General features: G+C 38.1%; 2 long non-coding RNA genes and 1 pseudogene across 2 annotated transcripts; 1 reads left to right on the top strand and 2 right to left on the bottom strand.

Moving 5' to 3' along the window:
- Positions 1 to 5,068: 5,068 nt before the first annotated feature.
- Positions 5,069 to 11,307, bottom strand: LOC131247375 (uncharacterized). Its single transcript, XR_009171686.1, has 3 exons — positions 11,160 to 11,307; positions 10,662 to 10,705; positions 5,069 to 5,258 (listed from the first exon to the last, which is right to left on the bottom strand). It is a non-coding gene; the product is annotated as an uncharacterized LOC131247375 (long non-coding RNA).
- A 16,424-nt stretch (positions 11,308 to 27,731) lies between these two features.
- On the top strand, positions 27,732 to 28,939 carry LOC131247374 (uncharacterized). Its single transcript, XR_009171685.1, has 4 exons — positions 27,732 to 27,868; positions 27,982 to 28,053; positions 28,137 to 28,208; positions 28,915 to 28,939. It is a non-coding gene; the product is annotated as an uncharacterized LOC131247374 (long non-coding RNA).
- Positions 28,940 to 29,595: 656 nt separating this feature from the next.
- Positions 29,596 to 67,956, bottom strand: LOC131247085 (DNA-directed RNA polymerase V subunit 1-like; annotated as a pseudogene).
- Between the last annotated feature and the right edge of the window lie 4,133 nt (positions 67,957 to 72,089).

Below are 72,089 nucleotides of genomic sequence, written 5' to 3'. Positions count from 1 at the left end.
TTTTTAACAACACATGCCATTCCCTGATTGGTTAATCTAGGAATGACCATATATAGGGTACAACATTGCCCCACCATGCTGCGTCACCTTTGGGTAAAAGGTGAAAGTGACATTACTCCAATACCCAAAGCAATAAATGTGATCGACCATATTTACACATGTCAACTCCCTATTGATTATGTTTGATCGAGATGAAAATTGAATGGTGGTTTTGCCTCTTATCTCACATTTACCAGCATGACATGTGTAAATGCTACCTTATCTAGCTCCTAGATTTGTCAATTTTTATAGTGCCAAAACCTCTTGGAATCTATATCGTGTGTAGCTCAACTTTATATCATCATTGCCTACATTCAAGTACAAGTTCAAGAAGTCCAAATTCAAGTTCAAGAATCTCAAGTACAAGGATAAGAAATTCAAGTACAACATCAAGAAGTTCAAGTACTAGATCAAATTTTCAAGATTCAACTATATCAAGACAGTGCGCATTACTTTAGAATTCAAGCCCAAGTAATCTTCTCAAGCTTAAGCTCATATACACAAGATAAAACTCAAGTCACAAGGTCACTAGTCCAAGCTCATCTTCGAGTATACAATGACAAGCTTCATGTACTTCAAGATAAACTATCAACTGAAGCAAACGATGTTTCATTGTTCAATCTTCACCTATAGGGTATGAATGACCCTAGATTGACCATAGGTTAGGTCATATTGATTGCATACTTAATTTGGGTCATTATATAATTTTATAGGCTTTTTCTTGACTAGTCCTAACCTATGTTCAACTAGTCCAAGCATTGACTCGATTAGTTTAAGAATTTTCTCGACCAGTCCAAGGTTTATTGTGAATTTTTAAAATTTCTATTGGACCCTCGACCAGTCCAGGAGACTACTCAATTAGTCGAGTGAACAGTGCTCGACTCAAAGTCCAATAACCTTTATGGGTCCCACTCGACCAGTCGAGTGCAGGGCTCGACTAGTCGAGCAGGCTACTCAACTAGTCGAGCAAGCCACTCGATCAGTCGAGTAGCGATCTTATCTTATCATGCCAGAATTTTTGAAATATTGTTAGTCCTTCGACCAGTCGAGTTGACCACTGGGCCAGTTGAGTTAACAATATTTTTGCCTATAAATTGAGGATGATTTTCAGAGTTTTTCAATTTCTTCCAAGATCTTCAAGTCATAACTCTGAGAAAACTAGTATCTACATTCAAGTAGTTAATTGGTTAGTATTTAAGATTCTTTTAATAGCTTTTTGCATTTGATTTTGTGATATCTATTCAATTCTATTTCTTTTAAAAAGAAAATATTGCTTTTACCCTTTTTGAGATCAAAATCAAATCAAGCTAGCCTAGGTCAATTTAATCTAAAAATCATTTAGACCTAAGAACCCTTTCATATGTGAGATTAGACATTGAACATCTACATCGAATTAGATCTATCGGGCTTCATCAAAAGAAGAATATTCAAATAAGTACATTTCAATTTTCTGTATTTGGTTAGTAAGATTGCCAGAAAATCTTTCATTTTTGGTTTTGACTGAGATAGTCAAAAAATCTTAGTGAGTGGGGTTTTTAATTGTGGTAGCCCTTTTGAAAACACAATTGTGAAGGTTTTGGGTGAACCTTGGAAAACCTATTTCATAGTAAATGCCAATATCCTGAGGGTGAGGATATTGAAAGTGGAGTAGTTGTGTGGCTATTTTTTAACAGTTGGTGTACACACAAGCGAACCACTATAATTGTTGGAGTTGTGGTAGATGGTTGAATGTGCTTAAGTGTGAATGATTATAATTTATTTTTTAGCATTTGTGGTGAATGATTGTAATTTATTTTTTGCACAAGTGGTGAATGTTGTAATAATAATAGATATTTATTTCTGTTTTATTCTTTATTCCTCTATATTGGTTTGGATTTTGATACATAGTCCATTCTGAAAATTAGGTTGCCCTACCATAAGCCATTGGTTTTTGGTGTAAGGTTGTCCTTAGAACAACATCTGTATTAACCTCTCAATACTTGTGCGTTTGAAGTTGCTATTCATTTCTGCTATTTGAATTGATAAGTTCTATCTTTGTTTATATCTTTCCTATTCTATATTAAAATTTTTAATTTGGCATATTCCTATTCACCCCCCACCCCCCCTAGGACTCTTAGCTCGGCCTTTTCAAGTGGTATCAGAGCCTAATAGCTCGTTTTATTTTTTATTATTTGGATTAATTTCCTGAGCTAATCGATATCAGCTTTTTAAGATGTCAAATTTTGATAGCATTTCAGTCACTAGACCTCCACCATTTGATGGCTCCAATTATGCCTATTGGAAAGCTAGAATGAGAATTATTATTTTTTTAATCCATGGATGAGAGCGTGTGACAAGCCACAGTGACTAATTGGACCCCTCCTACCATTGAAGTGACTAGTACTGATGGATCTAAAACTGTAAAAGTCACACCTTACTTTTCTTGGACCGCTCTTCAGAAAAGTGAGAGTAGTGCCAATGCAAAGGCTTTAAATGCTATTACTTACACACTATCACCAAATGAATTCAAGAGAATTATATCCTGTGATACTGCAAAGTAAGCCTTGGATATTTTAGAAATGACACACAAGGGTACAATGATTGTCATGAAATTTAAATTCCAAATCCTCATAACTAAATTTAAGGAAATACATATGGAAGAAAGTGAAACTTTCATGGACTTTTATACAGGATTGAATGACATTTTTCACTCTATATGGGGTCTTGGAGATAGGATCCCAAGAAGTAAAGTCTATACAAAGATACTACGCTCGTTGCTTGATTAGTTCAATTCAAAAGTGACCGCGATTCAGGAACTTCGTGATACGGATAATATAAGGGTAGAAGAGTTAGTTGGGTCTCTTCAAACCTATGAGTTAAATTTTAAGGCACCTAAAGGTAAATCAATCGCCCTTAAGTCTTCTAAAAATATTTCTCATAAAAATAGTAATAATTCAGACTTAGAAACTTCTGAAGATGATATGACTCTTTTAGCCAAAAAGTTTTACAAGATTTTCAAAAGTAAAATGAGGGTCGATTTGCTAAAACCTATTGAAAAGAAAAGACCTATATCTAAAAATTGAAAATCTTTAAAAGACTGCCAATGCTACAACTGCCATGAATATGGGTATCTAGCACACAAATGTCCTAAGAAGGACAAGTCTAAAAAGAAAGGTATGTTGCCTACATGGGATGAATCTTTCTGCTCTGAAGTCTCTTCTAAGTCAAAAGATTTTGAAACTGAGTCGGCTAGTGATGTTAAAGCCCTAATAACTCTAGCCAAGTTCACTTTCTCAAATAATAATGATTCAACTAGTGAAGAAAATCTGAATAGTGACCATGAAAATGAGGAAGACCTTCAAGATGCTTATGATGCCCTATACAGGGAAAGTTGCAAAATAGTTGTAAAGTTAAAACTTCAGAAAGAAAAGTTTTCAAAACTAAAAGAGAATTTTGATAATCAAGTCTTAGAAAAATCACACTTTTCATATTGCTTTGAAAAAACTAAGTGCGACTTAGATTTCAAAACGTCCCAAGTTGAAAACTAAATTTTGAAAATGAAAAGCTAAAACTAGAAATCTCTTCACTTTTGAGTTTGAAGGACACATAGAGGTATGCCTAAGGTGATCCTAAATTAGAAAAACTTTTATTCAGATCCAGAAAATGTGGCGATCAATCTAGATTGGGCTATGATAAAAATATTCCTCCCAAATATAAGAATACTCTATCTAAATTTGTTAAAAGGGAGTCTTCTAACTTAAAAGGAAAAAGTCTGAATCAAAATAATTCTAAAAATACTAAAAATTTTCAGACTTTAAAACCTAAAAGCAACTATATCAACTATAAAAATCAGAATCGTTATCCTTTAGCTGAGAAAATTGTTGACTTGCTTAAGGAGCTCTTAAAATCTAACTCGGTAGGTAGGACTTATAGCAACTATAAATATAAGAAGACCAACTATGCTCCTAAATCCAAAACTGTAATGAAATGGGTCCCTAAGGTTACTTATTTGGTTGTCCACACCGCTTTCAAAGCTTTGAGCCATTCAAATATCTAGACAGTGGTTGTCCAGACATATGATAGGCGACAAAGGTCTCTTCACTAGTTTTAAAGACATGACTGATGGTTCAGTTACATTCGGTGATGGTGGCAACTGCAGAATTATTGGTCAAGGTATGGTTCAACTCTTTAACCTCCCTCTATTTGAGAATGTTTTATATGTAGAAGGTTTAAAACATAATCTATTAAGCATCTCTCAAATATGCGATAATAATCATAGTGTAAAATTTACCAACCAAGGGTGTAAAATTTTAAATAAGAATAGTTTTGTAATATTAACTGGTCGCAGAACATCTTAAAACTACTACATTATTAGTGATTCAAGCTCGTCTAAGTTATCATGTTACATGATCCAAACCGATGAGACCGAATTATGACATAAACACCTAGGACATGTACACTACCACAACTTGTATAGATTGAGCAAAAGAGAATTGGTAAGTGGTCTACCCAGAGTAAAGAAAATGGATAAAATATACGGTGAGTGCCAGATTTGTAAACAAACCAAGAGTGCTCACAAAAAGAGAAACTCCAAAGCCACATCTAAACCACTCGAACTTCTTCACATGGATCTCATTGGACCAACTGGAACGGAGAGTCGAGGTGACAAGAAGTATATTCTAGTGATTGTAGATGACTTTACCAGGTATACTTGGGTAGTCTTCTTAAGAGAGAAATTAGAAACTCTCGACGAAGTAAAAATGATACTTAAACGTATCCAAAGTGAAAAAAAAATCACAAGTCACTAAGATCCGTAATGATCATGGTTCTAAGTTTGAAAATAGAAGTTTTGAGAAATTTTGCAGTGATCAGGGAATATCACATGAATATTCTGCGCCTAAAACACCACAACAAAATGGCCACTTTTAAAAACAATGAATCATGATTGGGATTGCTCATCTGTTGGAATATCAGGGTATATTCATAAAACCCACCAAATGTCAAGAATGGAGAGTTACCAGGCATAGGATGAATCATTCTGTATGGGGGATAGTAAACACCAGGCATAGGTGAAAGCACATGCCAACCTTACCCATGGGCTGAGGGTCCGTGATGGAAGTGGGGAAGTTTCCTTCCCAATCCAACCTACCAAACAGTCCCTTCCACTAATTGTGCCTATTGGCTATGTTTGGTAGGCATCAAGGTATCAAATCCACCATTTGACCAGTAGACAGATTAACCTGCATTTTGTAGACATTGTAAGACAATATACCACAAACATCTGAATTTATTAAAAAGTTGGCGGAAAACTGATATAAAATCCAACATGTCAATCAACACTAACATGAGATGAGCTCATTTTTAGGTTTTTACCAAACAGGGCCTTACTATTTTAAAGGTATTTTAGTAAATTTTTATTTACTAATATAATTATACTTTGACAGGATTTTAAATATCATTTTTTAAATGCCGAGTTCCATGTTTGTCACCAGCATGAAACTTCCCTGTTTGGTTCCTAATCTGTAAATTTAGGGCTCATTACTAGTGTTGTATTTTGTTTTAAAATAAATTTTTATTTACTAATATAATTATACTTTGGCAGGATTTTAAATATCATTTTTTAAATGCCTAGTTCCATGTTCCATGTTTTTAAATATCATTATACTTTGGCAGGATATAATTATACTAAAATTCTCTTTTTTATAGGATAGGTTTTTTGCCTTGGGCTTGGCCCCATTCAGGGGGCATGTGAATTTGGTCCTATGAGGGGGGGAGGGGGGAGCAATGCCAATAGCTCTAATCTATGTCATTGACCACACACGCTTGACCACATGCACGCGTCGAGACGAGCCGAGTCCGAGTCTGAGTCCGTGTTCGTGTCCGTGTCCGCGTGCGCGGCGCGACAAAACGGGCTGGGCTGGGCTAGGTGCGGGTGCGGTGTACTCGGGTGGGTGTGTGTGTATGGGTATTCGTGGGACTTTATTTACGAGAGTGTACTCGCACTTGCGCCTTTTCATTTAAATCAAAGAGTATACTCCGGTTGGTCGAATATGTTGGGTTTAAACCCAACGGACCTAACCCTTTGTAAAGGGTGCTTATGCACCACTTCGAAGTCTATATAGGGACTTCCGTTCTAGTTTCAAAAATATGAAAATCGTTCTCTTTTATAAAACTCTCTCTACTATTATGGTTTAAGAATTTTACGAAGTTCATCGCTGAGTCAACTCAAGACTTTTGAATTAAACTATAAGTGGTTCGAGCCCGCGTACAGTGAGTGCACCGCTGGGACCGGGTTATAGTCGTTGAATCCTGGAGGCCAATTGATTTGGAAACCTGTTGCACTTGGGACGCTGTCCAAGGGGAGCAAATTCGATTTCAAATCGAGTGACTCAGTCATGCCCCGACTTCTATAAACTGATAAGTTTTCTCTTTTTCTCGATTTAAAAAAGAAAAATTCATTCATGCCATTGATCTGATGCCCACCATCATGGATGAAATAAAATTAAAAAAAAATCTCCCTAATTAGAAGATCCTAACTACCAAATATTTTTCTCCGTTGAATGTAGACTGTTAGTGCATTTCATCAAATTCATCATCTGCAAGATCTCTTTTAAATGCCAGATCCTAGACCACCTGACTACCTATGATAATAGGTAGACAGATGCCAATTGAAAACAATATAAATTGAATTTATTGGGTAAACATACTAGACTATTTCATTCCATAACATCATAAATAAAGGAAAACATGGCATTTTCATAATAACAAGAGTTAAAGAAGCATTTCCACTCTTTATGAAGCAGATTGATGCTAATGCTGCATTGTACTCGACAAGAAATTGCATGAAGCAAACATCCAGTGCTTAGCCAAGAGTCCAAATAACAATCTGGTACATATTGCAGTAAGGAATATTTTTGGAGCCATATTAGTCAAGGAAATGCTAAAGAAAATTTATATGGATGTTGGACTTGGAAAACAACTAGTTGTTTTGTCAATTAGGAAGTATATTTGAAATTATCACCATTCAAAAAAATATATGTATATTTTTAAATTGTAATCAGGTCAGAAAAATAAACATTTCATAAATAATAAAGACAAATAAATAGAGGACAGAGTGCAACCAAGACATGGACATCCTTGCTAGCATACGAAACTTTCTACACCAAAGCCAAGCCAAGCCATTGCCAGTTATCATGAACATGAACTAGACCCATTAATTGCCAAGCCAAGGCAGGGGACCATAGTTCTGCCCAGGAACAAGTCCTTTGCCGTCTATCTTTTCTAGGCCCATGACTAAACGAATGGAAGATCTAGGCCTCTGATTTAAGGTTAACAAGGTTGACAACTGAAACTGATACAAGATGTAAAAATTATCAACAAAGTTCCATGTAATATTCCATGGTGGGAGTGGAATTCCTTAACCATAGGATTTGAAGGTCCATAGCCTATAGGGCATAGAATTGCCATAGGATTAGAAACTGGAATACAAAGTCTAAGAAAATGTATAAAGCCATGGATAAACCAAACAGGCCCTTAAAACACACAATGCGGATTTTGAGAGCCAATTTTAACTATGCCAGCAAACACACCTCATTTTGTTGCCACTATAAAAATTTGCTCCATGGAACTGCTCCAATCTCTTTAGCATTATTTGAATATCAGCAGTGTTCATAGGAAGGGACCATAGCAAAAATACTCCTCAGGATTTAAACGACCTCCCTCAAACATGTAAACTATTTGATACTCTCGTTGTACAAGTATGTAAAGTATGTAAAAGATGTGTGAGAGAGAGAGAGAAGGTTGTTTTCATGCTTTGTTTTAGATTCGGTTACAGTTTATATAGAAAGCAGAGACTACATTGATGTTACACAAATGTTTAATTTCATGATAGAGCAATCCTATTGGATAGGTTAATTAGATGCCACACAGATGGTGGGCCTTGTGCCCAACCTTGTAAAACAGCCTATCCTCTTAAATGAAACTAATAAAATAAAATGTGGTTGGGAAGACATGGTGTAAATTAACTGTGTTAAAAATAAAATAAAATAAAATAATAATAATAGTAATAAAGCCATGATAGAGTCAATTGCCTTAAGAAAATGGCCTCCAGAAAGGTTTTTAAAGAAAAAAAATAGTGATTGAAAGTAAAAAATAAAAAAATAAAAATTAACTCTTCATGACGCCATGTCGCCAGCACCATTGATGTTGACGGCCAATCCACAGAATATAAAACTCCTAGTGGAAATATTCATTTTCTAGTCTCCGTACTGTAATCATTTGGCCTTTTGAAACTCGGTCCATGCGCATCCTTATTCTACATGATTAAAGCTGTTTGGTAGCGGCCTATAAATGATTTTTATTTTTTTATTTTTATTATTTTTTTTTTTTGCAGAGATTTTTTTTGATGTTTTTGCTATTAAGAGGAATTATGTGTGGCGAGGCCATTTTTTCCTGTGGAGCCCGGCCTTTTGTCTTGTACAGCATCTTTTTTGTCAAGTTAACATAGTTCGCGTGGTTAGTCCTAGAGGCATATAAATAATGGTAAATAAGCAATTATGACATGTGATAATGGTAAATAATGGCGATGCCATTTATAGCATGCATGTTCAAGCAAACACAACAGGCTATAAATCAACATGCCTGGAGAATTTCAAAAGACAATCTGCACATTGACATTTCTTTGTGAATTGGTGAGGATAAAATTTCTTTCTTGGAATGTTGAAAATGCCAGCGAAGCTGCAGATATGTAAAAACTTATGTGAAGCCTGATATAGATGTTTCAGAGTCAACAATGAGAAAGCTTTAGATCTACATATTTGAAAAGCAGATTGTAGGCAGGCGAGAGGTTGAGGCGGAAGCAAGTATTATTTCAGTCATTAATGTGAAAGTTATGGTCATTTCTGTAAAAATAATCAAGAATCTTAATCACGTTTCCCTCTGATACAATCTCCTAATGGAAGTCATTCCTCAAAAGCAGGGCCCAACACTCATGACAGTTCCAAAGAGCTAGAAAAAGGAATATTAAATATTTTCTTTTCTTTCCTTCTTTTACAACAATGCCTAACTTATGCTGTTAAAATAAAATTATATAAAATTAAAAATTAAAAAGTCCTTTTACCTTGATGTATCCTAACTCACAATTGAGGTGGATGCATTTGGAAGGCTGGAGGATCAGCAGACTTCCTGGACTGTTTGATTCGCAAAATCATCTCTGAAACAATGACTGTGATTAGGATAATGCCAAGGACAAACCCATAACCTGTTTTTACAGCTTTGGGTGCGCCTCCCACTCGTTGAGGCTTTTATTTTTATAGAGTTTTAATAAGTGAGCATGCATGTTGGTGGATCCAGCCACACATTCCGATATGGCACATTTATGTCAGATTTGAGCCCTCCATCAGGTAGGCCCCATCCTTCCTATGTGCCCTGGCCTAAGAGTGAAACTGGCCGACTTATCCGGTGAGCCATTGTATGGAAAAAAAAAACAAAAAAAGGAGAGTTAAAAAGCTTGCAAAGGGCCACATTCAATGTGACTCTGGACTGAATTTTGAGGTGCACTATGGCCTGACCTGATCGTCTGCTTGGGTCTTGAATGCATATACATTTGCATGTGTATCTGCATGCAGCTCAACTGGGATCTACTCGTGGCAGACATTGCACAACTGTACTATTATAATGTTCATGTTGGTTTTTACAATGATTTTTTGAGGCCAAGTGTTATAATAGTGTTATTTGCATTGGGTGCGTTCTTTTATAAAACGACACATTGTTTACATGGGTCAGCTTGTCAATCTATTTGACACTAAACATTTCACGTCATGTTCCGAAAATACACAATGTCAGTTCTTTCTAACAGCCATTTACTTTCACTTTATTCACTGGTAGTTTCAATGTGGCTAGTAGTGAATGTGATAATATCAAATTTGTAGCTCTTGCTGGTGAACCTAGTCCTGTGAATGAGTCCAAAATATCCATCTTATTGTCTTCAAACAAATTTCCGTATCCATGTTGACATAAGATAGAAACCCTACCAGAACATTTGTAAGCAGTATCAATCCGTTTGATGGGGTAATGTTCCTTTGTACCAGATTTTAAGTTTCTTGTAATCCTCTTTTGCGAGTTTGTCGCATCTGTTTATTGAGGAAATTTAGGTAATGAGAATAAGAATGAGTAGTGTCTTGATGGGCCAACTTAGTAAAGGTGGATGTGGGGCAGCCCTTTGATTAATGGCCTACATTTTAGGTGGTTAAGAAAAGAAAAGGGAAAATGATTAAAAATCTGAAGTGTAGGTGAAAGATTGAATATCAGAATTTCTAACAGTCAAGTGTCCAGACTGTTCATCAAACAGAGCGTAGTTTTGTCCAACAGGACATGTTTGTGTCCAGACTGTTCATCAAACAGAGCGTATTTCTGTCCAACAGCTTATACATATAGTTAAGAGTGTTTGGTGCCACTTACAAAAACTAAAATCTACTCAAACTTTCCAATGTATCCACAAACCATTGCAATTAAAGCAATCAAGTTCAATAGCATTTGAAGGAAAAGCAGAAGTAAAACCTACGACAATTAAGCAAAGGAAGTTGATCACAAGACCAATGTTCAATGTATTAAATTTATACTAAACAGAAGTTCTATGCAAGTACCTGCCACATAGGAAATTCTTGCGCTAATCTCCTAACAAAGGATCCTGAAGAAATCAAGCATTAGCACTAGAAGACATTCAAAGATACATTACAGGTAATGATGATGTAAAAGGAAAAAAAAAAAAGACACGGACGAGAAACGGAGTTCACCAAGGGCTGGAAATCCATGAGGGATTCTGGGCTATTAGTACATTCAAATCAATTTTACAGTCCAAATCCAGTCCCAAGGTAGGGCACTTACACCCTACCAATACACTCTCACTGCATCACAGCCCTTGATGAAATAGACATTCTAACTTGTAAATTACAGCCTCTCACTCACATATACACAAATGGATATAAACTCATACAATTCCATGACTCTCATTTACATGGACTGAAGGAAACACTCTGCATTCTGATCTACTCCTACTCAGCCTTCTTCTCAAAGAGTCACCCAATGTAGAAGAAGAAGAAGATGATGATGAAGAAAAATCTTTCGATGTTTGGGCTTCATACCTTGAATCCATCAGCATCTCAACATCAATTTCTGGTGGCGAATTACCATCTGATCCATGTGCCACTACCAATACAACCGACGTCTATGATGGCTCTTGTCCCAACAATTGGTAGGTTTTGAGAGAGAGAGAGAGAGAGAGAGAGAGAGAGAGAGAGAGAGTGTGAGAGAGAGAGCAGAGAGGGAGGGAGAGGGAGAGCGTGCGAGAGGGAAAGGGAGGGAGTATGAGAGGGAGAGCTTGAGGGAGTGGAGAGGGAGAGGGAGAGGCAGAGAGAGATCGAGAGGCGGAAATGAAATTAGGGCTACGGAATTATTTTTTTTATAAGGGCCCTTTTCCAGCGGCCCTTAAAACTGGCCGTGGGCAAAGGTTAGCCCCATCGGTCAGCTATGGCTGTTTTTCTTGTAGTGATAAGATGAATTTGAGGTTGGCTCCAGGCCAAGTTAATGTGGGTGCTAGTGGAGCAGCTAAAGCAAATGAAGAGGATGATGCTTTGCCTCCAGATGATGTGAATATGGATGACATTTTTGATGAGTTTAAATCAGACTCTGGAGCTGATCCTGATTTTCAGCCGTCTGATTTTAATGATCATTTGTGTTCCCTTGAGGAAAAGGTAGAAGGTATGCATGTGTCCTAAGAAACTCAATTTAAATACATGCGCAAATATCTGAGGCACATTAACAAGGGACTACATCAAATCGATCCTTCCTTACCTGGTCCTTCCTCTGGTTCAGATTAGTTTTGAATCTCTGATCTGTAATAACTTTTATACTTGGATTTCTCTTAACTTTATATGCTTGGACATGTTTTCTTGTTACTGTGGACATGTTTGAATGGTTATCTTAAACTTACTTCTTTCTATCATTACTCATTTCTCTTTTGTTTCCATCATCATTTATAGGTTCTTTCCTTTGTCATATTGTAATAAAAAGGGGGGGAATTTGTGTTGAAATATGCCCATAATGATATTGGATTCTATAGAGTGGATGTTAAAAATGTGGAAATATGGAGAAGTGGCTAGGTAGCAAAATTTTAAATTCTCCTCTTGGATTGTATGGAGTAATGTATTAAGGGGAAGTACTGGTTTGCAGTTTTTAACTGGTGCATGATTCTTTGACTAGGTTGTAACTGGTGCATGATTCTTTATTGTGCATATATGATGCATGATTCTTTGTTATGCATATATGATTCTTTACTATGTGTATTATGCATCATATTATTTATTTGATTTTGTCACAAATTTGACAAAGGGAGAGATTGTAAATGCTATCTTATCTAGCTCCTAAATTTGTCAAATTCTGTAGTGCCAAAACCTCTTGGAATCTGTATCTTGTGTAGCTCAACTTTATATCATCCTTGCCTATATTCAAGTACAAGTTCAAGAAGCTCGAGTACAAGAACAAGAGATTTAAGTACAACATCAAGAAGTTCAAGTACTAGATCAAGTTTTCAAGCTTCAACTATATCAAGACAGTGTGCATTACTTAAGAATTCAAGCTCAAGTAATCTTCTCAAGCTTAAGCTCATATACTCAATATGAAACTCAAGTCACAAGGTCACTAGTCCAAGCTCATCTTCAAGTATACAATGACAAGCTTCGTGTACTTCAAGATAAACTATCAACCGAAGCGAACGATGTTTCACTGTTCAATCTTCACCTATAAGGTATGAATGATCCTAGATTAATCATAGGTTAGGTCATATTGATTGCATACTTAATTTAGGTCATTATATAATTTTATAGGCTTTTTCTCAACTAGTCCTAACCTATGTTCGACTAGTCCAAGCACTGGCTCGAACAGTTTAAACATTTTCTCGACCAGTCCAAGGTTTGTTGTGAATTTTTGAAATTTCTGTTGGACCCTCGACCAGTCCTGGAGACTGCTCGACTAGTCGATTGAATAGTGCTCGACTAGTCGAGTAGGATCGAGTCAAAGTCTTGCAACCTTTCTGGCTCCCAGTCGACCAATCGAGCAGGCCACTCGACTAGTCGAGCAAGCCACTTGACCAGTCGAGTAGCAATCTTATCTTATCGCATCAGAATTTTTGAAATATTGTTGGTCCTTCGACCAGTCGAGCTGACCACTATGCCAGTCAAGTGAACAATATTTTTCCCTATAAATTGAGGACGATTTTCAAAGTTTTTCAATTCATTCCAAGATCTTAAGTCACAACTCTGAGAAAACTAGTCCCCACATTCAAGAAGCTAATTGGTTAGTATAGAAGATTCTTTTAATAGCTTTTTACATTTGATTTTGTGATCTCTATTCAATTCTATTTCTTTTGAAAAGGGAATATTGATTTTACCCTTTTTGAGATCAAAATCAAATCAAGCTAGCCCAGGTCAATTTAATTTAAAAATCATTTCGACTTAAGAACCCTTTCATATGTGAGATTGGACATTGAACATCTACATCGAATTGGTTCTACCGCACTACAAGAAAGAGGGTTTTTAGCGACGAAATTTTTAGCGACGAAACACATTTTCGTTGCCAAAAGTAACTTTTAGCGACGAAATAGTTTTTCGTCGCCAAAAGTGTACTTTTAGCGACGATATTTTTAGCGACGAAAATTTTCGCAGCTAAAAATCATGGATGAGACTTTTAGCGGCGAAACTTTTCGTCGCCAAAGGCCGCAACCACCTTTTCCACTAAAACGAATTAGATTACTTTTAGCTACGAAACTTTTCGTAGCTAAAAATCATTGGTGAGACTTTTAGCGGCGAAAATTTTCGTCGCTAAAGGCCGCAACCAAAAAACGAGTGGATTACTTTTAGCTATGAAGATATTCGTAGCTAAAAAATGTGGATGAGACGTTTAGCGACGAAATTTTTCGCCGCTAAACGATGCATATAGCTATGGAATGGATTACTTTTAGCTACGACAATTTTCGTAGCTAAAAATTCTGGATGAGACTTTTAGCGGCGAAAATTTTCGTCGCTAAAGGCTGCTCCACTAAAACGAATTAAATTACTTTTAGCTACGAAAACTTTCGTAGCTAAAAATCATCGGTGAGACTTTTAGCACCGAAACTTTTCGTCGCTAAAGGCCGCAACCAAAAAACGAGTGGATTACTTTTAGCTACGAAGATTTTCGTAGCTAAAAAATGTGGGTGACACGTTTAGCGATGAAATTTTTCGCCGCTAAACGGTGCAAACGTTTTACTTCTAGCAATGGAATGGATTACTTTTAGCTACGAAACTTTTCGTAGCTACAAATCGTGGATGAGACTTTTGGCGACAAAAAGTTTCGCCGCAAAAGGGTGCAAACGATTTACTTTTAGCTACGAAAAATTTCGTAGCTAAATATCGTAGATGAGAATTTTAGCGACGAAAATTTTCGTTGCCAAAGGCTACAAACAATTTTTAAAAAAATTACTTTTAGCTACGAACCATTTCGTAGCTAAAAAACCTGGATGTTACTTTGATCGACGAAATGTTTCGTTGCTAAAGGCCGCAACAATTTTAAAAACATGGATAAAACGTTTAGCGAGGAAAATATTCGTCGCTAAATACTTTTACCTACGAAATATTATATAACAGGTGTTATATAATATATTTCATCATATTCACATTTACATCCATCTAAACCCAAACTATGTAAATTCATCCAAACATAAACTACATTCATCCAAACATAAACTGCATCCATCCAAACACAAACAATCTTATCGAAAAAAAACAAATGAAAAGAGAAAGAACATATAAAAGGTGATCCAGACAAATGAAAAGAAATCAGGTTTAGGTTATAGGTTATAGGTTATAGCTTTAGGGAATTGAGAATAGGTTAAGGTTTAGGTTTAAGAAATCAGGTTCAGGTTCAGGTTCGGTATCGGGTTTAGGTTTGGGTTTTCAAGTTTAGGTTTAAGTTAAAGAGTTGAGATTATGATTAAGTGTAGGTTTAGGTTTAAGGATTTGAGATTACATTTAGGTTTTAGGTTTAGGTTATATGTTTAGGTTTAGGTTATAAGTATAGGTTATAGGTTTAAATTTAAGTTACGTTATAGGTTAAGGTTTAGGGAATTGAGAATAGGTTAAGGTTTAGGTTTAAATTAGGTTATAGGTTAAAGTTTACGGAATTGAGAATAGGTTAAGGTTTAGGTTTAGGAAAATCGGGTTCGGGTTTAGGTTTGGGGTTTCAAGTTTAGGTTTAGGTTAAGGAGTTGAGATTAGGATTAGGTGTAGGTGTAGGTTTAGGAATTTGAGAATACATTTAGGTTATAGGTTTAGGTTATAAGTGTCGGTTATAGGTTTAGGTTTAAGTTAGGTTATAGGTTATAGCTTTAGGGATTTGAGAATAGGTTAAGGTCTAGGTTTAGGAAATCGGGTTCGAGTTTAGGATCGGGTTTAGGTTTGGGTTTTCAAGTTTAAGTTTAGGTTTAGGTTAGGGAGTTGAGATTAGGATTAGGTATAGGTTTAGGTTTGGAGATTTAAGAATACATTTAGGTTTTAGGTTTAGGTTTAAATTTTAGGTTTTAGGTTTAGGTTAAGGTTATAGGTTTAGGTTAGGTTTAGGTTATAGGTTATAGCTTTAGGGAATTGAGAATAGGTTAAGGTTTAGGAAATCGGGTTCGAGTTCGGGATTGGGTTTAGGTTTGGGTTTTCAAGTTTAGGTTTATGTTTAGGTTAGGGAGTTGAGATTAGGATTAGGTGTAGGTTTAGGTTTAAAGATTTGAGAATACATTTAGGTTTTAAGTTTAGGTTTTGGGATTTGAGAATAGGTTTAGGTTAAGGTTGTAAGTATAAGTTATAGGTTAAGGTTAAGGTTTAGGTTTCGGCTATAAGTATAAGTTTTGGGATTTGAGAATAGGTTTAAGTTAAGGTTATAAGTCTAGGTTTAGGTTATAGGTTATAAGTTAAAGTTTAGGTTTAGGAAATCGGGTTCGGGTTCGGGTTCGGGATCGGGATCGGGTTTAGGTTTGGGTTATAGGTATAGGTTTTGGGATTTGAGAATAAGTTTAGGTTAAGGTTACGAGTCTAAGTTTAAGTTATAGGTTAAGGTTTAGGTTTAGGCTATAAGTATAGGTATAGGTATAGGTTATAGGTTAGGGTTAAGGTTTAGGAAATCGGGTTTGGGTTCGGGATCGAGTTTAGGTTTGGGTTATAGGCATAGGTTTTGGAACTTGAGAATAGGTTTAGGTTAAGGTTGTAAGTATAGGTTATAGGTTAAGCTTAAGGATTAGGTTTCGGCTATAAGTATTGGTTTTGGGATTTGAGAATAGGTTTAGATTAAGGTTATAAGTCTAGGTTTAGGTTATAAGTTAAGGTATAGGTTTAGGTTATAGGTATAGGTTTAGGTTATACGTTAAGGTTTAGGTTTAGGAAATCGGGTTCGGGATCACGTTTAGGTTTGGGTTATAGGCATAGGTTTTGGGATTTGAGAATAGGTTTAGGTTAAGGTTGTAAATATAGGTTATAAGTTAAGGTTAAGGTTTAGGTTTCGGCTATAAGTATAGGTTTTGGGATTTGAGAATAGGTTTAGGTTAAGGTTATAAGTCTAAGTTTAGGTTATAGGTTAAGGTTTAGGTTTAGGTTATAGGTATAGGTTTAGGTTATAGGTTAAGGTTTAGGTTTAGGTTATAGGTATAAGTTTAGGTTATACATTAAGGTTTAGGTTTAGAAAATCGGGTTCGGGTTCGGGACTGGGTTTAGGTTTGGGTTATAGGTATAGGTATTGGGATTTGAGAATAGGTTTAGGTTAAGGTTATGAGTCTAGGTTTAGGTTATAGTTTATGGTTTAGGTTTAGGTTTAGGCTATAGGTATAAGTTTCGGTTATAGGTTAAGGTTTAGTTTTAGGAAATCGGGTTCGGGTTTGGAATCGGGTTTAGGTTTGGGTTATAAGTATAGGTTATAGATTATGAGAATAGGTTTAGTTAAGGTTATGTTTTAGGTTTAGGTTATAGGTATAGGTTTAGGGAATGGTTTAGGAAATCGGGTTCGGGTTTGAGATTGGGTTTAGGTTTGGGTTATAGGTATATGTTTTGGGATTTGAGAATAGGTTTAGGTTAAGGCTGTAAGCATAGGTTATAGGTTAAGGTTAAGGTTTAGGTTTAGGTTTAGGCTATAAGTATAGGTTTTAGGATTTGAGAATAGGTTTAGGTTAAGGTTATAAGTCTAGGTTTAAGTTACAGGTTAAGGTTTAGGTTTAGGTTATAGTTATAGGTTTAGGTTAAGGTTATATGTTAAGGTTAAGGTTATAGGTTTAGGTTTAGTTTATAGGTTTAGGTTTAGGTTAGGTTATAGGTTATAGGTTTAGGTTTAGGTTATAGTTATAGGTTTTGGGATTTGAGAATAGGTTTAGGTTAGGTTATAGGTTATAGCTTTAGGGAATTGAGAATAGGTCAAGGTTTAGGTTTAGGAAATTGGATTCGGGTTCGGGACCGGGTTTAGGTTTGGGTTTTCAAGTTTAGGTTTAGGTTTAGGCTAGGGAGTTGAGATTAGGATTAGGTGTAGGTTTAGGTTTAGGCATTTGAGAATACATTAAGGTTTAGGTTATAGGTTTTGGGATTTGAGAATAGGTTTAGGTTATAGGTTTAGGTTTAGGGATTGGAGAATAGGTTTGGGTTATAGTTATAGGTTTAAGTTTAGGTTAAGGTTATATGTTAAGGTTAAGGTTATAAGTTTAGGTTTAGGTTAGGTTATAGGTTATAGCTTTAGGGAATTGAGAATAGGTCAAGGTTTTGGTTTAGGAAATCGGGTTCGGGTTCAGGACCGGGTTTAGGTTTGGGTTTTCAAGTTTAGGTTTAGGCATTTGAGAAAACATTAAGGTTTAGGTTTAGGTTTTGGGATTTGAGAATAGGTTTAGGTTATAGGTTTAGGTTTAGGGATAGGGACTTGAGAATAGGTTTAGGTTATAGGTTTAGGTTTAGGTTAAGGTTATAGGTTTAGGTTTAGGTGAAGTTTATAGGTTTAGGTTAGGTCAGGTTATAGGTTTTTGGTTAAGGTTTAGGTTATAGTTATAGGTTTTGGGATTTGAGGATAAGTTTAGGTTAGCTTATAGGTTATAGCTTTGGGGAATTGAGAATAGGTCAAGGTTTAGGTTTAGGAAATCGGGTTCGGGTTCGGGTTTAGGCTAGGGAGTTGAGATTAGGATTAGGTGTAGGTTTAGGTTTAGGCATTTGAGAATACATTAAGGTTTAGGTTTAGGTTTTGGGATTTGAGAATAGGTTTAGGTTATAAGTTTAGGTTTAGGGATAGGGACTTGAGAATAAGTTTAGGTTTAGGTTAAGGTTATAGGTATAGGTTTAGGTGAAGTTTATAGGTTTAGGTTAGGTTAGGTTATAGGTTTTTGGTTAAGGTTTAGGTTATAGTTATAGGTTTTGGGATTTGAGAATAGGTTTAGGTTAGGTTATAGGTTATAGCTTTAGGGAATTGAGAATATGTCAAGGTTTAGGTTTAGGAAATTGGGTTCGGGTTCGGGACCGGGTTTAGGTTTGGGTTTTCAAGTTTAGGTTTAGGTTTAGGCTAGGGAGTTGAGATTATGATTAGGTGTAGGTTTAGGTTTAGGCATTTGAGAAGCTTTTAAGGTTTAGGGATTTGAGAATAGGTTTGGGTTATAAGTTTAGGTTTAAGTTTAGGGATTTGAGAATAGTTTTAGGTTATAGGTTTAGGTTTAGGTGAAGGTTATTGGTTTAGGCTAGGTTAGGTTATAGGTTTAGGTTAGGTTAGGTTATAGGTATAGGTTTTGGGATTTGAGGATAGGTTTAGGTTATAAGTCTAGGTTTAGGTTAGGTTATAGGTTATAGCTTTAAGGAATTGAGAATAGGTCAAGGTTTAGGTTTAGGAAATCGGTTTCGGGTTCGGGATCGGGTTTAGGTTTGGGTTTTCAAGTTTAGGTTTAGGTTTAGGATAGGGAGTTGTGATTAGGATTAGGTGTAGGTTTAGGTTTAGGCATTTGAGAATACATTAAAGGAAAAGGTTTAGGTTTTGGTATTTGATAATAGGTTCAGGTTATAGGTTTAGGTTTAGGGATAGGGACTTGAGAATAGGTTTAGGTTATAGGTTTAGGTTTAGGTTAAGCTTATACGTTTATGTTTAGGTGAAGGTTATAGGTTTAGGTTAGGTTAGGTTATAGGTTTTTGGTTAAGGTTTAGGTTATAGTTATAGGTTTTAGGATTTGAGGATAGGTTTAGGTTAGCTTATAGGTTATAGCTTTGGGGAATTGAGAATAGGTCAAGGTTTAGGTTTAGAAAATCGGGTTCGGGTTCGGGTTTAGGCTAGGGAGTTGAGATTAGGATTAGGTGTAGGTTTAGGTTTAGGCATTTGAGAATACATTAATGTTTAGGTTTAGGTTTTCGGATTTGAGAATAGGTTTAGGTTTAGGTTTAGGGATAGGGACTTGAGAATAGGTTTAGGTTTAGGTTAAGGTTATAGGTATAGGTTTAGGTGAAGTTTATAGGTCTAGGTTAGGTTAGGTTATAGGTTTTTGGTTAAGGTTTAGGTTATAGTTATAGGTTATGGGATTTGAGAATAGGTTTAGGTTAGGTTATAGGTTATAGCTTCAGGGAATTGAGAATATGTCAAGGTTTAGGTTTAGGAAATTGGGTTCGGGTTCGGGACCGGGTTTAGGTTTGGGTTTTCAAGTTTAGGTTTAAGTTTAGGTTAGGGAGTTGAGATTAGGATTAGGTGTAGGTTTAGGTTTAGGTATTTGAGAATACATTAAGGTTTAGGTTTAGGTTTTGGGATTTGAGAATAGGTTTAGGTTATAGGTTTAGGTTTAGGGATAGGGATTTGGGTATAGGTTTAGGTTATAGGTTTAGGTTTAGGTTTAGGTTAAGGTTATAGGTTTAGGTTTAGGTGAAGTTTATAGGTTTAGGTTAGGTTAGGTTATAGGTTTTGGTTAAGGTTTAGGTTATAGGTATAGGTTTTGGGATTTGAGGATAGGTTTAGGTTATAAGTATAGGTTTAGGTTAGGTTATAGGTTATAGCTTTAAGGAATTGAGAATAGGTCAAGGTTTAGGTTTAGGAAATCGGGTTCGGGTTCGGGACCGGGTTTAGGTTTGGGTTTTCAAGTTTAGGTTTAGGTTTAGAATAGGGAGTTGTGATTAGGATTACGTGTAGGTTTAGGTTTAGGCATTTGAGAATACATTAAAGGAAAAGGTTTAGGTTTTGGTATTTGATAATAGGTTTAGGTTATAAGTTTAGGTTTAGGGATAGGGACTTGAGAATAGGTTTAGGTTATAGGTTTAGGTTTAGGTTAAGCTTATAGGTTTATGTTTAGGTGAAGGTTATAGGTTTAGGTTAGGTTAGGTTATAGGTTTTTGGTTAAGGTTTAGGCTATAGTTATAGGTTTTGGGATTTGAGGATAGGTTTAGGTTAGGTTATAGGTTATAGCTTTAGGGAATTGAGAATAGGTCAAGGTTTAGATTTAGGAAATCGGGTTCGGGTTCGGGACCGGGTTTAGGTTTGGGTTTTCAAGTTTAGGTTTAAGTTTAGGCTAGGGACTTGATATTAGGATTAGGTGTAGGTTTAGGTTTAGGTTTAGGGATTTGAGAATAGGTTTGGGTTATAGTTATGGGTTTAGGTTAAGTTATAGGTTACAGCTTTAGGGAAATGAGGAATGGTCAAGGTTTAGGTTTAGGAAATTGGGTTCGGGTTCGGAACCGGGTTTAGGTTTGGGTTTTCAAGTTTAGGTTTAGGTTTAGGCTAGGGAGTTGAGATTAGGATTAGGTGTAGGTTTAGGTTTAGGCATTTGAGAATACATTAAAGGAAAAGGTTTAGGTTTTGGTATTTGATAATAGGTTTAAGTTATAGGTTTAGGTTTAGGGATAGGGACTTGAGAATAGGTTTAGGTTATAGGTTTAGGTTTAGGCATTTGAGAAGCTTTTAAGGTTTAGGTTTAGGTTTAGGTTTAGGGATTTGAGAATAGGTTTGGGTTATAAGTTTAGGTTTAAGTTTAGGGATTTGAGAATAGTTTTAGGTTATATGTTTAGGTTTAGGTTTAGGTGAAGGTTATTGGTTTAGGCTAGGTTAAGTTATAGGTTTTTGGTTAAGGTTTAGGTTATAGTTATAGGTTTTGGGATTTGAGGATAGGTTTAGGTTAGGTTATAGGTTATAGCTTTAGGGAATTGAGAATAGGTCAAGGTTTAGGTTTAGGAAATCGGATTTGAGAATAGGTTTGGGTTATAGGTTATAGGTTAAGGTTTTGGGTCATAGGTTTTGGTTTAGGTTAAGGTTATAGGTATAGGTTAAGGTTTAGGTTTAAGTTATAAGATATAGGTTTAGGGAACTGAGAATAAGTTAAGGTTTAGATTTAGGTTTTGGATTTAGGTTTAGGTTTTAGGTTTTAAGTTAAGGTTTAGGTTTAGGTTAAGATTGAGGTTTAGGTTATAGGTTAAGGTTTTAGGTCATAGGTTTTGGTTTAGGTTAAGGGTATGGTCCCTGCAAAGCAAATACAGATATAAACAAGGCCATCCGACGTAAATGCCAGGCCCCTTCCAATGTTGTCCATAAAAATGGACGACTTCATCATGATCATAATAGCGGTTCCCTCTTTCCAGGGGAACCCGCTCTTCCGAATAGCTCCGACGCACATCCGGTCTACTCCATTAATTTCGATCAAATATATAAACACGGTCATGTCCAAATGGCCAGGCCCCTCCAATGTTGTCCATAGGAAATGGACGACTTCATCATGGTCATAACAATTGTTCCCACCTTCCAGGGGACCCCGCTCATCCGGATAGCTCCGACGCACATCCGGTCTGCTCCATTAATTTTGAGCAAATACATAAACACGGCTGTCCAAATGGCCGAGCCACTCCAATAGTTTAGGCTTTCTTTACCTTCCATTGGATGCTTTCAAGGTGAAGATGGCCATTGAAACACACATACATCTTGGGAATTGCTTCTCAAAACCGCAGACTGGTTTTGTTTTGAAACTCGTTCATCTCACCTAAAAACTTGTCACATAATGAATCACTGTAACCACAATGATAACTATTGTCTATGCACTATAATGAACAAATTATTATTATTATTATAGATATCTGTAATTACAACATGGATGTTGGAGTCACTTATGAATGGGTAGAATGGCATATAAAGATTATAATCGACCTTAGAAATATAAATGCCATTATAGATAATTGTAATTACAACATGGATGTTGTGTGTGTCTATTTCATATGCACCTCAACATATATGTCTGTGTGCATGTGCAGGTGTGTGTGTCCATATATATATATATATATATATATATATATTGTATTAGAGAAGGGAAGGGATTATTTAAATCATTAACAAAAGAAATATATGAATATTAAAAGATGTTGACTTCTTCATAAAATGCTCAGGCCTATAAAGAAATGGAACCAATGTCACCCATGAACATCTACTATATAGAATTTCTTAAGGGCCATAGAAGTTTTGGATCAAGCTTATTTTAATGTTTCCCCTTTGCCCATGCCCGTATGATCTTATGAATAGGTTGCATGACAACTAACCATCTGCTAAAGGTTCATATAAAACCTCTATTTTAAGGAATGGCTAGAGGTTGGTGCTCTGTGGACCCCAACATGAAGTATATGTCCCATCCATGCTTTCCATACATTTTTTCAGATAATTTTATACTATGAACCCAAAACTGAGGTAGATCAAATTCTCAAGTTGGTCACACAGTGTTGATTGAAATCTCACCATTAAAAACTTCTTGCATTGATATTTTTACTTTTCTATAACCAGACCTTTTTTTCTGGTTATAGAAAAGTAAGTAGACCTTTCTTCTGACTATAGAAAGCTGACCTCTCTTAAGCCTTTGACTTATAAATGGTGAGGAAAGTCTGGGGGTTTCTTCTTTAAGTTACTCAACGTTCATGGTCATTACAAAGTAGATTGTGGATCTTTTAAATGGTGGATTGTAGGGTCCTTCCAATTGAGTCGGTGAGTTGTATGGAGGTTGCTCCCTTTAGCTTGTATGTGGGGAATATGGAAAGAAGAAAGTAGGTGAGCTTTCTTGTAATATCTTGTCATTGATATTTGTAGTGAAGGAAAGAATTGAACACTTCATCATAAGTTAAGACTGGTACTGAAGCTTTTAAGGCACCAATGCCTCAATATGGGGTGGTGGTTGGAACTTGGTCAGTTTTTAATTATGTCAAGCATTGGGAGAAGATTGACCTTTTGGTGCCTAGGCTTGTGAAAATTGAATATGGAAGTTCAAGGGGGAATCTTGGTGGCTTGGTAGTTGGCGGTGTCATTAGAGAAGAAGCTTGTTGGGTTGGTGCAGCTTCTTTCAATCTACTAAGCTACTCACGCAATCTTGCCTATGGGTAATTGTGCCAGCATCAATTGGAATATCTAGGTCGCCAAGCTTGATCCCTTTTTTTAGTTAAACGCAAACCATTGACGTATTTCATTTACTGACAATTAATTCTTAGTCAACATATTCAAAGGGTAGGATTGCTCCATCAAGGCAAATTTTGGGGTATAGTCCATACACGAGCATGCGCAACAACCCAACAGCCTAGATGGCTAAACTGTGGTAATGGGTTCACCATTACAAACCAAAAACCCATATTGTGCATATCCTTGTACAGGGATCATACAATTAGTGAAAATCCACACCCTACAACACTTAAAGAGTAGATCCTAACATGTTGATTGAGCCGGCAGTGAACACCCCAGACTGGCAAAGACCAGGGTTCAAGTCACACTGATGTACTGGTTGCAGTCCTGCCCAAAATGACTATGTAATCCACCAAGAAAAAGCGTAGAGATTTGAAAATGAGCTTGATCAGGAATTCAGGTCTTGAAATCAAATAAAACAAGCTGCCTCAATGAAAATTAACACATTGAGCACAAAATGCATGGAGAAATGCAAGCCATTCCACCACACATGCCACCATAGAACACGTCTCAAAGACCCCATCAATTCATCAGGTGGAGTCAACTGTAAACATACCCTTGCCCAAAAGATCAGGTGGGCCACATACGTATGAGAAAAATGACAACGACCCGCCAAATGAGTGGAAATCTCGATTTTGTGGTCACGGAGCCGCAAACCCCCCGGTGGCACCCCAACCCCACTAGATGAGTGGCCCATATCAGGCAACAAGTGTGCCAAGATGGCACACGTGACAAGATCGCATCGGCATTTACGAAATGAAATTTCTATATTTTGACATGATTCAACTACCGCAAGAGAAAAACGAACTACATGGATTAAAATTCAAGAAATCAAGGGGAGAGAGAGAGAGAGAGAGAGAGAGAGATAGAGAGATAGAGATTTTCGAAGAGAAGCTTACGAGGTTTTGAAGGAGCCGGAAGCGGCTGCGGAGCTGGTAGTGGCTGCGGCATTTTCACAGCTTCCACCATCTGGAAATCTCTGTGAAAGAGAGAGAGAGAGAGACCGTATAGCCTAGGGTTTGGTTTGGAAGAAGGCCAGGAGTCGCATTGACTCAGGCAGCGCTAATATTGGATGGAAATAGGATTGCGTACTGAGATACTCAGTACGCTCTTATCGTACTGAATAAACTCTTTAGGACCCATCATGAATGCATGTGATTTATCCATTCTTTTAGACATTTTAGGGGTTCAACCCAAAATTATGCATATACAAAGCTCGATTGAACTAAAATACAGGAAAAGTAGAAGTATTGGTTTCCAAGGTAGAAACCTTTCTAAGGCCCCCATTGATGTTTATTTGTCATCCAACCTGTTCATAAGACCCGACAGACATGGATGAAGGGAAAACACAAATATCAGCTTGATCTAAAACTGGGGTTGCCCCCAAGAATTTTTCAACGGTAGATGTTCAATTCACACTATTTCCGATGGTGTGGTCCACTTGAGGTTTGGATATGCTCCGTTTCAGGGTTAAAACCCTAAAATTAGGTGGTCAAAGAGATGGATGGAGTGGATACAATGAACAAATGACAGTGAGGTCCACAGAGTTTACTTAGTAAGCTTGGCGTACTGAGTTACTCAGTACGCAACCCGCTTCTTATTGGATGGAGGGCGATAAACCTAATCCTCGGGCCGAGGACAATACTATCACGTAAAACATTTGATCCTCTACCGGAGGAGGCAGGTTTAGGGCTATCAATGGGCCGAGTTAGGGCTGGGTCGAGCTCTGTCCAAGCTTAAGCCCGGCCTGTAATTTTGAACCTAAGCCATGCTCGTGATAAGCCAAAATATTCTAGACCGAGTACAGCCCAGGACATATACACAAAGCTCAACCCAAGTCCGAGCAGGGTAAGTTACAAAAGCCTATCTTGTTATACAAAGCAGATGCAAATAATGGTGAAAACGTTGATGTACTTGTCTGCATGCTTCTACTGCTGCTACTGCACTCACTCCCTCCCTTCAGTCTTCCCTATTCAACCGTGGACGACAAATCACATACCCCATATGGAGCTGCTGTTGTTGCTTCTACAATATTAGAAACCCCATGTGTGGGGACTGTCATGGGATGGTTGATGTTGCAGGAGAGGGAGATCGAGAGAGGGAGGGAGAGTGAGAGGGAGATCGAGAGAGAGGGTTGAGATCGGGAGAGGGAGATCGAGGGAGAGGGTTGAGATTGAAGGAGAGGGAGATTGAGAGAGGGAGAGGGAGATCGGGAGAGGGAGATCGAAAGAGAGGGAGATGGAGCTCGCGTTTGGGCATTTTGGGCATTTTGGAGGGATTAGGGCGTTTTGGCGACGGAAATAATCCAGTAGTCTGCAGGATATTTATATAAATGTGACTCTCAAGCCATGTGCGTGTATATGAGGCGCGCACCCATGGCGCTGGTACCACCGTAACTAACCTTGCAACTGTTTTGGGCCCCATGCCATGGATTGACTTGATTTTTAAGCCGCAGGCCCACCATGGAATGGTGCATCTGACTGATGGGGTACATGTTCGACACCCATCACGGTGGGGCCCACACAGCTTGACCGTATGGAACCTTTTCAAATAATATATATATATATATATATATATATATATATATATATATATATATATGTATGCAGTGATCCCGACCTTATTTGAAACCATATAAAATACTACTAAAAAATAAGAAATGTCCAAATACATTTGTCAAGAAAATTTCCTTATGATTTAAACAAGGATTAGTGTAACCTTATAGAAACACAAACACAACTTTATCATGCTCTCTTATGCTCCTACAAACATCTATTGCACAAACTCGTTGATACAAATGAAATACAAATCATCATTTAAGCCATATCCCAACTAATTGGGGTGAGCTCGACCATGTAAATAATCTTATCTATCTCAAACCCGACTTAAAAGCTTAGATCCAATGATTCGATAAGTGCACAAAGCCAATTGGATTTAGGTCCAGGTCTTCAAAAATAAGATCCGGACCTAAAAGGACTTGGACCTGACAAGATCAGGTCTTCTCTCTGGTTTTGCATAGTAGAGATTTGGCATAAAATCTATTGGTGAAAAGCTTTTTATCTCTTAACATGCTCATCTACAGCCAATGATTGAAATTTTTTTTAGGAAATCCTAAAAAAACATACTTTCTCTAACATGCTCATCTATATATAAAAAAATTTTAAAATATTTTATAATAAAACATCATGGTGATCCCCGGGAAGATTGCAATGGTTAATGTATTTGTTCTCACTGTTTCCCCATAGTATAGCCCACTTAGACAATGGATCTATCTCATTTTTTAAATCTCATTCTATCATGGTTCAGAGAAAATGATGGACGAAGTAGATTTTACACTGTTATCGTAGTTAGCGCACAACAATTCATATCATATTGTGTTTTCTCTTCATTCATATCTTTTTGATATTATAAACATGAGGGATGTCAAATAAACATTATTATGCGCCCAAGGAAGGTATCAACGGTGGAAATCATTATTCCACACTATTTTGTGTCGCATGGTCCACTTGAGTTTTATATTTATCGAAAATTTGGAGTTAACCCACACTGTTCCTCCATTTTTTAAGATCGTTTTAGAGAACTATTTAAAAAATGATTCATATCCAAATATTAATTAAATGAACAACACCACAGAAAAGAGAACAAATTGGCCACTCCCCCTGACACCATCCACTGGCTTGTGGTTAGTACTCTGTGGGCCACACCATGATGTATGTATTTAATCCATGCCGTCCATCTATTTTTATAGATCATTTTATGATATAAGAGAAAAAATGAGGTATATCTAAATCTCAAGTGGACCACATTACAAGAAAAAGTGTTGGATGAACGTTGACCATTAAAAACGTTATGGGGGCCGTAAAAGTTTTAGATCAAGCTGATATTTATAGTTTCCCTTCATCCGGGTCTTTATGACCTAATCAACATATTAGATTTCAAATAAACAATACAGTGGGCCTTAGGAGGATTTTAATAGTGGATATCCAATCATTATTGATTTCCTGTGGTGTGGTCCACCTGTGACTTATATACCTATCAATTTTTCTATGAAGCCCTAAAATGATCTCTAAAAATAGATGAACAGAATGGATGACACACATACATCATGGTGGGGCCCACAGAGCACCCTCCACCAGTAGCCAATCCGTCTCCCAAATTTGGGCGCGCGCTCAAAACAGAGCCGCGCCCAAAGAGAGGTATTTCACTCTCTCTCTCTCTCTCTCTCTCTCTCTCTCGCTTTTATTTTGCCTCGTAGCAAATATCGGGGTCTTAGATCGTAATTTCTGCTCTTGTCCAACAGCGATCTTTCTCGCAACTATCTCAATGGATCGATCCCTGCAGCATGGGCTTCCCTTCCTCTCACCGATTTGTAAGTCCTCTTCCATAATTGCATCTGGAATCTTCTATAACTAATCTACAAAACCCTCTCTTCCTCTCTCACTCTCTGAGGGACATACCCGAAAAATTGTTTGAACATTGTAGGTCGCTTTTGGGAAATCACATTTCTAGAACAATTCCAAAGGAGCTAGGAAACATCATGACACTCAAGTCACTGTATGTGATTCACAACTTTCATTTGATTAGGCAGATGAAATTGCGTTTAGCTACTATTATTCATGCAATTCGTGAGTTTGCAGAGTCATTGAAGTTAACGAGGTCGAAGGACCTCTTCCTCCAGAGCTTGGTAATTTGCGCAGCTTGGAGAGATTGTAAGATTCTCTGTTCTGCCATTGCAAATTTTTTTTTTATTTTTCAAATAGTGACCTAATACTCATTTCATAGTTATCTTTCCGGGAATTCATATCTTTACTCATCTTGATTGATATTTTCCATTAGCATCTTTTCTTTCTACTTTTGGTAATTCAGGAGTACAAATTTGTACTGTTGTATCACCAATGTTGAAAGAAGGTTGCCATTATCAATCAGGGCAGGTGCAAATAGTGTCACCCTTATCTTTATTACATTTGAGCAGCTGCTAAGATTTGTGACCTGAATTGAGAATCTCTAAAATTTAAATGTTATTTATTTATTTATTAGTTCTGGTTGCCTCCTATGTCCTAATTAAACAGAAAATGTGATTAATGTGTAAATATATGCTGGTCATTGTTAGGTTACATTGGTGAACAGAATGGCTGAGGGTCAACCAATTGCGAAGTGTTTATGCTATTCAACACTATCAGTTGACGGTCAATATGTGGTGTTGAGAGGACTCCACGACCATTTTAAGGAGTGGAATGCCCCGCTGGGTCCACACCGTGTAGCAGGTGTGGGCCTCACTTATCACCACCATCTGATCATGATCAGTTGGTAGTGATTGGCATACAGCCTATGGTGATAATAAACAATAGGTGTTTTTTTTAAAAAAAAAAAAAAAAAACTTTTTTCCTAACATAATCCAATATATTACTGGTGCAGCCTTGCTTGTTCGAATAACTTGACAAGAGAAATACCTATTACCTTCGGCAACTTGAGAAACTTGACGGACTTGTATATCAATTCTTCACTAGTCACTGGGGTTGTCTTTTCCATTTAGAAATTATAACTTATTAAACTCCATTCATATTATTTCTGTAAGATCCCTGATTTCATCGGGAACTGGACACGACTCAAGAGGCTGTAAGAACTTTATTTGATATGTTTTCAATGTAAATTGCTTCTTGCTTCTATATGAGAACATCTATATGAACCATGATTCTAAACCACTGCAGGCATATGCAAGGCACATCTATGACGGGACCTATTCCTTCCAACATCTCTTTCTTGGTGAATCTAACTGAACTGTGAGGGCACATTCCATGTTCTTTTCTTGCTGCTTTATTACTTAGAATTTTCTTGGATTCATACCCAGCCTTGGAAGTGGTATGAAATGAATTACTTTATTGAATCCAATATATTTTGATTTTCAGGAGGATATCTGATTTGAATGGATCGAGCATGCCTTTCCCTGCATTGGGGGATATGACCAAAATGCAGAAATTGTGAGTTGAATGGATATACCCCTGATGGCATAAATATATCATTGTTCGTTACTTCTTTTGTTTCTAGTCTATATCCATTATATTATGAACTTACGTTTTGTGTTTGCTCTAATATAATAAGATGTCAATTTTAGATTTCTTCTCTTCCTCTCTATGCTTGAAAGAATGGGATTTTGGTTCAAATGCATAAGATGGACATTGAAATCATTGGTCTTCTTTGATTTTTTTTTTCTTTACCATTTCTTCTGTAAAGTGCTTCTAAGTTGTTTGAACTGATGCAGGTAAGAAGTTCTGGAATGTGTTTCATCTGCAGCCTATGCGTGATCAGAAGGTACAATTCCAAAAAAAATATCATCTAATTTCACATTATTTCCATTGCTTTATGATTATACAATTCCAAAAAATAAGAACCAGAGGTTAAAAGTACACAGACTGCAGAAATTGATGTTTTACCAATAGATCACTACGAAGTTGCCTTAGGAGGGCCTGAATTGGATACTCTCAGGGTACATGGACTTTTGTTTTTTTTGTTTTTGCTGCTACTGTTGTTGTGCTCCGTTTACTTCGTTCAGCTGACAGGATATCGTCTCTATAATTATAAATGCTGTTTCAAAGCAAGCGTGGAGTGCTACTAATTTGGAGAGATCTGACATAAATAAAGTCTTCTATTGATACGAGAGCATAATCAAGTTCTCAAATCTGCACTTGATTGAAAAAGATCTTAATGGCATTAGTGCTAACATGGAATGCATATGCAAAGTTAGTTATTTATGTGCAAAAAAAGAAAAAAAAAAGAAAAAAAAAGGAGAATGTGGTCCTGACCCAATTGAGGAAGTTATGCCCAAAGTGTAGTTAGCATAGTGTCCCAATGGGAATCAGAAGTTTAACTGGTAATGGTGTCATCTCTCCTTGATAGGGGCAATAGTAATGGACTGAAGACAACTGAATCTGCTAAGGCATCTAGAAGACAGTCCATCAATTTATTATTATTATTATTTTTTCATTTTCTTCAGATACTGAATCTGCTAAGGCATCTAGAAGACAACTGAAAGAGACAATCTACTCATTGTTGTTTGACATGAATGTTCCTGCTGTTTGTAGAAGAATTGCAAGCATGGCAGTTGAGACCACTTCTCATCACATTGTTGCTGAAGTGTGCAACATTCGCAGGAAGACAAATAAATCTTCTTAAAAAAGGTGAAAGAGCGTGCTTCTTTCTCCTAAAGCAATTTATAACCTCTTGACAAGAGTGCAGGATCTCATCCATGCTCTGCTCGAGTACTTTCAAGCGCATCTTATCAAGGTGAATGTGGCCAACAAGGCTTGTATCCGCTTCTGAACTTTCAAGTATTTTTCGATGCCTTTGGTATTCAATGGAGAAGTCAAAAGCAACATCCTTTAAAGTGACTTTTTTCAAACGATTCTGAACTAAATATGCTGCATTCTCCTTGCAATGCATTTTCCCATAGAAGCACTCATTCAAATATAGAATAACTCTCCGATCAATAATATCATTCTTGAAGTTAACTTTGCACAAAAGTATTTCCTTCATCGATTCCCATGAAGAGTTGTTGCTCTGAGAAGAATCAAGAACTGCTTTATATGCAGGATTTGATACTGCAGTAGCAGCTAATACACCAACCGGTTCACCAGCAAGAGACCTGCCAGGACTATTTTTGTCCACCTGTCCATACTCAAATTGAATTATAGAATTGTTGCAGAGGTTTCTCACTGTCCCATCATAACAGATAACGACATCTCTAAGTGTGGCCATTAGATTTTTAAACAAAGTTCCTGGTTCAGTAAGTCCTCTGGAAGAACGGATCAACACTTCCCTGGATGATATGGAATGGACCAACTCTTCATAGGGGGTCAGACCTTGAAAAAAGGAGCTCTTAACTAACCCAAATGCCTTAGAAGGATAGTCAACACCATTAACAGAATACTTATTTTGGAAGTGGAAACTCATATCACCATTAACAGAATACTTATTTTGGAAGTGGAAACTCATATCACCATTAACAGAATACTTATTTTGGAAGTGGAAACTCATATCCTCAACCAAACGCCTTGAATAAAACTTCCCTTGGTCATAAAGTTGAAGCCCCAAAAAGCCAAGTTGTTAAACAACCTTACTGATAGCTGAATCATTTTTAGAATCTATCAAATTACCCAAAGCAGATAACTTTAGAATACGAGTCACGATTGGCAGTTTTATAGTTTTCAGGTAGCTTTCCACTAACAACTCTACAAGTTCATTGTAATTTGATCTCAAGTGAAGCAGCAAAGGTGATATGTCCTGAATTTTCTTCTTTATATCTTCAGTAACAGTCTTGGGAATGTCAAAATCATTCAGGCCAACATTATATCCTTCTAAAAAGAGAATGTCCTTCAGCAATGGCTGCAACATATTAAAGAACTTAACAGCCTCTTCTGTTCCCTTCTTGTCAAGAACAGAAGTAACAATCTCTGTGAATGATGACTGCAGTAAATCTCTATTGAAATCAATCCTCACCATTTCACTTTTACTGATCAAATGCCTCTCCCCAAAGTAGTAAAAAAATGCAGGTAAAGCACTCTGTACCATTTGCAAAACAGTCCACAGAGGACCTGTATGGTGAGCCTTAAGCAAAGCAGGTTCCAGTAAACTGGTGAAACACACAGCCAACTGTTGCGCAGTTGCTTTGTTCAAGAAAAAAGTCCTAAACATGAGTTTAAGTGACAATAAAGAATCATGCACCAGTTGTAAATTCAGACTACCACTATGAGAACTACAGATTTGCTTTTCAACACTAAACAGCTCCAAAACTTCTGCCTTTGCTGCTAGAGACTGGATAAAATATATGAACACAATCCCCATCAAAATCTGCACCTAGGGGAGCACAAATAAGGGGATTGATCTTAACAGTATGGTCGTCATGCACATAGACAGAAAATGCTTGTAATGAATGTTTATGAGTACTAGGTGGCCTATTAATGAAAACAATGTCTCCGTCCATAATCTGCCTATTTATGATTTGACCAACTTTCAAATCTGTTTTAGTTACATTTGATTCTCTTTTTTCCAATTCGGTTTTGAAAAATTTGAATGTTGGAGAAGTGCTACTGTGATTTGTCTGGATGTATTTAAGTGACTATTTTGTGTGTTCTCTACACCATAATGAAGGACCACAATTGGTTACAGAAAGTTGTGAGGTGCATTGGACACAGAAGGCTGAAGGAGATCTAATAGTCCAATGCTCCTGAGCTTTCACAAAGACCATTTTTTAGTGAAGCTATCATCTAGAAATGCAATAATCATTTCAGTGAAGCTGAAATGACCAATTTGAAACTATCATAGTATTTGTATTGTGTGATCATTACTCCAAGTTCAACTAGAAAGGAATGTAATTGCAATTTGTACTCCATTATGAATAACACTAACCGTCAATACAGTTCAATCGTTGCCACCTAATTGAACTGAGCAATTGCAATCCAACTCAGGTGTGTTTCAAAATGCAGCGTAAAAGATGCATTTAGATCAATGGATTATTTCTAGCCTGGTGAACCTGTGATTAGCTCTGTTTTGAGCTTGTAGATTATCTTTGCATTAAGTCGATGAAACTCAATCAGGCCTTGAAAGATTTAAATTTTATTCTGTATTGTGACTTGAATAAAAGATATGATGTCATTGAGAAAACCCAAAAGCCACAACTCAGTTTTTCATTTTTTCTTTTTGCAGTGGCTATAAGTACATGCCTTATCAACTTTTGGCTTGCCATGTCACGATGGAGGTGAGTTTCTTGGCTGTTAACTGGTAGCTCTTTGTTGGAAAGTATTCTTCTTCATCATGGTTATCAAACAATTCCTGTTACAACAAAAGTGGTTGATGTGCCAGTCCATGTTGGCATTGAGTTGTAGTTTGACCACCAAGTGTGTCAGGTTTTTGGGTATCACTCTGTGATTAGAGTTCATAGAGAACCCACGGACATGTTATGGAGTCACAAATCATATGGCTGTTTCCAGTGACTAGTAGAAATGATGTCACATGATTTTCAGTTCAATTGGCAGGTGTATTACAGTGTAGGGAAGTGTGAAGCTAGAAAGAAGCATGATCTTCCATCTCTGGATGACCCTGCAATCTTTGAGCATATCTTCTTTAGTGAATACATGTATGATCCTTCCAAATGTTGGGTGGTGTAGATAAAAGAGAAAGATGGCGATGATGTTAAGATGCAAGGACAAGGAAACAAGTGTGCATGGCTATGGAACTTGACTAGAAAGTAGGTGGTAAGGAAGTTGTCGAAATAGGAAGAAGACGACGATTTTTTGTATATTTGTTTATTATGTTAAACTTATATGTATTTATGCATGAATAAGTGTGATGCGGATAAGATTGTTTGTGTTTGGATGAATGTACTTTTATGTTTGGATGGATTTTCTTGTTTGGGTTTAGATGGATGTGAATGTGAATATGATGAAATATATTATATAATAGGTGTATATCAGGATGAATATGATGAAATATTTGTTAACAGGTGTATATCAGGAATTTTGTGCGGAATTTTAAGTGGTATATTTTTTTTAAAAAAAGACTTTTAGCGACGAAAATTTTCGTAGCTAAAAGTACTGTAATTTATTTTTAGCTGCGAAAATTTTCGCTGCTAAAAGTCTTGTACAATTTTTTAGCGACGAAAATTTTCGTCGCTAAAAGTAGAATAATTTTTTTAGTACCAAAAATTTTCGCTGCTAAAAGTCTTGTACAGTTTTTTTAGCGACGAAAATTGTCGTTGATAAAAGTGGAACGATTTTTTAGGAGTCTTGCACAGTTTTTTCGCGACGAAAATTTTCGTCGCTAAAAATAGAACGATTTTTTTAGTAGCGAAAAGTTTCGCTGCTAAAAGTCTTGTACAGTTTTTTTAGCGACGAAACTTTTCGTCGCTAAAAGTTTTCTAATTTATTTTTAGCGACTACAATTTTCCTCGCTAAAAGTTTTGTAATTTTTTTTGGTAGCGAAAATTTTTGTAGCCAAAAGTTTTGTAATTTATTTTTGGCAACGAAAATTTTCGTTGCTAAAAGTCTTGTACAGTTTTTTTAGCGACGAAAATTTTCGTCGCTAAAAAGCTTGCATTTAGCGACGATTCAAAATTTTCGCTGAGAAAACGCTTCGACATCGGTCTTATAGCGACGAATTTAGCGACGAAAACTTTCGTCGCTAAAACGTTTTAGCTACGAAAATTTGACTTATAGCAACGAAAATTTTCGTCGCTAAAAGTGAAATTTCTTGTAGTGACCGGGCTTCATCAAAAGAGAATACTCAGATAAGTACATTTCAATTTTCTGTATTTGGTTAGTAAGATTGCCAAAAAAGTTTTCATTTTTTGTTTTGACTGAGATAGCCAGAAAATTTTAGTGAGTAGGGTTTTTAATTGTGGTAGCCCTTTTAAAAACACAATTGTGAAGGTTTTGGTTGAACCTTGGAAAACCTATTTCATAGTGAAAGCCAATATCATGAGGGTGAGGATATTGGGAGTGGAGTAGTTGTGTGGCTATTTTCTAACAGTTGTTGTACACACAAGCGAACCACTATAATTGCTGGAGCTATGGTGGATGGTTGAATGTGCTTAAGTGTGAATGATTGTAATTTATTTTTCAGCATTTGTGGTGAATGATTGTAATTTATTTTCTACACAAGTGGTAACTGTTGTAATAACAGTAAATATTTATTTCTGTTTTATTCTTTATTCTTCTGTATTGGTTTGGGATTTTGATACACAAACCATTGTAGAAATCGGGTTGTCCTACCATAAGTCATTGGTTTTTGGTGTAAAGTTGTCCTTAGAACAACATATGTATCAACCTCTCAATACTTGTGCATTTAAGGTTGCTATTCATTTATGCTATTTGAATTGATAAGTGCTATCTTTGTTTATATCTTTCTTATTTCGCATTTAAATTTTTAATTTGGCATAGTCCTATTCACCCCCCCACCCCCCCTTCAGGACTCTTAGCTCGGCCTTTTCAACATGTAGCATTATCATATCGTACGAGGAGTCATGATATCATCTCATTAATACACAAGTTCCTGCCCGATACAATATCGTTTCAAATATGATTTTATTATTTTCACTGCTCTTGCTCTTCTTCTTTCTAAGCTCATTTTTTTATCGAGATTATCATCATCATGGCTCATTCTTCTTCATCTGGTCCTGTGACTTTTCATTAGGAATATGTCATAAGAAATTTAGAGGCTTTGTCATCTGAGATTTATGATGACATTATTTTCTCTTTTCCCATTAGTGTGAATTTATTATTTCTCACACTCAGTGCAACATTTCAGCATGAAATTTCCCTTAATGAGTTACAATTACTTAATCAAAACTTCCCTTGTTGTGTAGGCATACAACTGCTTATCCAATCAAACTCCTTACTAGACCCTACAAACACCCTTTGTCCTTCAAGATCCTGATCGAGGGCTTTAAAAGGATGGTCGAAATGGCTTGGTCATGTATCCCAACAACTTGGTGATACATGAAAATTGATCGGTATTTACAAATTTATCATCATTTCGTTACATGAATATGCAGCAAACACCTCTCCTCTTGTTGCGGCTTCAACTTTCTAAAGTCAATCGACCAACACTTTTCACTTCGGATAAGGCCCCATGGGTCATACGATAATGGACGTTTGTGCCTTTGCCCACCTTCTTCTATTTGGTAAACCAGTCTACTCAACTTCACTCAATGTAAACAACACTACTCTATTCCAAATAAGAGTGGCAAGGATTATACCAACTTCATGTCGCTTCATCATAAAACGCATATCAACGTTAATGATACAGAGCATACAACATTTCTATTGATGTGGATATGTCATTATCATTGTATAGATTGCAAAAGAATATGTTCATCTGGCTGAGGCGCTCCGTAATGCCCCGAGTTTTCATGGCCCGAGTACATGGTCATGCCCGAAATTCTGAGTGTTAATAAAGTAATAATTTGATGATTCAAAAACGTACCTTTTTTTACTCATATCCAGTTACATTTACGAGGGTAACCATTCACGAGAATACAACCAACTATATTATAAATCTTGTTATATTTAAACGTAAAAGTTCAACTAATCGTTTAATGCATACTCAGGTAGGATCTTAGTGCAAATATCTAAATTCACAGCATGAAACATAAATAAAACTAAACTGAGGTGAAAGCATCACCGTAGTATTCCTTTTGGATCTTACTTTGCTAGGGCAATTGGTAGCAACATGTCCATAACCCTCACAGTTGTAACATTGCACTTGCTTAGGTTGTTTGACTTATTTACCTTTTCGATTCTCAACCGTTTTATTACAACTCTTTCCTTTATTCAAATTTGAGGAATTTCTTAAATTTTCTTTCAAAATCATCATCATCACTATCACTTTCATATTTAATTGTTTTAAGTTTATATGAATGCCTATGAGATGTTTTGAGGACAACAAGTTTCTTTCCATTAGAGGGGGCCTTAAAGTGTAGTTAGAATGTTTGCTGGGAACTTAAGAGTTCTTCTACTTTCATCTTATATATGTTCCTATACTTTTCTATGGAGATTATCTTGGGATCGAACCTATCTGGTAGGGATCTAAGTATTTTTCTACATATACACCCTTCAAGAATCCTCTCTTAAACCCCACATGGAATTGCAAATATCGTTAAGTTTTAAAACAAATCGATGAAAGTTTCATACTCTTTCATTTTAATGTTTTCGAAATGGGTCATTAAGAGTTGAAGCTTCGATCTCTTTACTATGCTACTTCTCTCATCAAAGACTTCCAATATGTCTCACACTTCCCTCCCCATTTCACATCTGCATATATGTTTAAATTCGTTGGGGAAAACCACAAAGTAAATAGCATTGAGAGCTTTGGCATCATAGGTATACCGTGCTCTCTCATCGGCATTCCATTTGGATTTATCTTTAGGAGCATTGATGGTTTTAGCATTAATCATTACTTGTTTTATGAGTATCGTCCATCCTTATTCAACAATAACCCAAACCATAGGGTCAAGAGATCTTAGAAAGACCATAATCCTAGCCCTCAAATAGGCATAGTTAGACACATCAAAATATGATAGTCATGTGATGGCACACCCCTCTTACGTAAACATTATTCTTAAGCCCATTGGATCAACTTAAAGTGGTTAAGCCCTTCAAGAGCTACTTGCTTTGATACCAATTGAAATTGTGTGTAATAGGATATCACGACTATGTGTGGAAGCTTAGCTGATCTAAGGAATGATGGCTATATCCTAGAAGGGGGGTGATTAAAACTAAATAAAAATTATGGCTTTTGAAACACATTTGCTTAACTTAAAATAAAATGCAGGTTAAACTAAATTAATTTAACACTAAGGCTTCCATGCCATTAGTGGGCCCAATGACATAGACTATAAGAGATGTGGCAATTAAGCAACTAGTTTATAAACATGATAGTGTACATGTGTGTGTGGGATGTGCTACCTATCTACCCTAGCATTCATCTAATCATGCATACATATAATTAAAAATTCGTCACATTACATAATTAAACAAGTGCTCAAGTACAATCCCAAACACAAGCATGTATAGTGGTTCAGTTCTCATACTCCACTCCTTACGGACCCACTCAACCCATGAGTGTACCGGATTTCACTATCAAAGGTTTTAAATCAAGATCACCTCTAAACTTTACAATCCTATACAAGGATCAGCTCACTCGGAGACTTATGTGGTTTTATATAGGCTCAGTATGAACCTCAGTCCTAGTCCACAGACTTACATTTACTCCCACCAGAAGCTCCCATGGAGACTAACATGTACACACCTGTGTCCGATGGATTCGGGCCTATGCAAGAGCTTAGGTCCTATAAAAGAACCTATTCTATTTTAGGTCACAAACTCTTACCCTCAATTCTACATTAGGAAAGAGAGTATGGATTCACTTAATAACACTTATCGAATTGAGCCCCGTTGATGTGTCGTCCTAGGTTGCTTGATCGATGCTCTTCGTTCTTTAATAAGCTCCCATTTCCTCCCTCGATTATGATATTGATGCATTGTCAAGGCTTCAGCTCCAAGATTAACTAACTTGAGTGCAATACTCCTTTGAGGTGACCAAGGTGATGAAAGGTTGGGTAGAATCTCCTACTACTAATGAGAAGTTGTAATGCCTATGGGATTTACCTTTATGGACACTTTAGAGGTTAATAGACACTAGAATTTACCAATAAAAATTGTGTCTAAACTCTATAGAATGCTTAAAATCATGATCTTCTTATAGAGGAGCATGGAATGCTCATCAGAGTGAAGAATCACTAAGAAGAGAGTATGGATCTCATTGGGATAGAGCCTAGGAAGTTTGGTAGAGCTTGTGATGCACTAGGGTATCTAAAATGCCAAAATACATCATTTTCATAGAGATCCAGTTGCTAGATTTATAGGAAAAAGGCTCCGATGAATTTATAATGGCTAGTCTTTGGTTCGACCAAAGTTGGCTTCGGTTACACCAAATTAACCTGTGGAAAAACCACGAAAGTTAATAGACAAATTTTAGTGCCTTAAGTCAGACCGAACATGACCTTCGGTCACACTGAATTTACCCAAAGGTTTGTCCAGCTGGAGTCAAAATACATTGTTTTTCAAGAAGGCTTACTAAACATTTTTTCTCATTTTCGGTCAGACTGAATTCACAGTTCGGTGGCACCAAGTCTAGAGGAAGGTTTGTTCGGCTGTATCCAAATTAGGATGAAATTCAAGGTTGTGCTTTTTGTCTTGTTCTGACTAATTTTGGTGGGACTGAAGGGGTGTTCGGTGGGATTGATAGTTGCTGAATTTATGTAGTTATTACAACAACTCGAGACCTTTAAATCCATTCTAAGGAAGGTCAATTTAGGCTTGTATGGCTTAAGAGATGATCAATAAAAGGTTTACATGTTGGTGTTAAGATCATCTAGAGGTTTAGGTTGTTTTAGGTCAAGGGTTAGGGTCATCAAGGTACCTCATACACTTGTTCTTCTGCTCTTTGATGCTCCAACTTCTCTTATATTCTCAGTCTTCAGCTTCCAAGGGTTCAACCAACTACATGACATTTGGGCTCCCATGATTGACAAATAAGGTTCCCTAAAGGAGAGGAGGTGAGTGAATGCACATACATCCATGATCGATGGACCCATGGGGCCACATTCAAAATGGAATGTATTGGTCAATCGATTCCAGAAAGTTAATGCTGATGTAAGAAGAATGAATTGGCTAGATATTCGTGTAGAGAAAATTTGCTACATTTATAAATTCATGTTTGCTTTTTATATATCTTCATGTCGTGCTTCAATGCGAGCAAACCATTCAGCCTAGCCATTCATTGGTTTCAGTCGTGCTTGTGGAGACTTGAATGCATTGCAGGGGTCCAAAAGATTGTCTGATTGGACAAGTAAAACTTCATCAAGGCACTTCGGGAAGCTGGGCTCGATATCACGAAGTTGTTCATAGGTGACTATTAGATGAAAAGCATGACCAAGCATCAACATTGAAGTGTCTGGTTTGGTTGGAGTCTTGAATAGGAGATCATCAATGTAACACCCCGAACTTTTCAATACCCAAATATTGAAAGTTCCCAAGTGTTACCATGAAATTTAACTTAATATGAACGTGTGTATAATACCAATCTAGATATTCAAACCTTATATCTATTCTCCAATATGAATCTGACCGTTGAGAATGATCTTCATCCATAAGATCGAGCCATCCGACCATTGATTTTAAGATAAGATCATCATATGTCTAGGTATTCCCACTTGCCCATCATAACCAACCATTTAGCTAACCATACACCGATAGGTAAAAATATCTGACTATCCATTTTGAGTTTCTACCACCCGATCATAGTAAACTACCTGATATCTGCATCCGCTCGTACACATATTAAATTAAGATTCTAATCAGTTTATCTTGTCCACCACCTATGAATATGATAAACCAGCTACAATTTGAGAAACTTACACATGAGAACACTTGAATCTAATGGTATACATGTTGCCTCTTTATCACTCCAAAAACTTATTTATGATCATCCACTTACATACATGATCAAATTACTAACCAGCAACTTTTTTTTTAACATGTCATATGACCATCCATTATGTTGGTTGATATATATTCATTCCCTTAATTAATTTGGTGAATAATTCTTTATTCATAATAATTTAGATATAAGTTCTTTTGTAAGAATTACTTAGAAACGTGCCTATAACCATGTAAAGATATTAGATTTCCCAAAACTCCCATATCAGCAATAATTACGAAAATGTCATTAACCTAGACCCTTGAATTCTAAATCACATACTTCTCACAATTCGTTTGATGTGAAATTTTATACCATTACTATGTATCATAAATTAAGCATACATGTCAAATTTTAGCCCTTAGATCATTGTAAAAGTGGCCCAATTGAAAAATCAGCCCCTTAACCGTGGATTTTGGTGTCCATTGAGTGAAGAAACCTTGTGGGTAGTCATAATAGGATATTTTTATTCATATGAATGACTTAGATTACTTATAATATGTACCAAGTATGAAATATAAAGACCCCACTTTAGTAGCTTTTCCTTGGGCACAAAGTTATCCTTTCGAGGATTACCAACTACTTATAAATCTGAACCTGCCAATTTAACTAATTCATGTCGTCCATCGCAACTCAAATTTCGACCAAACTTTGGTCTCATATGACTATGAGGTTATACAAAATTTAGACCTCGATCTATGATCCTACACCGTTGAATGTTGAAGCCTGTTCCTTCCTTTTGGTGCAAAAAGTGAAATTTCACAGTTAGGCCTTTTCCACCATTGATCAACCACTAACTTTTGTCAAAGAGTTTGCCTATCCTGACTACACATTTCTCCCAAAATTGAGCCCTGATCATTAATTGTGGACCATTAATTGGGATCAAGTTCGTTTTGGCACCTGTTAGAAAAATTTTCAAGATAGGCCAATCTAAATTTTAAATCACCAAGAAAATCAAATAACCCGGCCCTATTCGACGACCCTGATACACTAGATTAATTGGATTTGAAGAAAGATCATTAAAAAAGGTCAAATTGGAGAAACTCAATCCAAGTGAGATGTGAGCGACACCCCCTCTCACACACCTACTCATTTACAAAAGGAGTGCGTGCTCTTCACTCACTCACCAACACTCTCAACATCCAAGGAGGAGAGAGACAGAAAAATAAAGAGAAAGAGAAAGAAAAGTAGGAAGAGAAGGAGAAGCCTAGAAGCCCATCATCCTCTTCCTTCTTCACATGTGTGGTGTCTCCCTCTTGTTCAAGCGATGTCGTGATTCATGTAGAATCTTTCCTACATGAATATCTACATAGGGTTTAGATCTAAGGCTAAGGTGAGGGAAAAAGGTGAGCTTAATAGTCCTAAAGGCAAGGGGTGAATAAGACTATGCTAAATAAAAACTCAAAGTACTGAAATAATAAATAAATTAGAATAAATCACAAATCTCAATGGCACTATTATCGAAAAATTGATTCAAAGTTAGTTCATAGGACAACCTTACACCAAAAATAAAGTTTTAGGTAGGACAAACGGATTTCACGAACGTTTGTAAGGATCCAGACTTCGAACCAAACAAGAGATAATAAACCAATCTATTACAATCATTCACTGGTGTACAAATAAAGTTACAACCATTCACTACAGAACAAAAATTAAACATTTACCACAACACCAGGAGTTATAGTGGTTTGGTGTATGCACCAACTGTTCTCAAACAACCACACCTACTCCACTTTTAATAATCGCAACCGACGTGATATTGGCATTCACTATAAACAAGGTTTTCATAGGTTCACCTTAAAACCTATACAGTTGTGATTTTAGAAGGGATATCACAAACAAAAACCCCACACTAAGATTTTCTAGCTATCTCAATCAAAACTAATACATAAGATTTTCTAGTTATCTCAAAGAAACTAAAAATACAAAGAAATAGAATTGTACTTATCTTCTCTTTGAAGACATTTTTGATGTAGACTATAGAGCTGCTTTGCTTAAAGTAGAATGTTCAATGTCCAGTAACATAAACAAGGGTTCTAGGTTCTAGATTGAATTTAAATTAATTCAAACCAAAGGCTACTTATTTAAATTCCTCAGATCTCAAAAGAAGAGTGATTACTCTCTTTAAAAAATAAGATTCACGAAAAGAGATCAAGGATTTAAAACAGAAGTATATAAACAAAATATTAAAATATCATGCATAGCTTGAAGATAGTGGGTACTTCTCTCTCTCTTGGTGAATGCTTTTCTTAGTTTGAATGAGTAATTTCAGAATAAGAGAAGGCCTCTATTTATAGTTAGAAATGTTGTCGCTTCGACTCGTCTAAGGTCTCCTTCGACTCGTCTAAGATCTAACAAAATTTCAAATTTTGGGCGTGATCAGATAAAACTGTTCTTCGACTAGTAGAGGGCCCTGCTCGACTGGTCAAGCATGGGCTTCGTCTAGTCAAGGGAGAGAGGATATGGTTGCTGGACTTTGAGTCGAGCGACCTTCGACTAGTTAAGAAAGCACCAGAAATATCCATTTTTTTTTATTTATTTCAAACTTGGACTAGTCGAGCCACAACTTAGACTAGTCGAACCAAGGCCTAAACTGATCGAACTTAAGCCTAACCAAAGTACATAATCCCATATAAGTTTGTCTTTTGAAAGCACCTAAGTCTAAGGTCTTTCTAGGGTCAATTATACCTGAGAAGACTCGACATTGAAGTATAAAGCTTGAATCTTCTTCCTGAATCTTTAATAAAGCATAGTTGATCTTATACTTAAAGTAAAGTCGAAGGTGGAGCTTGATCTTCTGCTATATGTGTAGTAAAGCTTGAACTCATTTCAGCTTGAACTTTCCGACTTCATAATCTGTACTTAAGCTTGCACTTTCCAACTTCATCACTTGTACTTGAAGGTAAACTTTCCATCTTCTTGATTCACTTGAAGGTGAACTTTACATCTTGATTCACTTGAAGGTGAACTAAATCATAAGTTGTTTTGTCTCATCGAAATTTGACAAACAAGAGTGTACTTTATATATTATAACACTTATAATATCCCCATTTGTCAACCCCTTTGTCAATTTTGTAACAAAACACTTATCATCCATATTGTCAGTAAAATTTACTCCCCCTCAATTTGAGATTAACCTGTGTTATGACAAATAGTACATTTCCAATACAAAACTCCCAATAACCATCCACATATCAATTTATCAACATTCAATATAATGCATAACTCATTGAATCTACTTATCAAATTAGTAATCTATCCCCCTTTTTGTCACAATATGACAAAGGGAAGAATGCTCATGTGAATAAAATTAATAAATCACAGCAGAAATAGTAGACCAATAAGAGAAAAATGCATAGAGAATGGTAATTAAGAGTTAACGTCAAGTCATCAGCAATGATATAAGGAGAATGAGAGAGTGAACATCCAACATACATAGTATAAAGTTATACAATCCAAAAATAAAATCACAACGATTTAATTATATCTAAAAGAGGATGGGGGATGTATAGATGGGTCGATCTGGTGAAGTCCTCTAGTAATGCGATGAAGGTATTTATGCATATACTTCATTGAAGATTTATGACTTTCAGTCAGATTGTCCTGTGATACCTTCAACTCAAGAATCTTTTCTTCTAAAGACTTAAGCCGATCATCAACCTGAGATGGTTGATACTCAGGCTGAGCTTCATCATCTGATTACAGTTCTGCAAAAATATCATCCATAGATGTGTCCTCTGGCAATGACGCTTCTTCCTCTTCAACATCGTCTTCATCTCTTTGACCAGGGAGTTATTTCAAGTTTATTTTGTGAATATTCATATTATCAAAAGGTAAGACTGCCTCAGGTGCCTTAGGTGATGCAATGACAACGTTGCAATGAATAGCAAGAGTTGTCATGAGATATGTAAATGGTATGGAGCCATGACCTGAATGAATACGAAATTGGATAATCAAGTAGTAAATCAGTGAAGGAAGACAAATAGGTATGTCAGATGCAACAACATGAAGAATACGAGCCATAAAGGGAGTAAGTACAGAATTATTCCCAAAATAAGGATACACATTTGATGTAAAAATACGATGAGGGACCCTAAATCTTGGAATCATTTGGGTGGCATAGAGAGCATTACCAGAACTCCATTCGGCATTAAGCCGACATAGTTTACGGGTAATATCCCGACGCTCAGATTCAAACATTCTATCAGCAAGTGGAGGAATGGGTATGCCTTCATCATTCCCATTCACATCAAGTAATCTTGAGATGAGGTGCCTATCAACCGAAAATGTCCCTTCTCAAAAATTAATAGAGAATGTAAGGTTTTCAAGAGATAGCTCTATTGATGCATACATCCATTGAGCTATGGAGCTGTATGTTGCTCCGCACGAACCTAGAATATTTTCCCAACTGATGGTAGACAGAATAGGGATGAGTTTGAATGAAGCAATGTGATCAATATTCACAGTCCTTTCTATAATAATAATATCTCTAGTGTGGAGATCCCTTACATGCTCCGAATCTTCTTCGGGAGCTCTCAGGGTTCTCACTCTAACTGGAGTCGTTCAACAGGAGGAGCCGCTAGGTCCCTTGCGAGAAGCCTTCCTTTTAGACTGATGCTCCATGTAGAGTTTGCAAAAGAAGATATTAAAGATGGGTTTGGCTTAAATTAGATTTTTGCCCAAAAACCCTGTATGGAAAGGATGTAAATTTCAAATCAATCACAAAATAAAGACTAACTAGCAATAAGGAACCCAAATTTAGAAAGAAATCACTTACAATGACTCTATGGAAATGGGCTCGGTGAGTCGAGCAAAGGCTAGTCGAGGAAGATGAGCAAAATAAAGAAGAAAAAAAATGATTTCCCCTCTTTTAAGAAGGCCCACCCGTGCACTTCGACTGGTCAAGTACGTGCTAGAGCCGTCGAAGCTCGACTGGTCGAGGACGAGCTCGACCAGTCGTGTAGTAAGAAAATTTCAAATTTAATCTTTTTAAAAAAAATTTAAATTTATGTTTTTTGCATATATTAAATTATAAACATACAAATACTCAAACTGCATAAACAACATGATTTAATTACTTGAAAGTGCACAGACCAATATCATGTTTTAATTTAGAAAATCTATTTTTGTCAAGCGATTTGGTCATAATGTCTGCAAGCTGCTTTTCTGTCTGAAAGTATTCTAATGAAATACTCTTGTCCTCAACTAATTTTTGAATGTAATGATATCGAATGTCGATATGTTTTGTACGAGAATGTTGAATGAGATTTTTTGAAATATTAATAGTGCTAGATTTATTATAGTATAATATCATAGCTTCTTGCACAATCCCGTAATCAACTAACATTCTTTTCATCGAGACCAGCTAGGTGCTAGCATTGCCTGCTGCAATATATTCAGCTTCAGCTATAGATAGTGATACAGAATTTTGTTTCTTGCTGAGTCAGGAAACTAAACAATTTCCTACATAGAAACATCCAGCACTAGTAGATTTTCTATCGTCAATGTTTCTTGCCCAGCCAACATCGGTATATCCGGCAAGTTGTACATTTGTATCATGCAGATACCATAGACCGAAACAAGAAGAACTTGCGACATATCTGATTATGCGTTTAACAGCAATTAGATGAGATTCCTTAGGATCGAAATGATATCTATCATAAATTTCAACGCTAAAAGCAATATTTGGTCTACTAGCAGTTAAGTATTAAAGACTACCAATCATGCTTCAATATAAGCGAGAGTCTATACTTTTACCAGTTTCATCCTTAAAGAGTTTGAGAGTTATACTCATAGGAATATCAAAATTTTTACCGTTCTTGAATCCAAATTTCTTTACCAAATTTAAAGCATATTTGGTTTGAGAAATGAAAATACCATGTAACGTCTAGGAAAAATCCGTACAAAGACCCGAGTACCACCTTAAGTAGAAATCCCTAAAGACCGTATATTGTGGAAATTAGACGAAAATTAATTAAGTTCTAAACTAAGTTAATCGGTGGGTTAGCTTGAACCACTATCTATATGAACTGCAAGACCCAAAACCATTAAAATTGCTAACTCAACATTACTTGAAAACCTCGGGGAAAACCCAAAACCCAGTTGCTCTTAGGAGCACATTGAAACTCTGTATCAGACCTGAACCGCACGTCGAAAGTCCGATGGCCGCGAAACTATAGGGCTATGACCGCCTTATTAAGCATGACAACTATCGCGATAATCGAGCCCAAATAACATCTAGAAATGCACAACTTGAGCCTTGTGTGAAGTGTGTGAGAAACGTGAATATCTTTAGAAAATGAACCTAAACTTAAGTTAATAGGACCATTTGCTTACGAGCAAAATTAAAGACTTCAGACCATCAGTTTCTGGTCAAACTACACCCATAGATAGGGAAAATTTTCCTACACCTACCAGTATACTTATGGCCCTGATCGAGGGACGACGACTGTTGATTTGATATGGGTCCTTCACGGCCGATCAGTTTGTCAGATCGCACCATAAACAGTCCTGGCATAGATCCAATGTCAGGGAACTTACTCCATGACGTGGATAAGAAATGAACCTTCCTAAGGGCCCTATTTGTCAAAAACAGGCACCCTTTGGCTATAACCTAAGTATATTGTGGCCCTGGGGCCATTGACAGCACTAAGGACCTTAAACCACCCATCTCTCATAATTTCACTAACCCTAAGAGAGAGAAGAGAGAAAAGAAGAGAAAAGAGTAAGGAGAGAAGGGAGTTTCCTGGAGATCATTGCTGGGATCTTTTTCTATGACTCCACATGCCGTTTCGCCTCCCCACCATCGCTACATGAACCTTTCTAACTATATTTTAGGTAAGGAATCCTAACCCTAATCTTGCTTTAGAAATCCAAATAGAGTAATCAGTGAAATAGCTAACCTATTTCATGATTTAGGTACCCATTGTTCCGTTTACGGTAACATAGGATTTGAACCGCATCCGAATTAAGTATTCTAATGAAAGGTGCGGACTATAAACATTTAGGTTATGGTTTTCAAGGCCTTCAATGTTAGCAATGATTTGTGTCGGACTTGATTACTACCATATGATGTTAGTTACGACGTTTTGTGATAAACTATACATGGTGAACTATGTTGAATATAAAATGCATTCCATCTGTTTGTTGAAATGTTTAAATGAAAATTATGATTTATGCTTATCATGATTACTAATCTAGAATACATGTTTGTTGTATGTATGACAACTCCTTTATGAAAGGATTTGCCATAATATATGCTATAACTAATTTAGTTCATGTATGTAGTAAGGTGTAGTCTAAGTGTTTAATAAAATATCTGAATGAGAAATTGTTAAATGAATCGCTTTTAATAAGGGTGTTAAGATAGGATTCTCAACTACCTTATCCATACTATAGTTTCCTTCATGTAATGTAAATTACTATTATGTGATTTATGGATGAAACGCATATGTATAACAACATGTTCAATGTGTGATAAAATGCTCAAATGAGAATTATGTTTGAATTGTTTGTTAAATGTTATCATCATTAACATATGTGACTACCTATTGCATTTGAGTATGATTGGGACTACTACGTAGTCCAGGCAATCGATAATGATTCCCAATTGAGTGGTCGAACTAGTTTCGCCACATTGGATACGTTTGATGAATCCGAGTCGTACGGTGATTGTCGACAGTGGTTAGGCCATGTGGAGTACTTATGCACTCCATGTTGATTAATTCAGCGTGCGCCCGTACCAATTAAACTTATCAAATAACCCGGTTGGCCTATTATGTGTTTACCATGTATAGACACTACTGCTTAAATCTAAGGTACCACTTTTCAATGTAAAAATCCGTTTCAACCATGGTACCACAATCTATTAAGACTCATGAGCCGAGTATGGTGGTGTGAGACACCGTGGTCGAGCTGTCAGCCTACGATGGGGTAACGTGCCTCCCTGTAGTGTCCAGTGAGCAACCCAAACTTATGAGCTGAATATGGTGGTGTGTAGGACATCATATTCGAGCTGTCGGCCTATGTCTAGGTGACAAGCCTCCCTTAGTGACCTCGAGTGTAAACACTTGAATTTACCTATCCATTGTTTTCATTTGGGGTGATGCCCTACAACTTGCCTATCGTATGTGATTAACTAGGATTGACTACCCTAGATGTATCCCCGTTTGGGTTAATGATATAAAGAGAGGTACTTGTATAAATAGGTCTAATCAATTACTTGGCTAACACGACCATGCACCGCACTGGATGTGCTTTGGTGAGGAAGTGCATGTTTAGGAAGTTTGCCATGTGCGATCGTTAGATGAAGTCGTTGAAGGAGTGCAGGCAAGGGCATGCATCATTACTGCATATCATTCCTACATTAACGAGAGTAATTAGGAAGTGATTGTTATATTGTTTTATCATTACTACTTGATTGAATTGATAACATGTTTTATAATACTACTGAGTTGATCACTGAGTTGATCACTCACTCCCACTCTGGGATGATATTTTAAAACACCAACCAGATCCTATTTTAGTTACAGATGATGATGAGGCTTAGGCAGCGGAGCCGAATTTCTTGGACGAAGAGTTCTCCTACGCGCAACTCTCAAGCGGGTCTATGTAGACCTAGAGTTGCGTCGCTGGGATTACAGAGTTATGGATTAGTTGGACACCTTATGTTTTGCTATTTTATAGATTTTGGAAACAATACATGTAAACATTCAGCCCAGTTACATACTTATACTCTTGAGGTTGTAAATCGCTTACTTGTTCAAATATACAAGTTACTGTCTTCCGCTTGCTTAATCAAATTACCTCTGGGGTATGATATGCCATTTTTGGAGTAATCCCACTCATGTTTAATGCACTAATATGGATAACATTTAAACATCATTATCTATGTTGCATAAGTGATGCGTTGGATCTTAGGAGTTGAGCTTTGCTCGACCATCAAAATCCTAGGCATTACAAGTTGGTATCAGAGCATGATTTGGATTAAACTAGACATGGGTTTTGGTAACATGATGCACTCTGACGCACTTTGACTTAGGTGGGGGTGATAAAATGTAGAAATGATCATAGGATCCCAGTTTTCACCAATGGGTGAAATTGACCATTGAAATGTGACCCGTTCGCGTCTGAAATCATGTGAAATGATCTCGATTCCTTTTTAGGCCGTCAATTGATGGGTTTAAACTATAAATTGGCATATTTTAAACTTGAAATGCGCCAAAAGGCACGAATATGCACGAATTGGACCGAGGAAGTGCATCACGCGGGCGTAGGGGCCCAAAGTGTAAATTTCGGTGGGACCCCGGGGGTCCCTCGCACCTTTACGGCACTCCAGGAGGGGGTGGCCACCGCCCCAGGGCAGAGCCACCACTAGCACCTCTAGAGAGGAGCGGCGGCATCGCCAGGTCAGCGGCGCGCCTCCCCGACCTCCAACAGGCCGCGGTGGGCTCGCGGTTCCGAAGGCCCACCACCCTCACCCACAAGTCTGGGGCCCTATTTCAAGTGTGAGACCCTCCACTTAAACCCCTTTTGGCCTTTCCACTACATTTCACTCCATTCTCACCTCCAAACCCCTCCAAAATCCCATTTTTCCCCCTCAAATCTCCATTCCATATACTCAAGCTTCTTCTTCTTCTACATTACACACCCATCCTCCACCATTCTCTCAAACCCATTCTCCTACAACCTTCCATCTCCCTTATTTCTCCTCATTTGAACACACAAACCCATCTTTGGGTCTCAAAATCCCTAAACTTTTCCATTCATTTCAATATCCAAGCTTTTCCACTTCCATGGAGCTCTTCGAGCTAGTTACTGCCATATTCTCCCTCTCAATGATCCTTTCCCTTATGGGAAAGAAGAGGGTGTCTGCAGATGAAGTCGGGCCTAGCCACCCTCCCGTGCAAGGAAGAAGACAAGCGCCGAGGCTAGCGCTAGCATCGATCGAGAGTGAAGGTCAAAGCGGGATCTTAACCCGTAGATTCCCACCGAAAGATCTCTACCGCGGGACATCGAACTTGGTAAGTTCCGTAACTATAAAGTGGTATTCGAGGCTCATGTGGATGAAAGACTTTTCGGGTTGTACCTAGTGATGGACATGCTCCTGAAAAATGGATGGGGTCCCCTATTTGAGGGAAATAACTATGCAAGCGAAGGCTCCGTACAGGCCTTCTATGCCCACATACGGGACCCACTATTGGAGCCTCTGCAGTTTTCTATCCCCTTAGGAAGAGAGGTGGCCATAGTCAATGTAGATGTGGTGGCTCGCATCATAGGAATGGAGCGTGGAGTCGTACATGCCGGTGAGAAGAACCTTGTTAGTGAACGAGAAAGAAATCACCGCACATGTTTTCTTTGCGGCCAGCTTGAGCGGTGGAGGCGAGGAAATAGCCTTGCATCAACCAAAATGACGAATGATTTCTGCCTGCTCCACCACATATTTACATATAACGTATATCCCAGGTGGAGTAACCGCACAGAATGTACTCGGCCGATGGTGGATTTCTTATATAGAGCTGCTCAGGGAGATAAGCTATGCCTGCTTACATTCATCTTGTCTCAGATTGTGGGTACTGCACGATCTACACGGGGAGATGCCTCACTTCCCTTTGGCCGACTTATTTGTAAAATTGCCTAGTACTTCAGCTTCAGACTCCATATGGATAACGTCGCCCCGGTCCACATTATCAGTGAGAGCACGCTCAACAATATGGGCATAGGCCCTAGGCAATGATAAGCAAGGCTTGATGAGTCCGGGGATGAAATTGAAGAAGAGAGTGAAGAGGAAGAAGGCAGTAAAGAGGAAAGCATTGAGGAAGGAAATGATGAGGAAAGCAGTGAGGATGAGGAGGAGGCCCAAGGTTCAGATGGGGGACCTCCTACTGCTACTCATGAGGACCGCTGTGATCAGGCCACCATAGAAGCCCGCATGGCTCAGATTGAAGAGAATTAGGCCTACATAAAATGCAAATTAAAGAGAATGTCTCACACTCTGAAGGCCCTCCTTTGCTGTATGCAGGATAAGAGTGCGCCTCTCCCTTCACCAGAGTCAGACGACTAGTCATATGTTGTAGTCATCTTTGGCTTTCTCTTATTTCTTATTTTCCTTTGTTATAGCCTTGGTAGGCTTAGTTGGATGTTGGTGTGCCTAGTGTTTAAAAGCTTTTGTTAGATTAGCTCTCATGCATCTTCTGTCATGATTCATGGAATACTACAACTCATGTATTGTGATAATTTTTGGTTAAATGAAATGCATGAAGCTTCTTTTGAATCGAAATGTGTAGAATGATTGGGAAAATTTGAGTATTGTTATTCTAAATCTTACACATGTTGCACCCTATGTTATATATAGGGAATGCCTCCTAAAAACACTCGGAACATAGCACGTCTCACACTTGATGTATCGATTGACGGGGCACCTCCCTTGAGCAATAGCCACACGGACCCCAGTTTCAGCTCGGATAGAGACATAATGCCGGAGTCACAGCTGACCACTGGCCCCACCAATTGGCCAACACCTTCTGCACCACCGGTTCCAGAATAGAACCGTGCGTCTACATCGACACCACACATACCTCAGTCGGCTCCTCTTCCTAATAGATTGGAACAGATAATATTTTTAATAAAGCAGCAACAACAGTTTTTTGCCACTATTGCGGAGCCCATTGCCCAAAACGTGAATATGGTCCTGCCTGCACCACCTATGCAGCCTGCTAGAAATATGAATACTAGTGGCCTTTTTGAGCGCTTCTAAGGTTTCTGTCCTCCTATCTTTGTAGGCACTCACAGGCCCGAGGAAGCTGAATACTTGGTAGGAAGATGTTGAAGCCGTTGCACTGCACAGAGGCAAAGCTAGTTGAGATGGTCACCTATATGTTCGAGAAGGAGGCTAGTCTACAGTGGGACAGTATCCTACAAATAGTTCCTACAGGACATGTGTGGCCGTGGTACGCATTTGAAACTCGCTTCCATGGAAAGTATTTCCCCCTCACCGTAATGAAAAGGAGGGTGAGTTTCTCCGCCTCCCTCAGGGAGGAATGACCATGTCAGAATACTAGAATACTCCCTCAGGGAGTATTTCGGCCGTTCCTTTACCGATTCGTCGTTGTGTTTATTGACGACATTTTGATATACTCCAAGAGTCGGGAAGAACACGAGGAACACCTGCGAGCGGTCTTGGATACTCTGAGGAAGAACCAGTTGTTCACCCAGTATAAGAAATGCGATTTCTGGAAAGAAGAAGTCAAGTTCCTGGGACATGTGGTGTCCAAGGAAGGGATAGCTGTGGACCTTGCTAAGGTAGCCGCAGTTCAAGACTGGGAGCATCCCGGTTCGGTTACCGAGGTGAGGAGCTTTCTTGGTCTGGCAGGTTACTATCGGCGATTCATTCAGAATTTCTCGAAGATAGCCAGACCTTTGTCTCAGTTGACACGAAAAGATTTGAAGTTCGCCTGGAATGAAAAGGCAGAAGCAGCTTTTCAGGAGCTAAAGGACAGGTTGATGTCCCGCCCTGTGCTAGTATTTCCAGAGCAAGGGGTCAAGTACGTCATATATATCGATGCGTCTCGTATCGGTTTGGGTTGTGTCCTTATGCAGAAGGACAGGGTGATTGCATATGCCTCGAGACAGTTGAGGAAACACGAGGAGAATTACCCTACATACGACCTCGAGTTAGCAGCGGTCATATTTACATTAAAGCTCTAGAGACATTACCTCTATGGAGAGGAGTTCGAGCTCTTTTGCGACCATAAGAGCCTTAAGTATATATTCACTCAACGGGATCTAAATATGAGGCAACGCTGATGGATGGAAACCTTGAAGGACTTCAAGTTCGAGGTCTCTTACCATCTTGGTAAGGCCAACCTTGTGGCAGACGCATTGAGCCGCAAGAAGGCGATCATATTTGCAGCTCCGCTGATGATTGAGGAGTGGGGTATGTTAGAGTTTGTTCGCGACTTTGAGCAGAAGCTCTTAGTGGAGGAACCATATGAGGGCATCGTGCATATTCAAGTACAACCCCTCATTGATGACAGGATCATTGCAGCTCAGACAGACGATGAGCTTTTGGTGAAGATGAGAGGATAGGCAAGCAGCGATGAGGATGCCGAATGGAGAGTTGGAACGGATGGGGGCTTATGTTACCGTGACCGCTTATGTGTCCCGAACCTCCCCGACTTGAGGAAAGAAGTTCTTGAGGCCACTCACGATTCTAGGATGGCTATGCATCTAGGCAGCACGAAGATGTATCGTGACATGAAGAGGTCGTACTGATGGGACAATATGAAGGCTCACATAGCAGATTACGTGTCCCGTTGTCTCACGTGCCAGCAGGTCAAGGCAGAGCATCGCCGACCTCCTAGTTTGCTTCAGCCCATGCCCATAGCAGAATGGAAGTGGGACTTCATCTCTATGAATTTCATATCAGGTCTACCAAAGACGAGAAAGGGTTATGATTCCATTTGGGTGATCGTGGACTGGTTGACGAAATCGGCTCACTTCCTCCCTATCAGAGTTTCGTACTCTACAGACGAGTTGGCTAGGTTGTACATTAAAGAGATAGTACATCTGCATGGAGTTCCCTTGGAGATCGTGTCGGACCGAGACACGCGATTCATATCTATCTTCTAGACTCGTATTCAGGAAGCGATGGGTGTGAAGTTGAAGTTCAGTACCACGTTCCACCCACAGACTGACGGGCAGACGGAACGGGTGAATCAGATTCTGGAAGATATGTTGCGAGCCTGTGTGCTAGATTTCAAGGATAGTTGGGACGACCGTCTTCCCTATGCAGAGTTCGCCTATAATAAGAGCTTCCAGGCGAGTATTGGCATGGCTCCTTACGAGGCACTGTATGGGCGCCCATGTAAAGCGCCGCATTGCTGGGCAGAGGTTGGCGAGAAGAGCTTGATTGGCCCGGAGTTAGTTCAGGCGACTTCAGAGAAAGTTGACATCATCAGGCGCCAACTGCTGACAGCGCAGAGCAGATAGAAGAGCTATGCCGATACGAGGCGGCGACCGCTAGAGTTCGAGGTCGGAGACCATGTATTTATCAGAGTTTCCCCTATGAAGGGAGTCCTTCAGTTTGGCAAGAAGGGGAAGCTTACGCCTCGATTCATTGGCCCATTCCAGATACTGGATCGAGTGGGAGCGGTAGCGTACCGCCTTGCTTTGGCCACACCACTTGCGGGCCTGCATAACATATTTCATGTTTCTATGCTGAAGAAATACGTTCCCGATCCTTCCCACATTATCAGATGGGAGCAGGTACAATTGAGCGAGGATGCTACATATGTACTGCGACCAACGCGTATCCTAGACAAGAAGGAGCAGGTATTGCGTAGAAAGGTCATTCCACTTGGGAAAGTGTTGTGGACACATCACACGGAAGAAGAGGCTACTTGGGAGACAGAAGTCGAGGTTCGAAAGAACTACCCTCAGATTCTCGAGGAGTACGAAAAGGTACTAATTTCGAGGATAAATTTTTTTTTAAGGGGGGTAGATTGTAACATCTCGAAAAAATCCGTGCAAGGACCCGAGTACCACCTCAGGCAGAAATCACCCAGGACTAAGTTCTTTAGAAATTAGGTTGATATTAGCAAATGTTAAACTAGAGTGCTTATGAAATTAGCACTAATTGCTTTAGATATGATCTGCAAGACCCAAAATGTACAGAATCATTGACGCTACATTACTCTAAAATCTAGAATCCATCCTTAAACCCGGTTGCTCTCGGGAGCAACTTGAAACTCCGTATCGGACCTGGACCGCACGTCGAAAGTTCGATTACCCCGAAACTATATGAATATGACCGCATTACTGGACTTGACAACCCCCTCGGAAATCAAGTCCTAACTGTATCTAGGAATGCACAACTTGAGCCCGGAGCGAAGAGTGTGAGAAACGTGAAAATATTTAGAAATAAAATTTGAATTTAAGTAATCTGAGCCATGTCGCTTGCGGACCAAATGTAAGGATTTAGACCGTCAGAATCTGACCCAAATACACCCTCGGATCAAGAGAAATGTCCCTCATATGTCGATGTACTTGTGGCCCTGATCGAGTGACCGTGACCGCTGAACTGAAACTGGTCCGCCACGGCTGATCTGTAAAAATGATTGATACGAAAACTCAGCGTGACCTAGATCCATGGTCAGGGAGCTTAAGTCCAACTGCACATGGAAAAGGAGCCACCAGAAGTGCTTCGTTAGACTGAAACGGCCCATACTTGGATATAACCTAAGTATACCTTGGCCCTGGGGCCATTTCCATCAAACCTGGGCCTATATAAGGACCTTTAACCCTCTCTCATTCACTTCATACGAATTTGAGAAAATCCCTAAGAGAGAGAAGAGAGTAAAGAGAGAGAAAGTGAGAGAGAACTTGGAGGAGATTCCTAGTATTCTACCCTGCAATTTCCCGTGCTTATTCATCGCTACTGGATCGCTATTTCAACGAATTTCATTCCGTTCTTAGGTAAGAAAACCTAACCCTAATCTATTTTAGGGTTTCAGATAGTATAAGTTATGAAATATCTAACATAGTTTATGTTATAGGTTGCCAATCTACCGTAGACAAAGACTTAGCTTTAAAACTGAGTTCATTACAAGTCTACCGGCGAAAGGTGCGGACTATAAATTTATAGGTTATGGTTTTCAAGGCTTTCAGTGTCGGTTAATGGTTTAATACTGATGTGGGTGCAATTTCACATGCAAAATGCGATGTTCGTATTGTGTTTCTGATATATATGAACTATATTGAGTTTGGTGTATTCCATATATATATAGAAAGTATCGTATACATACGAAATATGAACAAGTGTTTGCCATGATTTGTTGTCATGTGTTTGTGCTAGTTATATATGTAACAACTCCTTGGTGAAAGGATTTGTCCTAATACGTGATATTACCAACATACGTCACGTATGTTGGAATATGTAGTCTAAGTGTTTATAGAAATGTCTGAATGAATCCGTGTGTAATATATTATGTTTTTTTTTATAGGCATTGAGAAGAGATTCTCAACTACCTTAACGATGTGTATGATTTCCTCCATGCAACTTATATTCTTTGTCTGTTTTACTTAGACACTACTTATGTGTAAATTCATGTTTAAGTTGAAATCCATCAAATGCTCACATGCTTGTATGATTGCAATTGTAGATCTATTACTATTCTTATTTTCTTTTATGATTAGCTGTTATAATTGAATGTGTTTGGGACTACGAAATAGTCCAGGCAATCGGTAATAAGTTCTAATATGGTGGCTGAGGTTGTCTCGCCACATAGGACGTGATCGGTGAATCCGAGCCATACTTGGGATGACGGCAGTGGTTAGGCCACACGGAGTGCTTATGCACTTCATGTCGATTGACTCAACGTGCGTTCGTACTAATTGAGCTTGTCAAGTAACCTGATTGACCCGATGTATGTTCACTATGTATGGACCCTATTGCTTGAATCTAAGGTACCAAACTCACCAATGAAATCCCATTAACCTTGGTACCTCGATTCGCTAAGACTCATGAGCCGGGCATGGTGGTATGGGACACCGTGGTCGAGCTATCGGCCTATGCTGGGGGGACGAGCCTCCCCGTAGTGACCAGTGAGTAACCCAGACTCGTGAGCCGAATACGGTGGTATGGGACACTGTATTCGAGCTGTCGGCCTACACTGAAAAGGTGACCAGCCCTTTGTAGTGACCTCAAGTGTACACTAAGAATACGTAGAGGCGACGAGCCCTTACGTAACAATAAGAGTACACTAGGCCTGCACCGATAAGGTGACGAGCCCTTTGCAGTGACCTAAAATCATATCATCGTATGAGATTTACTAGGATTGACGACCCTAGAATGGATCATTGTTTGGGAATTGATATAAGGGAGGTACCTTAGCTTCCCAATCCTGCTGTATGAAAGCACTAATAAGAACTTGGTAATCATGCTCATGCACTGCATTATGCGTACGTTTGGCGTAGCAGGTCAAGCACTGTGGCAGTGTTGCATGCGTAAACGTAAGATGAAGTCGCTGAGGGAGCGTAGGCGAGGGCATGCATCATTATTCATATCATTCTTGCATTAATCACAGTACTTAGGGATGTTTGCTTGTATTACGTTATCATTACTGCTTGACTGAATTAATAACATGTTAACCTTTACTTTATTGTTCCACTGAGTTAATCACTCACTCCCACGTTTTGGGACGGTGTTCTAAACACCCACCAGACTCTGTCTTAGTTACAGATGATGATGCGACTCAGGAGGCGGAGCCTGATTTCTATGATGATCAAGACGAGTTCTCTTATATGCAGTTTTCCGGGGGTTTCGCTTAGGCCATCCGGTTTGACAGGGACACAGGGTTTATTTTTGGTAGTTGAACTATTTGAAACTATTACATGAATATGATGACTCAGTGATGTATTCATACTCTGAAGACCGATCGTGATCTTTTGGTTCATACAGTTTATATACATTTTTTCAGTCTTCCGCTTACGTTATATGAATTGATCTGGAGTATGAATTATTATTTTGGTATAATCCCACTCATGATTAATGCACTAACACAGACAACATTTAATCATCATTAAATATGTTGCATAAGTGATGTGTTGGAACTCGGGAGTTGGTCTTATGCTCGACCCCCGATTTTCAGGGTGTTACAACATGTGTGAACCCTCGATTTCTGTGCCATAGGACCCACCTTACATCAGATCTAGCCATCCAAATTATCTTGACCGCACTTATATTGTGTAGAAGCACGCAACCCCTCACGGTCTTTGCACAAGTTCGCACAATGCTACGTGTTGTGTGGTTTGGCACAACGTTGTGGCAATGAAGGGGTTTGTGCAGACCCGGGCAACCAAGGTGGTTTGCGCAAGCCCACACAAAGCCATGGATCTCTTCACTTTCTTCATATTCTTCCGATACTTCTCCTTCCAATTCTTCTTTCTGATTTATCCTCAATCCTTCATTTTTATGCCTCAACAGAAAGCAGAAAATCGGATCTCGAATCTAAATTCCTTTTAAATTCCCCACCGCCCCACCCTTGCTCCTTTATGACTTGGGACTAAACCCAATACCAAAACTATAAGATAAGAGAGAAGATTTTTTCCTATTTTTTAAATGAGGTCAGATCCTTTCCTTACCACAGGCTTGAATTTCATATTTGTTGCAATGTGATTGGGCCACATCATCACAGACTGCATTTAATGCAGTAGTGTTGACAACTTCAGTGATAATGTGTACTAATTACAATGTAGGAAAGCAGAAAATTGGATCTTGGATCTGAATTCTTTTTAAATTCCCCCACCACACCACCCCCCCACGCCACAAAACCATGTGAAGTTGGAGGTTTTGTGGATGAATATCCATTGTTTCTAGTGTATAACTCACTTAATGATTGGATTAGCCCGACATCTTGGGTATCTAATATTTATGATTGGATTAGCCCGACTTCTTGGGTATCTAATATTTATGGAATTCTCTAGACAAGTTGGAAATCATTTATATATTATGGTGGGTCCATACTTAAGCAAAACAAACTCCCTATGGTAGTGGGTGGTACTTATAATGATTCAAAATATGGGGAGAAGTGCTAACAATTATCGTAAACTGAGTCGAGGTTATTATTATTGGAATATGCAAACCAAACTATCCAGATCCAGCAAATCCATCTTCCTGGCATTTTCAGATTCATCCAGCAAACGCATTGTCCCTTGAATTTCATATTCATCTAGCAAGATGCATTCTCCCTAAAATTTCATATTCATCTAACAAGATGCATTCTCCCTAAAATTTCATATTCATCTAGCAAATTCATCCTCCCTGTTTAATACAGGCTACCTAATGTTATTTATTATTTTTAGAAATGTGTAGTGTATTTACTCCTGGTGAATGTATCATACAGGGGCAGCAATGTCTTTTGTAAACACCACCTAATCTTATAAGTAGCTATCTTGTGAAAGTGTAGAAAAATCTGAAAAAAAAAACAGCAAATTTTTCTTTTTACAGCAGTGGCCTTGTAACGACCTTGGAATTTTTGTGCTAATCTTTCCTTAAGTAGTTATTTTTGGGGTAATTAGCGCTATACTCGATTGCTTGTGAAATTCGCATCAATCACTTTAAATTGTATCTGCATGGCTCTAAACTTGTAGATTAGTTAGCGCTACGTTACTCTGAAACCTGGGATCCATCGCTAAATCCAGTTGTTCTGAGGAATTTTTGAAAGATCTGAATCGGACTTGGACCGCGCGTCAAAAGTTTGATGGCGATGATCTTAGGCTGTTGCGGTCACCGAGTTGGGCTTGACCATCACCTCGAAAATCAAGTCCATGTGATGTTCTGGGTCGATTTGATTGAGTTCGGAGTGAAGAGTGTGAGAACGGTTGGAATTTAATACGCTTTTATGAAATCTGAGTCGTGTCGCTTGCGCGACGATTTTAAGCTATCTGACCGTTGGATTCTAACCAATTTCACCCTCTGATCAAGGTAGGTGGCCCAGGCATACCCTAGTGCTTGTGGACCTGATCGAGATTCCGTGACCGTTGAATTGAGTGTGGTCCGCCACGGCTGATCTGAAGAGCTGGTCGGTATGAAAACTCAGCTTGACCTAGATCCATGGTCAAAGAGCTTAAGTCCGACCTTTCGTGGTTATAGGCCCACCAGAAGTGCTTCATTGGATCGAGAAAGGCTTACTTTGGTTATAACCTAAGTATACCTTGACCCTGGGGTTATTTTCATCAAGAATAAGCCTATTTATAGTCCTTAAACCCTAGCTCTCTTTTCCATACGAATTTTCTCTAACCCTAGCTTGGAAAGAGAGTGGAAAAGAGAGAGAAAGTGAGAGAGATAAGTTGGTGAATCATCTTGGATTCTTCTTTGTTCTTCTTCATCTTTGAACCTTCACTTTGAATCGTTCTTCTGACGGTTCTGAGTTCTTTTTGGGGTAAGTTAACCTAACCCTAACCTGTGTTAGAGCTTAGATTAGTTTTGGTGTTGTTGTATCTCATTTCTATCCTTGTTTTAGGGTATTTTATCGCCGTTGACGAAGACAACTCGTCTAAATCAGTTCGGTGTTCTTTCCTTGCTTAAGGTGCGGACTTTAAGTGTATAGGTTATGGTTTTCAAGGCTTTCAATGCCAGTGAATGATTTATTCTTATTATGGATGAGATTCTGCATAGCAAATGTTGTGTTTACATTGCTCTCCTGATATGCATGTGCTATATTGAGATTTGTGTATTCTATGTGTATTTATAAAGTACCGTATACGTATAAAATATGCACTTATGTTTGCCATGATTATTTGTCATGTATGTATGCTAGATGCATGTATGTATGCTAGATGCATGTATGACAACTCCTTGGAAAAAGGAATTGTCTAAATGCATGTATTTCAACATACGTCATGTATGTTGTTCCATATATGCTAAGTGTTTGTAGAAATGCATGAATGATCTAAAGTGTAACTTATTACACTAGTTGTGGGCGTTGAGAAGTGATTCTCAACACTCCTATTGATGTGCATGATTTCCTTTATGCAAGTTACATTCCATGTTATTTAAATTCAAGCACTACTTGTGCTTACATTATGTTAAGTTGATATTCTTCAGATGAGTATGTACCATGATTTGAGTTGTTGTTCTATTACTATTTTACATTCCACATAAGTATCTGTAGTAGTGTAATGTGTTTGGGACTATGCCTTAGTCCAGGAAATCGGTAATTGACCCTATATTCGTGGTTGAGATTGCTTTCGCCACGTAGGATGTATTAGACGAACCCGAGCCATATTAGAGTTGGCGGCAGTGGTTTGGCCACGCGGAGTGTTTGCACACTCTATGTCGTTCAATTCAACGTGCGCTCGTGCTAGTCGAGTTCGTCAAGTAACCCGATTGTCCGATGTGTGTTCACCATGTATGGACGCTACTGCTTGAATCTAGGATACCGAACTTACCAGTGAAATCCTAATAACCACGGTACCTTGATCCGCTAAGACTGAACATGGTGGTATAGGACACCGTGGTCGAGCTGTCGGCCTACGCTAGGGTGACGAGCCTCCCCGTAGTGACCAGTGAGCAACTAAACTCGTGAGCCGATTATGGTGGTATGGGACACTATATTCGTGCTGTCGGCCTACATTGATTGATGACGAGCCCTTTGTAGTGACCTCGAGCATACCTGGATACCGCAAGCAGGTGACGAGCCGATTTGTGGTAGTAAAGGCATGAAAGGCGTGCATTGATTGGTGACGAGCCATTTGCTACGACCTCAAACATATGATCGTATGAGATGTCTAGGATTGACGACCCTAGTATGGATCACTGTTTGGATGGTGATATGAGGAAGGTATCTTAGCTTCCCAATCCGGCTGTGTGAAATGGACTAATAACAACTTGGTAATCATATCCATGCACCGCATTTGCATGTGCTTTGTAGATGTGGCGCACTTTGAGGCGATGTCATGCGTAACGTAAGATGAAGACGCTGAAGGTGTACGCGTGAGGGCACGCATCATATTGCATACATCCTTGCATTAACAAGAGTACTTAGGATTTATTTAATTGTCTTGCTTTATCATTACTGTTTGATTGAACTAATAACATGTTAACCAGTGCCTTATTGTTCCACTGAGTTGATCACTCACTCCCACGTTTCTGGGGCGGTGTTAAACACCCACCAGACTCTGTCTTAGGCTCTGATGTTGCAGATGTGGATGCGACTTCTGAGGCAGAGCGGGAGCTGGATGATGATGAGGCTGCCTTCTCTTATATGCAGTTTTCAGACGGGTTCTAGCGAGCCTCGGTCTGATGTGCGGGATCATGGGATTATTTTTGGGAACTTAAATGATGTAACTTGATACTTATAATTTTGTTAAATAACACTTTCATACGATCTGGCTTGTATATGTAATTCAGGGGTTTACACTTGTACACATATTTTACTATAAGTCTTCCGCTTGCTTTATTCACTTACCCCTGAATCATATCTATGTTTTGGCTTAATCTATTCCATGTTTTAGGCACTAATACAGTCAACATACATCCTTCATTAAATATGTTGCATAAGTGATGTTTTGGAACTCGGGAGCTGAGTTATGCTCGACCCCCGAATTTCAGGGCGTTACAGGCCTGGTTTTGAAAAATATAAGATAGTATATTTTCTTTCTCTCCCTTGTCAGTGGAGCTGCACTTGTCCCTATTTGGGCTTTGTAAAGCCAACAAACTGGTATCAGAGCGCCAGGTTTTTGGTTGAAGTCGGCAACAATTTTCAGCCAACAGAATTTTTTTTTTGAATAAAATATGTTGAAGAAGTTTTTTTTTTTTAAAAATAGGATTTTATTTTTCCTTCTCCAAAAATCAGATTGTTTAGGTCATCTTGAGACTTAGTAAAGAAAATTTGTTTTATCCATCAAGAACTTGTTCGTGTAAAGATGGCCACCACAATACATCCACAAATTCCAAAGTTGTCTAAGGACAACTATGAAAATTGGTGCATCCAGATGAAGGCTCTATTCGGGTCCCAAGATCTATAGGAGATCATCATCGACGGGTACGTAGAGCCCACTACGGAGCAAGAAGCTGCCTACTCCGCCGAACAAAAGGCTGCCCTCAAAGATCAAAGGAAGAAGGACAAGTAGGTATTATTTTTTATCTATCAAGGGTTGGATGAATCCACCTTTGAAAGGATCGCTGAAGCGACATCAAACAATCAAGCATGGGAGACACTAAGTACCATCTTCAAGGGTGTGGATCGTGTAAAGAGAATCCGGCTACAAACACTTAGAGCCAAGTTCGAGGCCGCTCACATGAAGGAAGGTGAGAGTATCTTAGATTATGCTTCATGACTACTCGTTATTACCAATAACTTGAAAAGAAATGGTGAAAAGATCAAAGACATTCATGTGGTTGAAAAGGTGTTTCGATCCCTCACAACCAAGTTTGAACATGTGGTTGTGGCCATTGAAGAATCAAAAGATTTGGAAAATCTCTCCATTAAAGAGTTAATGGGATCGTTGCAAGTTCATGAGCAACGAATGCAAAAGAATGCTAGATCTATGATGCTAGCACAAGCATTGGGGTCAAGATTTACTCTAAATGAACAAAAGACCAGTCATGGTCATGGAAGCTCCCATTTTCGAAGTGGCCACGCCAATAACAATCGTGCAAGAGCAAGAGGGCGTGGATATAATCCAAGTAATCCACAAAATGAAAAAAAAATTTATTAATTTTCGTGGTAGAGGAAATGGTAGAGGCCGATACATATGAGGTCGTGGAAATATGAAAAATATTAAGTGCCAAAATTGCAACAAGTTCAGCCATTATGCATTAGATTGTTAAAGCAAGCCAGTGAATCAAGATGAACGATCCAACTATGTCGAAGCATCAAATCATGAAGAGGAAAAAACTACACTCTTCCTTGCACAAGAGAAAGGCCGTGATTAGTCAGATGTGTGGTATCTTGACACAGGTGTAAGCACTCACATGTGCGGCGAATCTATTTATGAAACTCACAGAAGGAGTTCATGGCGATGTGACGTTCGGAGACTCATCAAAAACTTCGGTGAAAGGCAAAGGTAAAATCAAATTTTACCAGAAAAAAGGTGAGCCACAATTCAACTCTAATGTATATTACGTACCCAACATGAAAGGTAACATATATCCTCAGCATCGGCCAACTACTTGAAAAGGGGTATGTGATACACATGGAGAACGCAGTTATGTCATTAAAAGATACATGCGATAGACTTGTGGCACGGATCCAATTGATGAAAAATCAAATGTTCCCACTGAAATTGCAGTAATGACTGCTTTAGTTGAAGTAGGAATAGTTCAAAGTGTCCTAGAGGGGGGTGAATAGGACTTTTACAAAATTTTACAACAATTAAAAAATCCTATTACTGTTATCTTGATCTAATATGTAAATGTCAACATATCATCAATTTAACTCTAATGGTTTCCAAACCAATTAGAGTATCCAATCACAAGACTAAGCAAAATCTAAACTATATATATATATATATATATATATATATATATATAGATATATATATCCATAGTCTAACATGGATTGAATCAGTAACTGTGTGTGGAATGTGATACTTATCAGTTCTACACAATCATGTGAACATCCAAAGTAAACACAGAAAAGTAAAACGCATATAGCAATCCCAAACACAGTCATTTATAGTGGTTCAGCTACTTGCCTACTCCACTCCTGGCGAACGCACTCAACCCATAAGTGTACCGTATTTCACTAACGGGGTTTTCAAATCAAGTTCACCTCTAACCTTCACAACCTACACAAGGTCGACTCTAGGACCTACACAAGCAACCTAGACATGTCTCCATGAGACACAAGTTTATGCCCCACAAAGGAGCAAGGGTCAACACGCAGCACCCAGGTTTTATGCTCTATATAAGAGCAAAGGATCCACACAATGAACCTAGGATTTTAAGCCACCAGGCCAAGGATCCACACAAGGAACCTAGAATTTATGCACTACACAAGAGCAAAGGTCAACACACAGCACCTAGGGTTTTAGGCCACACAGGCCAAGGACCTACACTAAGGACCTAAGTTTATGCTCTATAAGAGTAAGAGTCAACACACAACACCCACACATACTCTCCCGTCGGAGGACTTGAAAGGGGTGAGAATCACCTATGACCCAATCCTACATAAAGGAATGATCAGCAGGGTCTCTAGACTCTAATGACTTATAGATAAGTAGATGAGCCCCATTAAGAACGTTGATGGAGATCTCCTTTGATGACAAAGAATCTTTAGTTTCCATGATCCGCAACACTGATGATGCTCTAATGTATGGCGACGAGTTGGGTCAAGGTTATGTTAGTAATTACTCTATTAAATGATAATCATTAAAGAGACAGTAATTCCAAGATCTGAGGCATTCAAGGGATCCCAGCTCAATGATCTGCCATTAAGGTGGTAGCTGGAATATCCTTGAATGAGAAACTTCATTCACCAATCTGCTCTATTGAATATCAATGATGAAGGTGGATTGAGGAATAACTCCCTTGAGAAAAAGGACTTAGGGTAGGTGATGTGAGTTACTCTCTCAAAGCTCTCTCTCTTTTTTTCAATGCAGCAAACAAAAACAAGCTCTCCTTAAATAGATAAAAAATTCCAATAGTAATAAAGATGTCAGATTCTGACAAAGTTCGATATCATCGAGCCTGCATCGATATCATCAAACGTATGCTTTCGATGCTACCGAAGCAAGGTTCGATGATATAAACTCCACTGAAGTATATCCCTGAAACTTTTTGCTGAAGATCAATGCAAACGAGCTGGCGTCGATGTCATCAGAGTTTGAATTCTGATTTCATCGACCGGCTGATCGATACATCGATTATTTCCTTATGAAATTCAAAAGAGCTTGCTGGACAATCTTTAATCCATTTCGATGATATCGAGAATATATCAATTTTATCGATATTTAAATTACGATCATATCGAAACATCATCGATTCCACGGTCATTCCCATATGTTTTACCTTGCAAGTTTGCTGGAATAGTTTTATCCAAATCCGATTTCATCAATATACCTTCGATATCATCAAGATTTGAAATCCGATGATATCGAGTATGGTTTCGAGTCCTCGATCTTTCTAGGTGATTTTCCTTTGAGACTCGCTCGACAAAACTTGACCGAATTCGATGATATCGAACCCCTTTCAATATTATCGATGTATGAATTCAGATAATATCGATGATGGTTCGATTACTCGAGCAATGTCAGGATATTTTCCAAAAGTTGCTGGACAAAGCTCAAGGTAATTCGATATCATCGATCCTCTTTCGATTTGATCAATATTTGAATGTCGTTATTATCGAAATGTTTTTCAATTTATCGAGTATATTGTCCAAAATACTTTGTGGTTGCTGGACATAGAATGGCCTATTTCAATAATATTGATTTGTTGTCGATATCATCGATCATGAGTGTTTGATGTCATTGATGAGTACTCGATATATCGACAAAAGCTAAAAACTAAAAGATTTTCCTGATTTGCAAAATAGCTTGCATACTATAGACCCTATGTTGTTCTATCCACTTTTAAGGGTTTTATATACCTGGGTATTTTAGGACATGGGATGTGAGGCTAAGTTTACCTTTGACAAGCTCGAAGCAGACATCCAGTTAAGGCAGACGCTTGAATGTTCTTCCTATGGGGCTCACTTGACTTGCTAACTCAACACCCACGCTAATTGACAAACCAGGGCACTTTCAATCTCCCCCTTTGTCAATTGCATGACAAAACACCTGTAATCCTAAAACAACATCCTAAATTGTGTGTACATGAACTTTACACAATTTTATAAATATGATATTTGAGTTCACACACAAGGTTGTAACATTCAATAGTAATTGCTCCCCCTATCTTCTTGCAGCTGCTCCCCCTAACACATGTACCACCATACATACATAGATACACACAATTTTCTTCATAGTGGGATTTGTTCTCCCTCTTTTTGTCAGTTATTGACAAAGGTCAGTATATAGCAATATCAGATTAGTAATTGACGGAAGTTGAATCGTAAACATGAGAGAATTAAGGTGAGTGTGTATTCAAAATGCATATATAGATAGAAGAAGATATAGCAATTCATACGAGACATAACAAGCATAAATGCATTTGAAACTAGAGGAATCCAAAGGAACAGCTCAAAAATAGTAGCAGTCATTCAATGAGCATTCCAAAATAGCTGCCTAAGCTTGGCGGCATTTACTGTATCAACACAAAATATTCAACCCATCTAGAGGACTATCACTCCATGGGTATATAAAAAAATATTCTCCTCATCCAGAGGACTATCACTCCAAAATATTCGAGTTTGGTAAACCATTGTGGTCCTTCCAAGGACCGACGAGCACACCAACTGACAAACTATACAAGTCAATAGATCATCACATACACTTATAAGTACTTAGGATAATCAAAAAGATATCCATATCCTTAGTATGAGTGATAAGCAGGTGTATGTGATGAGTAAAATAAAATCACGGGGCTGAGCTGGATGGTGTTGTGTCATCTCTTCGACAGGTCAGTTAGTCGATGAGTTGCTGTGTCATATGTTGCAGTCCAGCTACCATCCTTTCCAAGGCTAAAAGTCACTCACCGTGCTTATCAAGCTTATCTTCAATCCGTGCCATTCGTCGCATCATTTTCCCGACCTGATCCTGATGTAATTTATGACGATGAGTTAGTGCAGATTTAAGTGTAGTCAGAACGGATTGTGGCTCCTGTGGTTCTCCTTCAGTAGGTGTTGCTCCTTCTCCCATCTCTACTTCTTCATGTATCTCTTCCTCGGGCTGTCCTTCTGTATACGGATGAAGCTTGAGATCCATCTTCCGTATATTGACCTTGTTGAAATGTTGCATTGGACGCTCAGGATCGTTTGTCATGGGCAGTCCAATTTTATCACACAGCACACGGACGATATGAGGAAAAGGTAGAGAGTTGCTCTGGAGGTGAAAATGACATAGGCTAATTGGTGGAGAATTAAAGTGGGCAGACATAGCTTAATACCAGACGCAATGCTGTATAGAAACAACACCATAAAGGAGGTAAGATCAGCTCGATTTCTCCCTCTAGGGTATACATTTGTGGAGAAAATCCAGTGCAAAACTCTGTATTTAGGAGTCATGTATTTTGCTTTAAGTGCGTTCCCTTGATACCATGGGATATCTCTACCTTGACATAGAAATTTCGTGACCTTAGATCGGTTTGTTGGGTCCTCGAGGTCAAGACTGGATAGACCGATAGGAGACAAGGTAAGACCAAATATGTTGGCAATGGATTCGGTCGTGATTTTAACACTTTCTTCCATGATAGAGACAGTAATCGAAGGAGGATCAAGGGCCAGAGAATGACAGTACGTAAGAAAGTGATAGGTCCTTTCATCATGACATATACCACCAAAGTCCAAAATGGGCAACCAATCAACTACATCCAAAAGAGATTCTAGATTCTATGTTTGAATGCACTCCTTATCAACCTGTCGTTCATGTACCAGACTCCTCTTAGTATATTTTTCCAACACATTTACATTTAGAGGAGGAGTTGATGCAGCAGGTGGAGGAGCAGGTGCCACTGCCAGAGTCTCACCGTGTGACGTTTGTCTTGTGGTGGTTCCACGGTGGTGAACAGGTGATGAGGATGCTCTGGCCCTTTCTCACGGAGCCAGAGATTTCTGCCGTGTAGGACGGGATGATTCTCCTACAATCGGGGCTTTTCCCTTGTTTTTGGACATGATTAATCGACAACCAGGCGAAGGAAGACAGAGAATTAACCAGGGAGTGAACAATTGAATGGTTGTCTCAACAAAAATCCTATTAAACTACGTTACACCAAATCGAAGGAATGATACCTTTGAATGGAAGAAGTAGATGTTGGGGATCCTCGGATTTTAGGGGCAGACGACCAACCAGGATAACGAAAATGTTCTAGAAGATGAACCACCCAAATGGAAATGGTAAAAGTGAAAAGTAAAAAAACCTTTTCCCGCTCGCCCGACTTTTATCGGGCAGAATTGTTCGATGACATCAAGTATATTTCCATCTCATCGAGAGCCTTAAGTTGATTTTATCGAAGAGGTCTTCGATAACACTTTATAACACGTGACACTCCTAATTCTGAAAGGTCGTTGATGATATCGATATACATTTGATCTAATCGAGGATTAGTCTGATTCATCAACAGACTAATCGAAGAGAAAAGGTATGACATTAATTTGATCACTTCGATGATCTACCGTATTTGCATATCATAGTATATTTTCATATAAGCTTGTATACACATCAAAATTTGTACAAAACATTGTGAAGAAAAAATTATAAACACCTGCTATACTTATGTGCAAAAAGAGTTTTTAAGGTATATAAACCTTAGATATATCATGATTCTTTCCAAAAGTGCATCACTTCACACATCCATCCAGGTTTAGATGCCATGACCTGGACTTGTTATCCTTGCTCAATTGACATTAGACATATGGATCAACCTTTGCACTGCCTTCGATGACATAGCAGTGGTCACTTGTGCGAAGACTCTCTATAACTAGTTTTCCTGATAAGTCCAGGATCTTGCATTTTAGCATGTCAAATGTAACCACATGCTTGTTGTCACATATTTGAGAGATGCTTAAAAGATTGTGAGTTAGTCCCTTTATGCAAAAAGCATTCTCATTTTTTAGCATCTTCCTTCCTTCTATGGGTCCATGCCCTACTACCTCAGCGGTGCTTCCATCACCATAAGAAACTATCCCATCATCAAGGTTTGAGTAATTTGAGAGAAGAGACTTGTTACCCGTGACATGTCTTGAGCACCCTCTATCTAGGTACCACTTAGTATTATTGCCTGTTATATGATTTGAGTGAGTGACAAGGCAATTTTTCTTTTCTTTCACTATCCATGTTGTGACAAGTTTCCTTGAGAATGTTTCCTTTACTTTGTCAGGAACTTGTCTAGGTACATTAGGTAACTAAATCATTTTTCCTTGTTCTATTAGATCATTTGTTTTCTGATTCAGTTAAGTCACTTGATTCAATAGCTCCTCCATTTTCTTGGTTATTCTGGGTGGAGATGGATGTGTCTTACCTCTTGCCATATTGTTTGGTGTACTCTTGGTATTTTGTATTGTTCTTCCCGGTGGTCTATACTTACTAATATGATTCAGACGGAAATTGGATTGAGTCCACCTAGGAGCAATACATTCAAACTTAAAATGGCCTGAGTCTCCACATGAATGACAGATAGAAGTAGCTTTTGTTTTACTTCCTGATGTAGCTAATTTCTCATTCATTGGTGCTGCATTTTTGAATTTTTCATATCCCAATCCACTCTTGTCTTTCCTAGGTCTTCCCATCCCTAAGAGTTTTCTAATTTTTCACTACTCTAAGAGAATTTGTAGTTCAGTTCAACAGACTTCTTAGATTGTTCTGCATCAAACCTAAGTATGTGATTCTCATTCTTAAGATGCATATTTTCATCTTTCAATAGTTCAATCTGCTTGGTCAGTTTTAAGGACTCAGATTTGAGGGATAAATTGATTCTTTCCAACTTATCATTTTCAGAGTGGTATTGTTGAAGATCAATGATCAAGTGAGTATTAATCTCTAAAGTTTTATCTAGATCCATCTACAGCAATTTATTTTTACTTTCATTCATCCCAAGTCTTTTAAGGATATGGAGGCTATGTGTATAAAGTTGATTATAGGCATTGTTCACTCCCCAAGTATAGGGTTGTGATGTAGTAATGAACTCAGTAAGACCGAGGTCGAATCCTAAGGGACTGAAACCTGTGCATAATCTGATACTCACTAGAACTAGAACTAGATAAAGATAAAATCTAAATCAAATGAATTTGAAACTTTGAAATCCTTCGAGATGAAAATGGAGTTTATAAAAGGAGAAATCCTAACTCTCAAATGCGTAGCAGAATAGCTCTCTCAAGCCTATAACCATAATGAAATGGGTTTCCAAAGGTTACGTGTCTTGTTGCCTTTCAAAGTCATTAGCCACTCAAGATGGTACGGATAGTGGATATTGAGATATATGGTGATAGCGATATTCACAAATATCAAAAGTAAATGGCGGCTCAATTACTTCTAGGAAACCAATGCTTTATAAAATAATAAATGACATTACTATACAACTTCATAACTTACCTCTATTTGAAATTGTGTTTTATGTTGAAGGATTAAAACATAACCTCTTAAGCAATCTCAAATCTGTGATAATAAACAGTGTGAAATTTTCACATCACGGATGTGAGATTACAAATGAGAAGAGTAGTGTAATATTAAATGGTCGTAAGACCTCTGAAAATTGCTATATAATTGATAACTCTTACTCATCAAACCATTCATGTTACATGGTCCAAACAGACGAAACCGAGCCTTAGCATGAACGTCTTGGACATGTTAACTATAGAGATCTGTATAAGTTGAGCAAAAGAGAACACTTACATGGCTTACCCAAGCTAAAAAAAAATAGAAAAAATATGTGGCGCATGTCAAATTAGCAGCAGATCAGGAGTAGTCACAAGAAAGTGAACTCCTTAACCACAGCCAAACTCTAGAACTACTCCACATGGATCTAGTAGGACTAACTAGAACAAAGAGTGGAGGTGGAAATAAGTATTATTTTTGTCATTGTTGATGATTACACCAAATATACATGGGTAGCCTTTTTAAGAGAGAAATCAGATAATCTCGATGAAGTCATATATTTTAAAGTGTATTCGGACTAAAAAAAAGATATATATGGTTAAAATTAGAAGTGATCATGATACCGAATTTTAGAATAGTAATTTTGAAAAATACTGCAATGATCATAGTATATTACATGAATTCTTTGCCCCTAAAACACCTCAACAAAATAGAATTGTTAAAAGAAAAAATAGAGTTTTACAGGAAATGGCTAGTGTAATGCTAAATAGAAAGAAACTACCAAAAAATTTATGGGCTGAAGCTTTTGATACTGCATGTTATATCATAAATCGTGTTTACATTAGAAAATGTAAAAATAAAATAGC

Source organism: Magnolia sinica, chromosome 5, assembly GCF_029962835.1.
Source record: "Magnolia sinica isolate HGM2019 chromosome 5, MsV1, whole genome shotgun sequence".
Classification (NCBI taxonomy): domain Eukaryota; kingdom Viridiplantae; phylum Streptophyta; class Magnoliopsida; order Magnoliales; family Magnoliaceae; genus Magnolia; species Magnolia sinica.
Note: the sequence above shows the minus strand (reverse complement) of the source record. Positions and strands in the feature narration are given on the sequence as shown.